The 71,889-nt window shown below is 47.0% G+C and overlaps 1 protein-coding gene across 1 annotated transcript; it reads right to left on the reverse strand.

Moving 5' to 3' along the window:
- Window positions 1-9,488: 9,488 nt before the first annotated feature.
- Window positions 9,489-55,359, reverse strand: OSBP (oxysterol binding protein; the record flags this gene model as incomplete). The annotated part of the gene is made up of 14 exons (XM_080719780.1): window positions 9,489-9,631; window positions 9,715-9,935; window positions 11,049-11,230; window positions 13,081-13,176; window positions 14,436-14,539; window positions 19,372-19,492; window positions 19,752-19,997; window positions 26,202-26,333; window positions 26,521-26,575; window positions 27,353-27,455; window positions 27,674-27,872; window positions 35,981-36,231; window positions 47,447-47,655; window positions 54,995-55,359. The coding sequence occupies 14 exons, from the start codon at window positions 55,357-55,359 to the stop codon at window positions 9,489-9,491; spliced, it is 2,427 nt and encodes an 808-aa protein (XP_080575906.1).
- Between the last annotated feature and the right edge of the window lie 16,530 nt (window positions 55,360-71,889).

Raw genomic sequence — 71,889 nt, forward strand, 5'->3', positions numbered from 1 at the left:
TGTCTGCAAAACTAAAAACCTCCTGTCTCAGCCTCCCAAGTACTGGGATTACATTACAAGCTTGCGCCACCACACTGGGCTGACTTTTTTTTTTTTTTTTAATCCATGCATGGCACTGGATTGCATGAATATAACACAATCTATGTGACCAGACTTTCTCCCTAGATTTCATCAGTTAAAACAAAACTGATGACATTTAAAAAATATATTTGCTCTTGTGTGAAGGCAGATTTTGCAAAGTCAAAAGATATGACCATTTTGAATTTTTTAGAAAAATTATCAATTTGGACTCCAGAAATATTTAGAAGAGTACAGGAAGAACCAGATGTGGTGGCGCTGCCTGTAATCACAGCACTTGGGAGGCTGAGACAGGAGGATTGAGGATTCGAGGCCAGGCTAAGCAACCTAGGAGACTGTTTCAAAACAAAATGGGCTGCCAACAACAAAGAGCTGGAAGCAGATTTGCCCCCAGTGCCTCCTGAGGGGACCGCGACCTGATGGACACTCTGACTTTAGCCTTACCTCAATTCTGAACTGAGAAGGCAGGCTGGGCACGGACAACATCTCACCTTCAGAACTGTGAGCTAGCCCTGCGCGGTGGTGCACGCCTGGAATCCTTTCTCCGGAAGCTGAGAAAGATAGATTACAGGTTTGAGGCCAGTTTCGGCAATTTAGAGAGACCTTATCTCAAGGTAAAAAAATAAAATAGAGCTGGGAGTATAGCTCAAAGGTAGAATGACCCTGTATTTAATCTGTAGTACAAAAAAACCCCCTATCTATACGTTTATATCTATTATAGTGTAAAACCCCCAAGATTCGTCTACACCTCCTATTAGGTCTATATGAAGCAGATTCTTGAAATATTCAGGTTTAACATCTTTTTTTTTTTTTTTTGTACATGGATTGAACTCATAAATTGCACCTTAGCCCCGCCTTTTTTTTTTTTTTTTTTTTTGGTACTAGAGATGGAACCCAGGGTCAGTCTACCTCTGAGCTACACCCCCAGCTCGATTTTTTATTCTTTATTTTAAAACAGGGTCCCACTAAGTTGCAAAGGGCCTCACTAAGTAACTGAGGCTAGTCGCAAACTGTGATCCTCCTGTCTCAACCTCCCAAATAGTGGTATTGCAAGCGTGCGCCACCACGCTTGGCTGTATTTTTTTTGTTTTGAAACAAGGTCTAAGTTATTTAGGGTTTCATTAAACTGAAATTTATTACATTCATTAAATTTCGAATTTGAAATTCTCCAGTCTCTCAAAGTCTGGGATTACAAGTGTGTACTTGGCCCAAGCTTAATATTTTGTGAGATTTCAGAGGTCCCTAACAAGTGTAATAATTTGTAGTTTTTTGTTTGTTTGTTTGTTTTTTGCGGGTCTGGGGATGGAACCCAGGGGCATTCAACCTCCGGGCTACAATCCCTGCCCCTATTTTTTATTCTTTATTTTGAAACTGGGTCTAAATTGCAGAGGGCCTCACTAAGTAGCTGAGGCTATCCACAAACCGCGATCCTCCAGTCTCAGCCTCCCAAATGCTGGGATTACAAGCGTGCGCCACCACGCCCGGCTCTAATTTGTAGTTTTGAATCATAATTTCGCATGGTAGACCCTCGAGGTGCACATTCCAACCCAGCATTTTACATTCAGAGATCAGAAAATGTTTGGTTCCACTTGATGTCCCCAGTGCAGAAAATTGTACCCAGATGTTGTTCAAGATTGCAGTATGTAAGCCCGGCATGGTGGTGCATGCCTGTACTCCCAAGGCTGAGACGGGAGGATGGAAGGTTCAAGACCAGCCTCATCAATTTAGCAAGACTCTCAGCAACTAGTGAGACCCGGTTTCAGAATAAAAAAGAAAGCCGGACACAGTGGTGCACGCCTGTAATCCCCGTCCTTGGGAGAGGGAGACAGGTTGGGTTGCAGGTTCAAGGCCAGCCTCAGCAATTTAGGGCCCTCAACAACCTAACAAAACTCTGTTTCCAAATTAAAAATTTAAAAAATAGGCTACACTTGTAATGCATTTGGGAGGCTGAGACTGGAGGATCGTGGTTCGTGGACAGCCTCAGCTATTTAGTGAGGCCCTCCACAACTTAGTGAGACCCTGTTTCAAAATAAAGAATAAAAAATAGGGTGGGGGGTGTGCCCCTGGGTTCCATCCCCAGACCTGCAAAAAAAAAAAAAAAAAAAAAAAAAGGCTGCAGAGGTGTAGCTCAAAGGTAGAATGCCTCTGGGTTCAGTCTCCAGTACCACAAAATAAAAATAAAAAGGGCTGAGATTGTAGCATGGAAGCAGAATGCTCCTGGGTTCAAGCCCTAGTACCAAGAAGAAGAAAAAAATAATAATCTGGGTATGGTGGCACACGCTTGCAATCCCAGCATTTGTGAGGCTGCGACAGAAGGATCACGGTTCGCAGACAGCCTTAGCTATTTAGTGAGGCCCTTTGTAATTCAGCGAGACCCTGTTTCAAAAATAAAGAATAAAAAAAAAGAGCTGGAGTGTAGCTGGGAAGTAAAATGCCCCTGGGTTCCACCCCAGCACAAAAAAGGAAGGAAGGAAGGAAGGAAGGAAGGAAGGAAGGAAGGAAGGAAAAAGATTGGAGGATATAGCTTTCACAATATCAAGCATCCACTACAAATCTTATGAAGAAAAGGAAAGAAAAAGAAAAAAAAAAAAAACTACTAAACCTTAACATCAAATCCCACAATGGAAAGCAGGTAAAATTGAACAGATAGGTAGCCTTCCGAAAAACCAGACTGGAAAAATTCCCTACAACATAGCTAATTTAGTGGACGGTAGAGTTGAGAAGTCCAGATCCTGGAGCTGGATCTTAAGAATGCCCCTTCCTTTAGGTAGAGCCTCAAAAGATATGGTGCTATGCACATTGCTAAGCCTCTGGAACTAGACTGGGCATTTCAGCATAATGTGATGGATATAATGACCACACATTTCCTCCTGATAAAGGCCTCAACTATCAGCTGCCTTCCAGTCCAGTTTCCCCAGAGTGCAGGGCTATAAAGGTTACTAGGGGATTAAACACACCCAGCTTGGGATTCCAGCACGGTGACTAACCAATCAGCTGTAACCTTGAGTTTACTTAGGGGTGTGGGGGGGGTGCTGCTGGGGATTGGCCAGAGGCATTCTACTTCCAAGTCTCATCCCAGCTCTATTTTATTTATTTGGAAATAGGGCCTCTGTTGAGGCTGGCTTCTAACCTGTGATCCTCCAGTCTCTGCCTCCCAAGTTCTCAAGTTATAGGTATGCACTACCACACTGGACTTAAATTGGGTTTTCTTTGCTTTTCTTCCTCTTAAATTTGCCTGCCCACATGCACAGAAGCAGATGTTCAGTACTCGAGAGGACACAGGCAGGGACTGTGCTCTGACCTGAGCGTCCTGGGCCCTAGGTTACCGCGCCTGTGTCCTCCCTGAACCTCAGCTTCCAGACAAAACCAAGCATGTTCACTGCCGTAGCTTTCTCAAAAGTCTTCAGATCAGACTCATTTATTTCAAAAAGCAAAATTTGAATCTGTACATGAAACAGCCAAGAATCCAAGAATCTAAATGGGAAAAGATTAAATTCATCAAGAAAATTTTAAGGGTGTGTGTGTGTATGTGTGTGTGTGTGTGTTATTAGGGATGGAACCCAGGGCATTCAACCTCTGAGCTAGACTCCCAGCCCTATTTTTTTATTCTTTATTTTGAAGTAGGGTCTCACTGAGTTGCAAAGGACCTCACTAAGTAGCTGAGGCTGGCTGCAAACCCAGATCCTCCTGTCTCAGCCTCCCAAATGCTGGGATTGCAAGCGTGCATCCATGCCCAGTCTAAGAATTTTTTTTTTTTTTAGTTTTTTGAGGTAAAATACTTCCCTTAATACCAAGATGGCATATTGAGAGCTGGGTGTGGTGACATGCCTGTAATTCAAGTACTTGGGAGGCTGAGGCAGAAGGATCACAGGTTCAAGGACAACCTCCTCAAGTAGTGAGACTCCCATCAACCTAGCAAGACAGCTCCAAAGGGGGAAAAAAAGGTTTGTATGGAGTGTGGCTAGGAGGTAGAATGCCCTAGAGTGCAATCCCCAGGACAATATACACACATAAAAAACAATAAGGTGAGATATTGATGAATACATCACATTAAAGTGGGTTGAAAGTACTTTTCTTGAACTTCCGGGAAGATGGCGACCAAGAAAAGCAGCATTTATGAGTCCTGCTAAAGCTCAATCTCTGTGGCCACAAAATCAGCACTTTTCATAGCCAGAAAACACCACCAACAGAGAAATAAAAAATGTAACACAAGAGACAGAGAAAAAAAAGACTAGTACAACCAGAGACCAGAAATCAAGCCTGCATTGCAGCGGCGGAGCCGCACCGGCGCCATCTTCCCTCACAGCACCAGGCTCCAGAGAGGAAAGGTAAACAAGGAGCTGAAGTGAGCAGCTGCGGATCATTCGGGTGTAATTCAGCAGTTCTTTCAGCGCAATGAACGTCTAAAACTCCCAGTGGCCAAGCTCATCACGCCTTCCAGGTCTCAGAACGGAGCTCAAAACCAGAAAAGAAATATGCCAGCCTCACAGCTGAGGGCGTTGCAGCGGCGCCATATTGCCAGCAGCGACAGCGAGTTCACTGTGCCCTGCCACAGCTCCAGATCTGCACGCACAATAACCGTGAGAGAGATTGCGGCCCCTAAATGAGAAATCCCTGTACTGTACTCCCAGGGACTTGCACAGCTTTGATAATCTCCTTGGGTCGGATATTTTGCAGTCCAACCCAGTGAAGTAGTAGCAGTGGCAGAGATACCACACCCTAGTCGCAGCTCCCCGTGGGAGAATGCCCAGCCCGGCACCTCCATGGTCTCGCACAGCCTCAATGAACTCCCTGGATCTGAGACTTTGCAGTACAACCCAGTAAAGGAGTAGTGGCGGCTGAGATTACAACAGACTCGAGATACAGAGCACCCTAAGTGAAGTCGTAGTGACCCAGGGAAGGCACAAAATTCTGAAATCATGGGAAAGAGAAACAACAGTAGAGCAATGAATGCCCACAACCCCACAACATCAGAACCTGATAACACAGAAATTCAGAGATCTCTAGAAGATCAAATCAGGAATATAACTGTGGAAATAATACAGGACTTTTGAAAAGAATTTAGAGAGAGTCTAAAAGAAATAAAGAAAGCAATCATTGAGGTAAAGGTCTCAATTAAAAGTATAAGCATGGCCAGGCGTGGTGGTGCACGCTTGTAATCCCCGCGCTTGGGAGGCAGAGACAGGAGGATCGCGCAGGTTCGAAGCCAGCTGCGCGCGCTGGCTTAGGAGACCCTGTTTCCAAATATAAAATGTAAAAAGAGGTCTGGGAGTGGAGCCCGGAGGTAGAAGGGCTTCCAGGAACCCCAGTACCACCAAAAAACCAAAAAAACAAAAAAAACAAACAAACAAAAAATAAAATAGAAGTATAAGCAATCGAGTAGACCATATGGAGAATAGAATCTCGCTCCTAGAAGATGAGCACTCCAAAAATGAACGCATAATTTCTAACTTAGAAAAAAAAATCCGACAGCAGGAATCTGACATTGAAGAAATATGGGCCCATTTTAAGAGAGCTAACCTAAGAATAATTGGAATAGAGGAGGGAAAAGAAAGTGAAACCAAAGGAATCAATAATCTCTTCAAAGCAAGAATAGCAGAAAATTTTCCAAACATAGAGCAAGAGGTCGATACACAGGTCCAGGAAACTTATAGAACTCCCTTTAGACAGGATCAGAGGAGAGGATCCCCACGCCACATAATTGTCAAAATGACCAATGTGGAAGCCAAGCAGAGAATCTTAAAGGCAACAAAAACAAAGGGCCAAGTGACATTCAGAGGCAAACCAATTGAGAATCACTCCAGACTTCCCAAACCAAGTCATGAAAGCCAGAAGGGCTTGGAGTAACATATTCCAAACTCTGAAAGAAAACAACTTCCAGCCAAAATTTTCCTACCTAGCAAAACTTTCTATCAAATTAGATGGGGAAATAAGAAGCTTCCATGACAAACAGAAACTGAAGGAATTTATGTCTTCAAAACCAGCGCTAGAAAAAATACTCAGAGATTAACTACAAAGAAGAAATGGGCAATACACACCAGAACCAGAGAAACAAGATCTTCCATCCAGCAGACAACTAAGCAAAGAATATATTCATGTGTTTATAGGTTAAAATCTTATGCCGGGCATGGTGGTGCATGCTTGTAATCCCCGCGCTTGGGAGGCTGAGACAGGAGGATCACGCAGGTTCGAAGCCAGCCTCTGCTACTTAGTGAGACTCTCAGAAACTTAGTGAGACCTTGTTTCCAAATAAAATATAAAATGGGTCTGGGAGTAGAGCCCAGAGGTAGAAAGCCCCTAGATTCATTATTTCAGTCTTTTACCTATTTCTAAATTGTATTTCTAAATTGTATTGTTTGCTTTTATTGTTGCTAATTTTTAGGATCTCTATTTGGAATATTAATATACCTTCAGATATGGCATTTGGAAGTATTTTATCCCATTCTATCAGCAACTTTTAACTCTGTTTACATTGTACAATATTTTATTTTTTAGGAAGTTTGTTTATTCTTTTGTTGCCTGTGCTTTTGAAATCATATCCAAGAAATCACTGCCAATTTCAGTGTTGTGAAGTTTTATGACCCAGGTTTTCTTCTAAAAGTTTATAGGCTTAAGATTTACATTTAGGTCTTTTATCTATTTTTAGTTAATATTTGCATATGGTGTTAGGTAAGGGTCCAATTTTATTTTTCATGTAATTATTATTTTTCAACAATATTTAGTGAAAAAATTATTTCCTTCACCAAATGTTCTTGGAAACTTTGTCAAAAATAAGTTGACCATATATAGAAGAAATTATTTCTAGGCTTTTTATTTTATTCCACTGGTTTATATATCTCCCTTTATAGGAGTATTACACTGTTTCAATTATTATAGCTCTATAAGGTTTGAAATCAGAAAATGTACATCTTCTAGCTTTGTTCTTTTTTGAGATTATTTTGGGTATTTAGAGTTCATATTACATGTTAGGATAAATTTTTTTCTGAAAAAAAAATGTACGATAGTTTTATCTTAAAAAAAATATCCTCTGGTAAGAAAGAAAGCAAAAAGAAATACTGAAATGTTATCTCTAAGTGATCAAAAGTTTGATATCAGAAGTGAATATGTTATGCGAGGAAAAAAAGTACTTTTCTCCTTACAGACCCTCCAGAATAATACTGAATAGTTGAAATATCAGATTGTTCTCTCTCAGTGTTTCACAAAGTCAGAGCTGCAGGGCTCTGGGACTCCGGAACAGAACAAACCACACTGGACCAGTTCTCCCCACCCACCACCAGTTCCTGATTAGCAGGAGTAGAGGCAATCAGACAATGAGACTTTTTAAAAATTTATTTAATTTAGTAGTTTTCCTTTTTTTTTTGGAAAAAAAGCAATAAGGCAAAAAACTGAAAATATATATCATTTTGTTTTGATGTGACTTTATTCCACCTGAAGGACTCTGAGCTTCTTTCATTAGCAGGAATCTGGGGTCACAGAAATGTAGTGCCAACGTAGAAGAGGAGAAGGTGGGGAGAGCAGAGCAGCTCGGTGTGGTGGGGGTCCACGCAGCCCCACTTCTAGGGGCCCCTTTCAAAGATGCCTTGGCGCGGCCTCTGGCTTGTGTTGGGAGAGGGTTGTGGAGGCCATCCCTCCCTAGCTGTGCTACCCGGAGTTTATCACAGCTAAGAAGGGAGGGCTGGTGGGAAGATTCAAAGTCTAATACACCTGGTACAACCCAGTTTCCCCGGAGGGGTGGCCTCCTCTGGAATGATAGTGCTCCCAGGACCCACACTGGCTGAGGCTCAGCAGTTAAAGAACAACAACAAAAAAAGCACTCGGGAAAAGCGTACAAGGAAGGCACCTCAGTGTGAAATCCTCAGCCTGGGGCGGGCTGCGCAGATCTGAAGGAGACAACTGAAAGGAATACAGGGTGGAGAGAAGGGAGCCAGGGCCCAGCAGGAGCAGCTCTCTCTGACCCGCCCCAGCCCCACATCCTAAAAGAAACTCTTGGGATTTAGCCTGTAGGCTGGACAGAGGCAGAAGGAAACCAGAAATCACCCTCCTGACTTTCTACCCATACTCTTCCTAACCAAAGAAAGAAAAAGAGGCAGGAAAGAGGTTAGGATTTCATTTCCAAGAGTCAGGTAATTAATGAAAAGCAGAGCTTAGACAGCAGTGGGCATCCCATGATGCAAACCGTGGACAGAGTCCTGTTCAGTAACTGCCAGGCGCGACCCCGTTTGGGTTTCGGATCTGCCTCTAAAAGGTGGTAAGTGGGAGAGCGCCGTCCACGTGGACTAACGTCCACGAGAGTCCCAGGGAGTCAAGTGATATCAAAAACCAAGATTCTTAAAGGGAAGGTGGAAAATCAAACCAAAAAATTAGATTTTTCTCTACATATATATAATATACAGATATTTAACACATTATTCTGGAGGTGGCTCCAGTCCGTGGGGTGAGAGATGGTGAAAACGTTTGTTCCAGGGTGACTTCTCTCAAATTCTGCAGTGTATCAGAAGGGGACACCATGTGTTTCATTCACTCCAGCCTGGAGCACAGGCTCAAACTGGTGCCACGCCGGAAGAGAAGCCAGAAAGGCAATGAAGGGCGGGGTGAGGAGGACTGGGAAGGTCAAAGTGGCTGGCAGTCCTTTCCCATCCTGCCTGTGTTCTCAGAAGTTCTCTGCCCGAGGAAGTCTGCAGGACCCCTTCATGAGGATAATTCCTAACCACCCAAGTGGCCTCCAGAGGCTGTCAAAGCTGGAGGACCGCAGAGGGGCATCTCACTCAAGTGAAGATAGACACTTCCAAGAATGCAACTGAATATTCCAGCTTTACAGAATCCTCTCTCTCTCGTGGCTGTCCCAATACCTCAGTTATTTACACATCGATGCCCTGTTCAACTGACCCTGTGTGCGAACACACTCCATAAGGTTAGACTCAAGCTCCACTGAGCCACTCACGATGCCTCTGCTGGTTAAGTCTTATGTGTTTCTCTTGAAAGAAATGTGATGATCAGTTCTTGCTCTGAACAGCACCAAAATGCTCATGAATCACAATTTTACGCAGATCTTGGCCGAGCGGGAGACTACAAGGGGAGGGCGGGTGACATCACCTTACGTGGGGCAGAGGGAGAAGGAAGAGCCAAGAAGACTTGACTGTGCCGACGTGGAGTAACACTAATGCTCAGCCGCTGACCCTCCCCTTGCAGACACGGCAGCAAGTACATCGGTTTCAGCATCAGTCAGCTAAGGCCACCAGCCAATCACCACCACTGGTGTCTGCTTCTGGTGATTGATTTGGAAAAAAAATGATTGGTTAAGACAGACAACTTGAGGAAAGCACTTGGTAAGAGTCTTGGCTGCCGGCTTTCCACACATCTTCTGTCCTCTCCCTCCTCCATTGGGTCTTCTTCCTCTGTGTCCTGCCGTTTCAGAAGATGTCTGGGCATGAGTTCCAGTCCTGCTTTTCTTTGCAATCCCAATATTCACCCCTATAAATATGGGTTAACTCCTTGGTAACAGGGTCCTTCTTCCGCTCAAACCACAGTGCCTTATAAGGATCATATGGTGTGCCTAAAAGGGGAAGAAGAACAAAGTTAGACGCGGCACTCAATACCCACGCAGCAAGAAGTAAGGGGAGAAGGCGCACTCCTTACCATCTTCTGAGGCTTTCATGGCCTCCGCTTCCCTCTTCTTTCTGGAAAGTCTCTGCTTTTCCTCCAGGCGCTGCTTCTCGGCATTGGCTTCATCCCAGCGCCCGTTTTCCATCAGTCTCTGGTCAGGCCGTAACCGGCTGTCCGTGGGTGCAGTGCCACCTTCCCAGGCATTGAGAGTGAGAGCCAGCTCCGAAAAGTAGTACATGTTTTCTGCATTCTTCCTGAAAGGAAGGGATCAGAAAAAGACAGGGTGATGGCAGAACCGGGACCTCAGGTAAGGAGCCAGGGCTCGGTGCACTGCCAGCTACAGCGGCGAGGCTGTTTCTCAAGTCGGGTACCCCGACTGGGAGACCAACTGGACCCCTCCCACCCCCTGGCATCACTTCAACAGTCGTCTGGGGCCGCACTGCTCTCAACTGAGGTGGTCTGGTTCATTAGGAAGAACGAAAGCTCCCACAGCAGAGGGAAACTCCTCATTCCTACTCCCTCACTCCTGTTAAGCTTTCTTGGACAGTTGCGCGTACCCTAGATGGCGTACCAGGTGATGACAAGGGACAAATGGCCTCTCTCTCGCTCCCAAAGCCTATACTTTGTCTCGGGCACTTTCCTGTCACTCCTGGGCCTTCAGGCTAAGGTGGGAAGAGGTGGGAAGCACCTTTCTCCTCTGTGCTTCTGCTCTGAGTTGCAGGAGGCTCTTTCCAAACAATCCAACAGACCTTCATTCGATTGTGTGTGTGGGAGGGTGCTGGGGATGGAACCCCGGGGACATTCTACCTCCGAACTACACCCCCAGCCCTATTTTTTGTTCTTTATTTTGAAACAGGTTCTCACTGAATTGCAGAGGGCCTCACAAGTTGCTGAGGCTGGCCAAGAACCCACAATCCTCCTGTCTCAGCCTCTCAAGTATTGGGATTGCAAGAGTATGCCACTACACCCAGCTTTTTATGGGGTGTGTGTGTGTATGTGGTACTGGGGATTGAGTCTGTGGGCATTCTACCTCCGACCTACACCCCCAGCTCTATTTAATTTTTATTTTGAAATAGAGTCTTGCTAAGTTGATGAGACTCTCACTACATGCTGAGGCTGTCCTGGAACCTGTGATCCTCCTCTCTCAGCCTCCCAAGTACTGAGATTACAGGCATGTGCTACCCAGCTGCAGTGGACCTTTAGAAAGGACAAAGGTGGTTTAAGGGTACAACTCAAGCCACACGGTGACAACCTTCAGGTAACCTGGCCCGGCGTCCCAATGTCTCTGGCTCGACCCCTCCCATCACTGAGTGGAAGGCAGGTCGCACGCCTTGGATGCCCGCTGCGGTTGGCATGCTGACACTCACGGTAAAGGGTTCCTCTTCCAAAGCGTGACCCTGCTTTCCTCTGCTTCGTGGCCTCTCTGCCGAGCGTCGCCCCCGTTGTCCCCAGTGGCTGGCTGTACTTTGAAACAATCCATTTTCTCATCCCAAGTCCCCAGAAGGGCAAAGTGGACTTTCCCCGATGGGTCTGTCACCTCCCCTGTCACCTGCAAGGGTGGAGAGAGGGCTCTGGAGCGGAGCATTCGCATGACAGCCCCAATCCAGAGACAAGGGGACTGGGGAAACACTGGCTCAAGGTGTGATGAGCACCACGGGGCCATGCAAGTCCTTCTGTTGTACTCGTGTGTGTGTGTGTGTGTGTGTGTGTGTGTGTGTGTGTGTGTGTGTTTTACTGGGGATCAGATCCATAAGCACTCTACCTCCAAGCTATACCCCTAGACTTCAAACTGGTGCTCTTCCTGTCTCGGACTCCCAAGTACTGGGTTACAGGCATGTACCACTGGAGTAGGCTTCTTATATTCTTCTTCTGTGGTTTTTTTTTTGTGTGTGTGTGGTATTAAAGAATAAACACAGGGACATTCTATCTCCAAGATACACCCCCAGACCTATTTTATTTTTTGTTCTGAAACAGGGTTTCCCTAAGTAGCCGAAGCTGGCCTCTAACCCTCAAGTCTCCCATCTCAGCCTTCCAAGCACTGGGATGGCAGCAAGCACTACCACACCCGGCTTGTATTCTTTTTGAAACACTACTTGAAATAACTGAGCTCTGACTTGGGGGTTTCATTATCACACTTTGTTGTATAGGATTTTCAATGCAATGATATAAATATTTTCTTCATAGAGGCCTGCAAACAGATTTAGTCCCCAGCTATTCTTCACCCCCGTAAACACTCAAGGCACGGTCCACCATAGTGGTAACATACAACCCCCCCCCCCCCGACTCCACAGGAGCCAACTGTCCACACCACCACCACCACCTCCTCCTCCTTTTTTTTTTTTTTTTTTTTTTTGCAGGTCTGGGGATGGAACCCAGAGGCATTTGACCTCCAAGCTACATCCCCTATTTTTTTATTCTTTATGTTTGAAACAGGGTCTTACTAAGTTGCAGAGGGCCTCACTAAGTAGCTGAGGCTGTCCGCGAACTGCGATCCTCCGGTCTCAGCCTCCCAAATGCTGGGATTACAAGCGTGCGCCACCACCACCAACGACCAGCCAATACACCTTCTTTTAATAGTCCCTCCTGGGCCGGGCGTGGTGGCGCACACTTGTAATCCCCATGCTTGGGAGGCTGAGACAGGAGGATCGCACAGGTCCAAAGCCAGCCTCAGCTACTTAGTGAGGCTCTCAGCAACTTAGTGAGACCCTGTTTCCAAATAAAATATAGAATAGGTCTAGGAGTAGAGTCCAGAGGTAGAAAGCCACTGGGTTCCACCCCCAGTACCACCAAAAAACAAGAAAGAAAGAAAAAAGTCCGTTCTTTGTGTTTCCACTTTTTAGTCTCTCATTCCTCTTGACTTTTACTTCCTCATTTGTCTAAGAGAAGAAATTGGTTCAGTAATGCAATATATAGTCCCCTTTCTTGCTGACTTTCTCCTTTACCTCTACTTTTTTTTTTAAATTTCTTTTTTAATTGTTTTAATTTTTTTTTTCCGGTGGTACTGGGGGTGGAACCCAGGGGCTTTTCTACCTCCGGGCTATACTCCCAGACCTATTTCATACTTTATTTGGAAACAGGGTCTCACTAAGTTGCTGAGAGCCTCACTAAGTAGCTGAGGCTGGCTTCGAACCTGTGTGATCCTCTTGTCTCAGCCTCCCAAGCGCAGGGATTACAAGTGTGCGCCACCACGCCTAGCTTATCTCTACTTTTTTTGAATGACTGTATTTAGGATATTTATCTCTCTATCATGAGTGTGTGTGCCTGTGTATGTGTATATGTGTGTGTGCGCGTGTGTGTGTGTATAGACATGTGCACATATATATGTATATAGCCCAGCCCCAAAGGGCTAGGCCTTCTGAGAGATATAATCAAAAAAATTTGAATTTCAACTTTCCTTACCTTTCTTGCTACATCCCGAGAAAAGTAGCTATAAGGAACAAATTTAAGATTACACTTGTCTCCTGTCTTGTGATTTATAATATCAATTTCACCAGACTGTAGAATAAAAAGAAACATGAATTAGTTTTATAGAGATTGGATAACTTGATTATCTGCCCAACCCCCCCCCCCTTTTTTTTGTGCAGTGTCAGGGATTAAACTCAAGGCCTCAGGTCTGCTAAGGAAGAACTACAGCACTAGGTAGCCCCCAAACCCTCTCTACTCCCCAGTCTCACATTCTAGCTCTCCCTTGCTCAAGATTCAGGTCTCAGCCAACCGTGGGAACACACGGAATCCTCCGTAACCTTGGTACTCCAGGTTGAGATCAAGACCAAATGACTTTATTTTTGTTGTATGTTCTAAGTTGGGTGGTATAATTTGACCTTCAGTACATACACTGTAATTCACATAAAAATATACTTTTCCAAACCAGTCCCTCACTGGTACCTTTCATGAGCTCTTCAGCTTACATCAAAGTACTCTCCTCACAGTTTCAAGATGACACACGGCAGGGTTTTCTATACTATATTCATCTATTTACTTATTTCTTTTTGTGTGGTTCAAGGTATGGAACCCAAGGACATTCTACCTCTGAGCCATAACCCCAGCCCTATTTTATTTCTTATTTTGAAACACGGTCCCTCTAAGTTGCTGAGGCTAACCAGGAACCAAACCACCACACTTGGCCACTGTATTCATTTAAATTTTCCCTCTTTTCTATCTTCTGAATCCCAAAGCACTCTTTGAGAGTCAGTTTTAGTTCCATATCTACCATGAAGCCCTTCCTGACTTCAGAAGATAGTATTTTTGTGACTTCCAGCAACCACTGTCTAAGGGTAACCTACAATTCCTTAGGTATTTATTATCTTGGCATGCCTCTGTAATCGGGTATTTTGTTACACACTTTTCAATCTACACATCTGTCATACGTGTTCAATGATGCACTGACTCCTGGAGGGACGTCTCATGTCACTCTGTAACCCCAATACCCGGCATTATGCTCTGCAATAAATGTTTTGTGAATAGCGAAAGGATTAAAAGTGAGGCCCTGTTTATTGTTTTCTGGCATCTTTCCCAGTGCCCCACAGTCTTAATAGTCATTGATGACTGTTATAATTTGATCTTTTATAAATAAGTCATGGTACAGAACTTTAGGGAGACTGGGATGGGGTTACTGCCTGAGAAATTCCTCAGGAGAAACCGATGAAAAATGAAAGGTGACCACGCCCCGACCAGCTCCTGTGTGCTCCTAGGGCACAGCGTCCCTCAGGAGCTGCTCTTCTGCCCTCAGGAGCACTCTGGGCACCTTTGCTCACCTGGTCTATCCACAACTTGCCCACGATAATGTTGTGCACAGTTGTAGTAACTTTTTTCCAGGTGTAGTGGTGCCCGGTTGCATGGAAAATACAGTGGATAGTACCTAGAAGAGTGGCATACAGAGTAGCAGAAATTAGCACCAGGCAGAGTACAAGAAATATTGGACTTACAGCCTTCTTAAGTGTTAGAAACACTGATTGAATTTTTTCACTTGATTGTGTGTGTGTGTGTGTGTGTGTGTGTGTGTGTGTGTGTGTGTGCGTGGTAACAAGAATCGAACTTAGCGGCATTCTGCCTCTGAGCTATATCTCAAACCCTATTTTATTTTTTATTTTGAAATGAGGTCTCACTTAAGTTGCTGAGGCTGACCTTGAACCTGCAATCCTCCTGTCTCAGCCTCCCAAATATTTAGATTACAGGCATGCAACGCCATGCCCAGCTTGATTTTTAATATATGAATATAATACAACTAAATGACAAATACTGACAACATCTGGCTAGGGATTTAGATTTTGTAATACCAGCTGTGAAATTTAAGAGAAACAAGTCAGCTGGGCGTGGTGGCGCACGCTTGTAATCCCCACGCTTGGGAGGCTGAGACAGGAGAATCACGTAGGTTCGAAGCCAGCCTCAGCTACTTAGTGAGGCTCTCAGCAACTTAGTGAGACCCTGTTTCCAAATAAAATAGAAAATAGGTCTAGGAGTATAGCCCGGAAGTAGAAAGCCTCTGGGTTCCACCCCCAGTACCACCAAAAAAAAAAAAAAAAAAAAAAAAAGGAAACAAGTCAAATATGTCCTAATATGTAAAAATAAAATCACACTGTTGAAGTGGCACGTGTCAGTAGTCAGTACTGGAGGCCAGTCCCTATTGTCAATAACTATTTCTGTGACCTTAAATAAGCCACTTTTCTCAGAGCCTTAATAGTCAAAATGGAGAAGATAGAGCAGAGCTTTGGAATTAGAACTGGATTCAGTGCTGGCCCTACCACTCACTGGATGTGTGATCCTGTGTTATGAAGAATTTGTCTGATCTTTGTCCACGGTCCCTGGGAGGGAACCTTTAAACCCCTGCTCTCTCTCAAGGGATGGGAGTGGACCTAATCGTTTACGATAATGTGATGACTCATGGTGGGCCCCTCGTAGCTAATGCATAACTCAGGATGAGGGCAAGCGAGGCCAGGAAGATCAACCATGTGATCAGAAAGTTAGGATTTTAAGTCACCTGTTATCAGCCCAACTTCCTGGAAGTTGAAGGGAAGGGGACTGGATACTGAATTCCATCGTGTAGAAAATGATTCAATCAACTGAATCTACATAATGAAGCCCCAATAAAATTTCTGGGCAGAGCTGGGTGGGGTGGCACATGCCTGTAATCCCAGTACTTAGGAGGCTGAGACAGGAGGATCACAGGTTTGCGTCTAGCCTCAGCAATTTAGTAAGACTCTCAGCAATCTAGCAAGACCCTATTTCAAATAGAAAAATAAAGAGGACAGGGGCTGAGCTGGGCATGGTGGCACATGCTTGTGATCTCATACTTGAGAGGCTGAGACAGGAGGACTGCAGGTTTGAGGACAGCCTGAGTAAATAGTGAGACTGTCATCAACCTAGCAAGACCCTGTTTCAAAATAAAAATAAAAAGAGTCAGCATTTGGGAAGCTGAGCTAGGAGGATCACAGTTTGCGGACAAGCCTCAGCTACTTAGGCCCTTTGCAACTCTGCGAGACCCTATTTCAAAATAAAGAATAAAAAATAGGGCTGGGGTTGTAGCTCGGAGGTAGAATGCCCGTGGGTTCCATCCCAAGTACCACAAAAAAAAAAAAAAAAAAAAAAAGAAGAAAAAAAAAAAAGAGGGCTAGGGTGTAGCTCAGAGGTAGAATGCCCTGGGCTCAATCCCTAGTGCCACACACACAAACATAAAAAAAAAGAGAGAGAGATAGAATACCCTGGGTTCAATTGCTAGTAACTAACACACACACACACACACACACACACACACACACACACACACTCTCTGAACACCAAAACTCAGTGGCGTTCCCAGTTGGTAAGCAAACACATCATGCAACTAAAGGGTGCTGTGGCCAGATAGCATGGGGAGATCATGGAGCCCTGTACTGTGGGCCCTCTGAGGCTAGCCCATGGGTCTCTTCATTCTCCCGAGTACTGGGATGACAGGCGTGCACCGTTGAGCCCAGCCTCTTACATGTTCTTAACTTGCCACGGCCTCAGATTTGTCTCTGTAGACTTGGGATAACCACATCTTGTTGTAGAGTAGATGCCTGTTTATGTGCAATTAGCAGATCTAGTTTCTAGTCCTTAGGAGTTAACTCAAATGAATATTAAACCAAAACCAGTATTTTGAGCAGAGTTAACTGAGAAGAAAAAGTGATTTTGAAATTTCGGTACATATTTATAACACAATTCCAGTAACGCCATAGCTCTCTAGGTTGCCTCTATAACTCCTTATTTGTTTTTGTTTTGTTTGTTTTGTTTTTACTGGGGCTGGAACTCAGGGGCCTTCTACCTCTGAGTTACACCCCAGCCCTGTTTTATTCTTTTATTTGGAAAGAGGGTCTCACAAAGTTGTTAGTTTCAAACGTACGACCACCCTGTCTCAGCCTCCCAAGTACTGAGATTATAGGCGTGCGCCACCATGCTGGGCTCCTCTGTAGCTACAATGAAAAGAGCATGCTATTTGTGGTGTACAAAGGTCTTTTTTTTTTGGTGGTGGTACTAGGGATTGAGCCCAGGGGTATTCTACCTCCAAGCTACACCCCCAGCCCTATTTTATTTTATTTTGAAGCAGGGTCTCGCCACGCTGCTCAGGTAAGCTTTGAATCTGTGACGGCTGGCTGTCTCCGTCCCCCAAGTACTGGAGTTACAGGCATGTGCCGCCATAACCAGCTGGGCATGTCTTTTCCATACAAAAGATCTGAGTAGCTTTGGAAGTTGACCAATGAGGATAAAAACAATGACGACAGTAACATCAATGATAGCAACCGCAACTCTGCTGAGAGCACCTGCCACTCTGCTATATTCTCCTAACACATTATCTCATTTAATATTCAGACAGCTTCAAATTATCTGCTCTCCATATGTATATGTACGTATGTACGCGCGCACACACACACGCAGCCTCATCAAAATGTCTTCAACAACAATAACAAAAAATATTTTCAACAATCTCCTCCTCTATCACCCCCTATTCTGTGAGGGTGGTAGAGAAAGTATTACCCTGATATCAAAGTCAAAGATATCAAGATAATCAATGTCCCTTATCAAAAAGTGATGCCAATTTTCCAACAAAATAATAAGGCACTCTACTTCCAAGCTATACCCCCCGCCCAGCCCAGTTTTATATCTTATTTGGAAACAGGATCCCACTAGGTTTCTAAGTGCCTCGCGAAGTTGCCGAGGCTGGCTTTGAACCCACAATCCTCCTTTCTCAGCATCAAAGTACTGGGATTACAAGCATGCACCACCACACCCGGCTCAATATTTTTCCTTCCAGCCTCCATGTCCTGAGCTCTAGATGTAATCCAGGCTAACATGGACTAGGTTAACCTCTTAAATCTCCAGAACTGTAAGCCCCCAAATAAATCTTTCTTTATGAAAAGAAGGGGAAAAAAAGGTTGGGGTGTAGCTTGAAAGAAGAATCTCCCAGACCAACACCCAGTAATACACACACACACACACACACACGAAAAAATGAGTTCAGTGAGAGTAACTACAGCTAAATTATACAAAAGACAGTGTAAGTAGTTTTGCTTGCAACTCTCATTTTTTCTTACTTGATTTAAACTGCATAAACATTATAAAACTATGTTGATGAGATTACAATGAATGACACCAGGCGTGGTGGTGCAAGCCTGTAATCCCTTGGGAGGCTGAGACAGGAGGATCGCAGGTTCAATGACAGCCTCAGCAAACAGTGAGATTTCTCATCAACCTAGTGAGACTCTGTTTCAAAAATAAAAATAAGCTGGGCGTAGTGGCGCATGCTTGTAATCCCAACATTTGGGAGACTGAGACAGGAGGATCGCAGGTCGTGGACAGCTTCAGCTACTACTTAGTGAGGCCGTTTGCAACTCAGACCCTGTTTTAAAATAAAGAATAAAAAATAGGACTGGGGGTGTAGCTCAATGCCCTTGAGTTCCATCCCCAGTACCACAAAAAATAAAAAATAAAAAATAAATAAAAATAAAATAGGATTGGGGGTGTAGCTCAGAGATAGAATGTCCCTGAGTTCAATCTTCAGTACCAAATAAAAGAGATTACAATGTATAAAAATATACTTTGTACAAAATATAAGTACAAATTAAGAGAAAGGTAGTGTATCTATATAAATGCAATGATTGTGCACACTACTCTAACACAGTATATTAAGATTCTCATTCCTAGGCCTAATCTTTTTGATCATGACACAAAATTAACCTGTAATCTAATGAGATCGTTAAAAATAGAATCATCTTACCTGAAATCTAGCCATTATATAAATGACACCTAACCCATCAGGTGGAGAAGAAAGGAGAGAGGCTGGCAGAAACCTAACCCTGCAATCCTAAGAGTTCAGATGTACAGAGAAAACTGGTTTGCTGGAGTAATGGGGGAAACAACACCATTAAGAGAGAACTCTTTTTTAAAAATGCATGCTAAAATTTATATTTTAAATGATTCTCAAAGATGCATCAAATATAGCTGCGACAACAAGCAATTTATGACTGGATGGGTCCTTGAAGAGCCTCTGGACTCCTCACTCGTCTGACAACCGAGAGGTCACCTGACCTGCCCATCTGAGAACCGAGAGGTCACCTGACCTGCCCGAAGCCAGCAAGCCAGGGGTGCTGCCTTCCCTTGGTGCCCAAGCCAGTGGCCTCCTCCATCATGCCAGAAAAACTTCCATTCCTAAAACACCAATTCTGACTGTAGCCTTACCGAGGGGCATAATGGAGAGGTATTTGCCTCGAAACTTGCTGGTGATTTTGATTTCTTGACGCAACGTCCAGCCATTTTTGGATTCAGCATGGTGTGCGGCCGCGGGGGGATGATGACTCACCTTGAAGAAATTAGGTTACAATTAAGAAGGCAGAAAGGAGAAGGAAAAGACACACCAATAATTGGTGGTAAATACCCAAAATTCATACTTGACATTTTTACGCACACAAGAGTAGGTGAAAACCAGGGTTGACTCCTGAAGAAAAAGAGGGAGGGATGGGATGACAGGAAGTGGCATTTCTGCAAACAACACCGAGGGGGATCAACCAAAGCATCCCTTTCTCCAGAAAGGGCATGCTATGGTCCCGAGGATCCTTTACCTGCTCACAAAGGGATCGGTACCCATTCTCCTCCAGTCGGTCCAGCTCGAAGGTCTCCCCAAGGAGTGGGTTGAATGGCTTGCTGGTACGGAAGACAGTAGTGGAGTAGGAGGACACTGTGAAAGCTGCAACGTAACAGAGCTGTTCTAGAGAGTTCTCGCACTTTGCAGCTCGGTCTAACAGCTCATGGTATTCCAGATCTTCAGTAAGGCGCTGAAGCATGGATAAGGGCTCATTAAAGTTCACCTGCAGGGAAAATAACAGGTATCAACACTCTGCCCAGACATTTACAACACTCTGATTTTTTTTTTTTTTTTTTCAGGTAGAGAAACAGATACTGAGAGTGATAAATCATTGGGAAGAGAAAAGAGGCCGTAGCTCACAGAGACGTTCTAGGAGTTGACGCGCAGGCAACCCCATCTCCCTGTTTAGCTGCCCCTGTCAGGGAGTGGCAGAAATCACCCTTTTTATTAATTTCACTAACTGTAAGCTCTTTGATATGAAAACCATAGTTCTTCCACTCAGCACTACCTTCCCATAGGATATGGGCCCACTGGAGCCCATCATCAAATAAATGTTGAATGACTGAATTTTAAAAGAAATCTAAGTTCAGTGTGGTGGCCACCCTTGCAATCCTAGTACTTGGGTGGCTGAGACAGGAGGAGCGCAGGTTCGAAGCCAGCCTCAGCAACTTAGCAAGGCCCTCCACAAACTTAGTGAAACCCTGTTTCCAAATAAGAAATGAAGCAGGCTGAGAGTTTAGCTCAGAGACAGAATGCCTCTGGGTTCAATCCCCAGGGCCAATACATACATACATACATACAAACAAAAAATATAATAAGTTGTGGCACAAGTATATCCAGAAAGAAAGTTAGACATTTGAAATTTTTTTCAAGGGAGAAAAGGTAAAAAATTATAAGTATAGGAGTGTCCTCACTATTTAAAAAGGCTCCAAAAGTTAGCTTCTAAGCTGGGCATGGTGGTGTGTACCTCTACTCCCAGTACTTGGGAGGCTGAGACAGGAGGATCGTGGTTCAAGGACAGCCCCAGCTACTTAGTGAGGCCCTTTGCAACTCAGTGAGACCCTGCTTCAAAATAAAGAATAAAAAATAAAAAATAGGGCTGCGGTATAATTTGGAGGTAGAATGCCCCTGGGTTCCAACTCCAGTACCACACCAAAAAAAAAAAAAAAAAAAAGGAAAGGAAGGAAGGAGAAAATTAATTATACAGCCGATGGAGTCGGGCTGCCACAAAAGACAGCCTAGAGACCAGAAACATCAGGCAGCCAGGGGGAAGAACAAAGAAAACCAGTGGTATCACTGCAGCCAGAGGCTGGGGGATTTGGCAGAAGCGAAGACCCTGAGGGGGCAGGGAGGGCTGTCCAGTGAAAACTAGAGCTACACAGAGGCTGCTGGAAAACTGCCCAAGAACCGCTGGGGGAAACAGCCTTCCTCCCAGTGCTAGTCCCCTACTGGAGCTCTGCACAGTGGACTCCAGCCAGACTCAGCAGACACAGGAGCCTGAAAAACACCATCGAGGAGACCAGCTTTCCTGGGAGACAGAGGAAGGTAAAGGTGAGGACTTGATTTGCAGGCAAACAAGTAGAGACGTGCACATTCTTAAAGGCAATGTCAATAAGGAACTAAAGGCAAAGAAGGTCGGAGAGGTCACCTGCACCTACAAGCTATTTTTCTTTTCTTTTCTTTCTTCTTCTTTTTTTGAGTGTGTGTGTGTGTTACTAGGCATTGAACCCGGGGGTTTTCTACCTCCGGGCGATACTCCCAGATATTTTATGTTTTATTTGGAAACAGGGTCTCACTAAGTTGCTGAGAACCTCGCTAAGTAGCTGAGGCTGCTGTGAATATGGGATCCTCCTCCCTGACTCCACCTCCCATGTAACACACATGGCCCCAGAAGCTATTTCTATTTCTGAGTGTGTGTGTGTGTGTGTGTGTGTGTGTGTGTGTGTGTGTGTGTGTGTTACAAGGGACTGAACTTAGGAACATTCTACCTCCGAGCTACACCTTCAGCACTGTTATTTTTATTTTGAAACCAAGCTTCACTAGACCGATTAGAGTCTAACTACTTGCTGAGGTTGTCCTTGGACTTGGAATCCTCCAGTCTGAGCCTCCCAAGTACTGGGATTACAGGCATGCACTACCATATCCTGCTTCCAGAAGAGATTTCTAAGCAGGACTGTACTTCTCAGACTATGATGAGCTGCCTTCCCAGCCCAGCTGCCACTACTTCCAATAAGATTATCTAATGCTCCAGGCAAGTGGCATGGTCTTTTCAGGTCCCCACTATACCAATTACTGTAGGTTTGTCCAGTGTGCTTACTCGTGACCTTTTCTTGCCTGCGGGTAATCCTTTTTTTGGCAGTGCTGAAGATTGAACTCAGGGCTTTGTATAGGCTGGGCAAGCACTTTACTACTGAAGTATATCCTGAACCCTAGTCAACTATTTTTGACAAAAATTGTTTATACATTATATACATTATACATATTAACCTACTTGCTTTTCAGACAGTTTAATTACTTCAGCATTTATCGAATGCTCTCTACATGTCAGACACTAGGCAAAGCATTAAGGCATTAAAAACCAGTAAGAGCTGGGCATGGTGGTGTCTGCCTGTAATCTCAGTACTTGGGAGGCTGAGACAGAGGATCGCAGGTTCAAGGGCAGCCTCAGCAAGTAGTAAGACTCATCAACCTAGTGAGACCGTATTTCAAAATAGAAACAAAACAAGGCTGGCAGTGTAGCTTGGAGGTAGAATGCCCCTGGGTTCAATCCCCAGTACTACACACACACACACACACACACACACACACGACCAATAGAACATAGTTCTTGTTCATAAGAAATACAGTTTTTGAAACCATATACTGGTCTCTATAAGCCAAGAAGGAAGAGAGAAGACTTTTTGTATTTCTGTCTTTCAAGCACCTGGCTGTGGACACAATCTGTAACCCCTTTCAAGTTTCCACTCCCAGATTTTTAACTAGCTACCTGTGGCAATACAACTAAATTCTGCCCACAGAGATTAATGGAGTGAGTCTGGTGACACAGGCCTGTAATCCCAGTACTTGGGAGGCTGAGACAGAGGATCACAGGTGAAGGACAGCCTCAGCAACTTTGTAAGACTCTTATCCCTAGTAACAAAAGAGATTAATCAACAAATTATGCATTTTCCAGGAAGCACACTTAAAATGCACAGCCTGTGGTTCTTTGTCTGTCTTTCAGCTGACTGCAATGTGACCCTAATGGCTCAGGGTGGAGCAGCCGCTATGGACTTAAGAGGGGAGGCCTCAGGCAGCAAAGAAACAGGACAGAGCAGCCGGGTCTGATCTGACCCGTGGAGTATAGAACAAGCCCTGATCTGACCTGTGGAGTACAGAACAAGCCCTAGAACACCTATTTTTGGACTTTTTTTTTTTTTGGCAGCCCCAGGGATTCAACCTGGAGCACTAAACCTCTGAGCTATACCCCCACCCCAATTTTATTTATTTATTTTTTATGTCATAACAGGGTTTCACTAAGTTGCTGAGGGCCTTGCTAAATTACTGAGGATGGCCTCAAACCTGTGATCCTGTCTCAGCCTCCCAAGTACAAGGGTTTCAGCTGTGCAACATCATACCCAGCCTATTTTTGGACTTTAACACAAGAATGTCTCCAGCCAGTATTTGCTGAAGGCAGGGTTGCCAGTTTCTTGTGTAAAGGGCAAGATAGTAAATACTTCCAGGGCCCTGTTCTCTCTCACAACTATTCAGCAGAGCTGGTTTACTTATTTATTTTTTGGTGGTACTGGGGTTCCTGGAAACTCTTCTACCTCAGGGCTACACTCCCAGACCTAATTTTATATTTTTTTATTTGGAAACAGGGTCTCTTAAGCCAGCGCACGCGGCTGGCTCTGAACCTGCGCGATCCTCCTGTCTCCGCCTCCCAAGCGCGGGGATTACAAGCGTGCGCCACCACGCCCGGCCAGCAGAGCTGTTTTAAAGCAGCCACAAATAAGACATGAATGTCTCTATGTTCCGATAAAACTATATGGACACTTTAATTTTTTCAACAATTTGAATGTATAAAACTTAATGTATATATATGTGTGAGAATCATGCTTGGAGTTGGGTGTGGTAGTGTACACCTGTAATCCCAGTATTCGGGAAATTCAGACAGGAGGACCTAGGTTTGAGATCAGCCTTAGCAACTTAAAGAGGCCCCCAGCAACCTAGTGAGAAAATTGCCAAACAAAAAATAAAAAGGAGCCAGGTATGGCGGTGTACACCTGTAATTCCAGTACTTGGGAGGCTGAGACAAGAGGATCAGGTTTGTGGCCAGCCTCAGCTACTTAGTGAGGCCCTCCACAATTTAGTGAGACCCTGTTTCAAAAATAAAGAATAAAAAATCAGGCTGGGGGTGTATCTCGGAGGTAAGATTGCCCCTAGGTTCAATCCCCAGCACCACTAATAGAGTTAGGGATGCAACTCAAAATAGAATGCCCTTGGGTTCAATTCCTCAGTATGGAAAAAACAACAAAAACCCAAATGTATTTGGCTTGTGGACTACATAGATGGCAGCCAGATTTGAGGGTTTGACCCTTCCCTGGTTTAACCTTATATTTTGGATTTGTTTCTTTTAACTGTAATGGCTGGTACACTGTCACAATACCAGGCAAACAGGAGGAACACAGCAAATGTTTGCAGAATGAATAAGCAAGTAAAACACACTGCCAGGCACACACAGTGGAACGTGGTGGAGCACAGAGGAGAGCTACCTCGTCTTGCCTGGATCACTGGAGGCTTACTGAAAGACAGAACACTCTAGCTGAATCCCAAAGAAAGGGGTATGAGGCACAGCCACCGAAAAGCACCACGCCTTAGTGGGGAAGAGTCCACGCAGAAGATGAGTGCGTGTGAATGCCCCGAGGGGAAAGACATGATGCCTCCGAGTACCGGCAGCGAATCCTGATACTAGACCAACGCCTGCTGCCTGCGGATGACGAGTCTCGCCCGTGGGGAGGACGTGCCACACCCACCCAGGAACCTGGACTACGCTCAAAACAACAATGATCCAGTAAAGGATTCTATGGAGAGGAATGACAAGACCTGCAGAGAGAGACAGAGACAGGAGGGAGGGGAGAGAGGGAGAAACAGAGACAGGAGGGAGGGGGGAGACAGACAGACAGACAGAGAGAGACAGACAGACAGACAGACAGACAGACAGAGACAGAGACAGAGAAAGGAGGGGGGGAGAGAGAGAGAGAGACAGAGACAGGAGGGAGGGGAGAGACAGACAGAGAGAGAGAGAGAGAGAGAGAGACAGACAGACAGACAGACAGACAGACACAGAGAGAGACAGAGACAGGAGGGAGGGGGGAGACAGACAGACAGAGAGAGAGAGAGACAGACAGACAGACAGACAGAGAGAGAGACAGAGACAGGAGGGAGGGGAGAGAGGGAGAGACAGGCAGACAGACAGACAGACACAGACACAGACACAGACACAGAATGTGTGTGTGTATGTGTTATGGGAGACTGAACCCAGAGGCATTCTACCTCTGAGCTACACCCCAGCCCTACTTTATTTTTTGTCTTGAAACAGGGTCTTACTTGGTTGCTGAGAGTCTTGCTAAATTGCTGAGGCTGGCTTTGAACCGGTGATCCTCCTGTCTCAATCTCCCAATTACAGGGATTACAGGCATGCACCACTATGTCCAGCTTCATTTGCAATTTTTTTTTCCTGTACTGGAGATAGAACCCAGGGGCTTTCTACCTCTGAGCCACACACCCAGCCCTATTTTTTATTCTTTATTTTGAAACAGGGTCTCACTGAATTGCAAAGAGCCTCACTAAGCAGTAGCTGAGGCTGTCTGTGAACCATGATCTCCTGTCTCAGCCTCCCAAATGCTGGGATTACAAGTGTGCACCACCAAACCTAGCTTCATTTGCGATTTCTAAAAAAAAAAAAAGCGTGGTGGCACACGCTTGTAATCCCAGTACTTGGGAGGCCGAGACAGGAGGACTGCAGGAGTCACCCCAACTCCCACCTTCACCATGAAGATGGGCTTCACCTTCCCACTGAAATGAATTGTTTTTGTTTCTACACTTCCTAAAACGTATTTTCCTTAACACTATAATAAACAGTGCTATTTTTCACCTGTTTCCATGCTTGTCCCTTACACTACATGCTTCTTAAGACCAGAAACAGTGCTGTATTTTTCTTTGTGTGCAACAGGAATTTGCTCCTAAATGTTCCTGAATGTTGCACCTGAGCCTCGGTGATGAGGAGCACACCAGACCCAGAGGCAAAAGTAAACCAGCTCTTTTAAAGGGACAGTCTAAGGCTATAAGGGCAGCAAAGCTCAAAACCAGGCACGGTGGGTAGGCTGTCACAGCACTCTCCCAGAGGCTGCCGGGACCCTGGCGGCGGCCAGGTGTGCATGGGCCTCACCGGCATGGGGATCTTGGAGAGCTCTTTTCCGATGCAGTTCTTCATGATGCTCCAGAGGTTGAGGCTGTAGTTTGGCTTGTATGGTATTCTGGTTCTCTTCTCCTTCTTGGTCTCTTCCAGCTGATGCTTGTACTGAGGGCAAAACAAAGTCCTCCAATGACCCACAAAAATCAGAAAGTCTCCCATTTATAACCTTCCCTTCTCCCATGCTAAGAAAAAAAAGGTCAGGCTTTTCTGTCTCTCTTCGCACTTCACAAAGCTTTGGGAATCAGACCCTAGACCCCTCGCCTTCAATACTTTCCGCCTCAGAATTAATTACCTGTTCGTCGAGGCTGATGTCGCTGCTGGCTCCGCTGATGTTGCTGCCGGTGCGTCTGCAGGGAAGGGGATGCAGATGAATCAGAACCAAGACCAAAACCAGAGCTGGGTCCTCAAAGTTCCTCACAAACCACAGGGCCAAGGACACTGCATAAGCTCAGCAGTGACTTATTAAATGACGACCCTTAGAACTGGTATAAATGCAAGTATCTCTGGAGAACTTGCCATGTAAAAAGCTAACAATTTAGCTGGGCGTGGAGGCACATGCTTGTAATCCCAGTGCTTGGGAGGCTAAGACAGGAGGATCACATAGGTTCGAAGCCAGCCTCAGCTACTTAGTGAGGCTCTTAACAATTCAGTGAGACCCTGTTTCCAAATAAAGTATAAAAGAGGTCTGGGAGTATAGCCCGGAGGTTGGAAAGCCCCTGGGTTCCACCCCAGCACCACAAAAAAAAAAAAAAAAAAAAAAAAAAAGCTGACAATTTTCCACTTACCTAAGGAAAGAACCCCAGATCTTAGTAAATGTTGACAACTACAATAGTCTAACTGAAGTATCTTTTTTTGTGTGTGTGTGGTACTGGGGACTGAACCCAGGGGCATTCTACCTTCAAGATACACCCCAAGCCCTATATTATTTTTTAAATTTTGAAACAGGGTCTCACTGAGTTGCAAAGGGCCTCACTAAGTTGCTGAGGCTGTCCTTGACCCCGTGATTCTCTTGTCTCAGCCTCCCAAGTACTGGGATTACAGATGTGTGCACCAACACGCCCAGCTGTTTCCAACCTTTTGACGACTGGATGCGTCCCTTTCTTCAAGGCCCCAGGGTAACTTACTTGTGGCCCAAGTTCTCAGGCATGGTGATGATCTCCGGTGCATCAAAAAACTCATTCTCATCGTCTTCATCACTCATGTCTCCTTTGCCAGGGCAGCACTGATCTGCACGGAGAAAGGCCTCATTTGTTTTCTTTGGTTATATTTACTCAACACCTGGTAAATACTAACCACGAACATCGCAACAAATGCTAAAAAGTGGTGGAAAAGCCAGAAGAAGGAAACAGCCCCGTTTCCATTTCAAACGATTAACTGACCGCGGAGGATCTGGAGTTCTATCAAGTGCAGGAGAGCACTCGGCTCGTGGCGGAGGACAGCCTTACCTTTGCCAGAGCCCGCACTGCCAGGGGTGTTTGCGGGCAGCACCGTGGCTCCCCGGAAGGCCCGCTCCAGGTGGTTATGCTGCTTCGCCAGCTGCTCCAGGGTCTCCTCCAGTCGGATACGCTGGTCTCTTTCATACTGCAGTGACTTCTGCCACTTTTTACTGTGGGTCTGGGCTAGCATGAGGAAATCTCTGCAGGCCTGTGCAGAGAAAACGCTGGTTTTACCACTTTGATCAGTGGGAGATTCCCTCCAGGGCCCATAGACCCACTGTAACTTTATTCTAGGAACTTCAGCGGGCAAATGGTAACAAAGACCTTCCCTGTTTTCCCCAGTATAAGGGACGGCTAGCTCCGTGCTGCAATCAAGGTCAAACCCAGAAGAGTGAACACGGTTGCCATGGTTCTCTTGAAACTCCCTGGTCATGAGGACCAAACAAATGCCAAGGGAGCAGTAAACCTGGACCAGGTATCTGGGACAACGTCACAAAAGACAGGTGTGTGCAATGTACCAAAAGAAAGCTGCAGACCACGAGAAAGAGAACATGAACAGGTAAATGCTCTCAATAAGTTCCTGACTCAACTCAAGTAACCTACAGCTGTGGAAGTTACACAGTGAGAACAGAGAATCTGCACTGGAGTAGACTTCAAGTGAGGAAACATCCTTTCTGTTTACGTTGCCTTTCTTTTAGTCACTAGGTAATAACTGACCTTAAAAATTAGAAGCCTACTTGAAGAACCAAAGAAGACATTTAGAGAAAAAACACAGATCTGATAATAACAGTCCCTTCAATAACACCCCACTAAGATTAGGACCAAATATTGGTAGTTAAGAATAAAAAGGGCCGGGCGTGGTGGCGCACACTTGTAATCCCTGCACTTGGGAGGCGGAGACAGGAGGATCGCGCTGGTTCGAAGCCAGCCCTGCTGGCTTAAGAGACCCTGTTTCCAAATAAAACAGTATAAAAAATAGGTCTGGGAGTGTAGCCCAGAGGTAGAAGGGCTTCCAGGTACCCCAGTACCATCAAAAATAAATAAATAAATAAATAAATAAATAAATAAAATAAGAAATAAAAAATTCAAGGACAGCCTTAGAAAATAGTGAGATTCGCCGGGCGTGGTGGCGCACGCTTGTAATCCCCGCGCTTGGGAGGTGGAGACAGGAGGATCGCGCAGGTTCGAAGCCAGCCACGCTGGCGTAAGAGACCCTGTTTCAAAAATATAAAATAGGTCTGGGAGTGTAGCCCGGAGGAAAAAGGGATTCCAGGAACCCCAGTACCACCAAAAAAAAAAAAAAAAGAAAAAAAAAAGAAAATAGTGAGATTCTCATTAACCTAGGGAGAATCTGGGTTTTTTTTTTGGGGGGGGGGTTTGGTGGTACTGGGGTTCCTGAAAACCCTTCTAACTCCGGGCTATACTCTGAGACCTATTTTATACTTTTTTATTTAGAAACAGGGTCTCTTAAGCCAGCACGGCTGGCTCCGAACCTGTCCAATCCTGTCTCCGCCTCCCAAGCGCAGGGATTACAAGCATGCGCCACCACGCCCGGCTGGAGGAATCTGTTTCAAAATAAAAATAAAAAAATAGGGATGAGGGTGTAGCTTGGAGGTAGAATGTTCCTAGGTCACATCCCCAGTATAAAAGAGAGAGAGGAGAGAAGAGGAGAGAAGAGGAAAGGAGAGGAGAGGAGAGGGAGAGAGAGAGAGGAGAGAGAGAACAGGAGCCAGGCATGGTGACACATGCTTGTAATCCTAGTACCTGGGAGGCCGAGACAGGAAGATTGCGGGTTTGAGGACAGCCTTAGCAAGCACTGAGACTCTCATCAACCTAGAGAGACCCTATTTCCAAATAAGAAATAAAATCGGTCTGGCACTGTAGCTCAGAGATAGAATGGATTAAAGCTCTAGTACCAAAAAAAAAGAAAGAAAAAGAAAAAGGGAGCCTAGTGTGATGGTACATGCTTATAATCCTAGTACTTGAGAGGCTGAGACAGAGGAGTGCAGGTTTGAAACCACTCTCAGCAACTTAGTGAGGTTTTTGGCAACTGAGCAAGACCCTGCTTCAAAATAAAAATTTTTTAACAATACTAGGGATTGAACTCAGAGGAATTCTACTTCTGAGCTATACCCCCAGCCCTATTTTTTATTCTTTATTTTGAAACAGGGTCTCACTGAGTTGCAGAGGGCTTCACTAAGTAGCTGAGGCCAGCCATGAACCTCTGATCAGCCTGTCTCAGCCTCCCAAACACCGGGATCACAAGACTGCACCACTACATCAGGCTGAAATTAAAAAAAAAAAAAAAATTAAAAGGGCTGGGAGGTGCATGATTTTAATCCCAGTACTTGGGAGGCTGAGACAGGAAGATCCCAAATCTAAGGCTAATGTATAGTAACTTAGCAAGATGCTATTTCAAAATAAAAATAATAAAAGGGTTGGAGGTGTAGCTTAGAGGTAGGATGCCCCTTGATTCAATCCTAAGTATCCAAAAAAAAGAAAGAAAAAGAAAGAAAAAGAAAGCACCTTCACATCTGGCTCCCCACCTGCCTGGTATTCTCCTCTCCGGGTAGGTGCGCTTAGCTCTTGCTCCCCCCGTAACACAAACACACTGAACTGCTCGTTTCTTAGACACGCAGATTTCCTTCAGGCCGCTACCTCAGCATATGCTCTTCAGCCTGCCCAGCGTGCCCTTTCCTAACCCCTTTTTCTAAGGAAGGAGAGATCTTTGTAAGCGTGGGGGCGGGGAGGCTGGGGATCACTAGGTTGCTGGGAGTCTTGCTAAGTTGTGAGCTGTCCTCGAGCCTGCCGTCCTCCTGTCTCAGACTCCCAAAGTACTAGGATGACAGGTGTGTGCCACCAGGCCCGGCCGAACTCTTCGTGTTTTAAGAGCCATGACAAATACTACTTCTTCTGTAAGACCTTCCCTCCTGGCCTCATGAGCAGCCTGTCTCCTTTCTACTTTCCTCAGCACTTTGCACATAATTTCAGTCTTTCACACGCGTGATTGATCTCTCTCCCTCCAGATGGATCATGAGCAACCTAAAGACACAGTTGGTAACCTTCAGATACAATTCTTCAGTTCCTAACTTAGATGTTTTGTATATGGGAGCCTGATAAAGTTCGCTTAATAAATAAATGAGGGAAGCAATGTAAGCTTGAGAGTTGCAGAGAAACTAAAAGGTAAATGGAATGTCTACGCCCATGGTTCCAGCCATTGCTTGCGGGTCTCTGGCTACACAATCCCTTAATTCCAACCCTACACTTGGTGAGTTTCAGAGCAGAATATCTGACTGACTACCTACTCAATGATCAAAGGAACTTCAGAAGCAGGTCTCCACTGAACGCACCACACTCCCTGGCCGACTCTGCTTCTCCCCTTGACATCGCCAGTCCAGGACAGTCCCAAGGCCCTCCCAGCTGCCCAAGCCAAGCACCCAAGGGGAATCTTTCTTTTAGTTTTTCTCCCTTCCTCACATCTCTACTGACTCCTTCATATTTTTCGAGCCTGTATACTTCTTTCCATTCTCCTGACCAAAAGCAGTCACGTGAACACTTCTGGAGCGGGTTCTCGAGGCTCCAATCACAGCCCCATCCCACCATCTAGCTGTGAAATTTGGGGGAAGTTACTTAACCTCTCTGACTTTAACTACCTCAAGGAGTCGCAGCTGTATGTGTCAAGCACTGAGAACCACATCAGGCTCACAGGAAGTATTCAATAAGGTGCTACCTATTGTAATTATGCTTGCATCCAAACTGGGCTTGCCGTCTTCTGATCTACTTGTGCCAAGCCCGTTCAGCAGGATCTGCACTCCCTCTTACCTCCTGACCTCTAGCCACTTCCTTGGTCTCCTACCAGGCAATTACCAGCAAGTCCCAGACTATGAACGAGAAGCAGGAGTCCGCATGTAACACAGCACTGCCCCTCAACTCTTCTCTCTCATTCCTTTTTTTTTTTTTTTTTAAAGTACTGGGAATGGAACCCAGGGGCATTTTACCTCCAAGTTACTCTCCCAGCCCTATTTTAAATTCTTTATGTTGAAACAGGGTCTCACTGAGTTGTAAAGGGGCTCACTAAGTAGTAGCCGAGGCTGTCCGTGAACCGTGATCCTCCTGTCTCGGCCTCCCAAATGCTGGGATTATAAGCATGAGCTGTCACGCCCAGCTTCTCTCATTCCTTTGTAATAATACTGATCATAAGTAAAACATAGTAGAGACAGGTGTATGTCGGGCACTTTTGCAAAGCATTTCACATCAATTACATAACAGAAACCTTTCAACAACCCTGTGAAGGGTCTACTAGTATCAAAGCCATTTATAGATAAGAAACTGAGATCACAGAGAACATAGGTTGTGCCAGGCTATAGAGAAGATAAAGGAGGCAGCTGGTACCCAGGTGCCAGGCTATAAATTGCGTTCCATCCTAGGAAGACTTCTGTTGCTCCTTCGCCATTTAGTTGAGGAGCTGCCTTCGCCAGTCCTCCTGGTCTGAGCTCCACACGCCCGCTGTGTGCACCAGGACAGCCTGTGCTCCCTCCATCATGGCCCGTAGAGCACTCCACCAGGATCCACCAGGATCCACTTACTTGTCTGTCCTCTCCTTAGATAGAATCTCTTTGAGGGCAGGGACCATTCATGTCCTTAGGGATGTCCCCTAGCACAGCATGGTATACAGCAGATACTGGTTTAGCAAGTGAATATACAAAGGGTCAAATTTACTTTGTTAGATTCACCTTGGTAGCAAGAAACCCTACATCCTGAGCAATCAGGAAACTCAGTGAAATGTGTAACTACTACTAACTTCATTTAGAGCTGTGATGCGCTTGCACGTTAATTTTTACTATGCACATTACACTTAAGGCCTCATCATTATCACCTGAAATGTACAAAGAAGATACAGGAATAAAAAGTGTATTTCAAGCACTCACCAGCTTTAAAGAGGCGCAGGCAGTGCGCCAAGGGAAAACAGGGTAGAGATACAGCTTACTTCCGACTTCTTTTTTTATTTTTTATTTTTGGTGGTACTGGGGTGGGACCCAGAGGCTTTCTACCTCCAGGCTATAGTCTCAGACCTATTTTATACTTATTTGGAAACAGGGTCTCACTAAGTTGCTGAGAGCCTCACTAAGTAGCTGAGGCTGGCTTTGAACCTGCGCGATCCTCCTGTCTTGGCCTCCCAAGTGCTGGGATTACAAGCGTGCGCCACCACGCCCGGCTACCTCTGACTTCGCTCTCCTTGACACAAACTCTGGACACTTAGAACTTTGAGAGGAAGAAGTTCCCCAAGTACATTTTCAAGATAAAAGTCCAAACTAAGGGGTATTTTATTTAGCAATTTTTTTTTTTTGGCCCAGCGTGGTGGTACACGCTTGTAATCCCAGCATTTGGGAGGCTGAGACCGGAGGATCGCAGTTCACAGACAGCCTCAGCTACTACTTAGTGAGGCCCCTTGCAATTCAGTGAGACCCTGTTTCCAAATAAAGGATAGAAAATACGGCTGGGAGTGTAGCTCGGAGGTGGAATGCCCCTGGGTTCCATTTATAGCAAAAGTCTTGTATTAAATTTGGGAAAGAAACCTGTCATAGAGTGAGGTGTCACCTGACATTGTCTCTCAGGAGACAATGGTCTTGAGTTACTCTACTGAAAGGCATACCTTTCTTACTACTGATTAATTGGCCTGTAGGATATATGAGGTCTTCCTGATCATGAAGGGACCAGAAAAACAAACACAAAGTCACTAAGAAATGCAATCATTTGGACAAAGAGCACACAACACCAGAGCAGGTACCAGTACTGGCTGGCAGAGTGGGCCCAGGCGGTGGCTCACCTTCCCATAAGTCCCAAGTGGCAAAAATAACTGTCTTCTTTCTAAGTTTTCTTTCTGAAGTGTTCAACATTTCAGAGCACAGTATTAAAAGAAAGGTTATCACAACTTTCCATCAGCTAACTAAGTTTCCCCTTAGTCACAGGAAAAGGCCTTTGATCTTCCTGAGTCATGTGAACTAAACTAGCTCTCGCACAAGTCTTCCCATCTCTCCCTGAACAAGAGAAAACTGGCACTAGTGAGGTAACTTCATCCCCTTTAACTAGGGGAAAAGAAGCCCACATAAGCCTTTTCTCAGAGAATATGCTTCTCCCTTATGAAATGCCTTCAGTGTTTTCCTGTGGAAGGGAACTAAAACAACCTGCCAGGTGAGAATCAGTTAGCAAGAGAGTTAGAAAACGGCACTGTTTAAGCCATGTATTAATTTCATACCTGCCCACATCAGTAATGCCAGTGGTGCTTTGTTTAGCTGGAGCCTTGCAGCCACGCAGCTAAAATATCCCGCACACCAATGACCACCCCACAGCAGAAGTCCCGCGGCAGCACAAGTACTGCCTCCTCTTCTATTTGTGGTACTGGGGATTGGACCCAGGAGCATTCTAATGCGAAGCTACACCCCATCCCTATTTTTTTTTTTTATTTTGTTTTAGAGTGTGTGAGTGTGTTGAGCCGGGCGTGGTGGCGCACACTTGTAATCCCAGCACTTGGGAGGCTGAGACAGGAGGATTGCACAGGCTCGAAGCCAGCTTCAGCTACTTAGTGAGGCTCTCAGCAACTTAGTGAGACCCTGTTTCCACATAAAGTATAAAATAGGTCTGGGAGTATGGCCTGGAGGTAGAAAGCCTCTGGGTTCCACCACCAGTACCACCAAAAAAAAAAAAAAAAAAAAAGAGTATGTGTGTGTGCTCGTGCACACCAGCGAGCGTGGTGCTGGGGATTGAACCCAATGGTGTTCTAACTCAGAGCTCCATTCCCAGTCCTATTTTATTTTTAATTTGGAAACAGAGTCTCACTAAATTAATGAAAGCTTTGCTAAGTTACTGAGGCTGGCTTCAAACCTGCAATCCTCCTGTCTTAGCCTCCCAGGGACTGATATTACAAGTGTGTACCATCATGATTGGCTTTACTCTTTATAAGATAAAATATCAAGCCGGGCATGGTGGCACACGCTTGTAATCCCAGCATTTCGGAGGCTGAGACCGGAGGATTGTGGTTCACAGACAGCCTCAGCTACTACTTACTGAGGCCCTCTGCAACTTAGTGAGACCCTGTTTCAAAATAAAGAATAAAAAATAGGGCAGGAGGTATAGCTTGGAGGTTGAATGCCCCTGGGTTCTATCCCCAGACCCGCAAAAAAAAAAAAAAAAGATAGAATATCAACAGAATTACCTCTAAAATCAAGGACTCGCAATGGAACTCCCTAGAATTAAAAGGTTCTTACTAGTATTTGATCCATCCATCACTGAACAGCCTGAGCCAGGTTGGGCTATAACTCCAACATAAAGCTAAAGAATAACAGTGAGCCCGGAATGGTGGTGCATGCCTGTAATTCCAGTGCTTGGGAGCCTGAGGCAGGAGGATCACAGTTTTGATCTAGGCTAGAGCAACTTAGTGAGACCATGTTTCAAAAAAATAAAAAATAAAAAATCCTGTGTGGTGGTGCACACTCATAATCCCAGTACTTGAGAGGCTGAGACAGGAGGATTGCAGGTTTGTGACCAGCCTCAACTACCTAGTGATACTCTCAGCAACTTAGTGAGACCCTGTTTGGGAGGCTGAGAAAGGAGGATCGCGCAGGTTTGAAGCCAGCCTCAGCTACTTAGGCTCTCAGAAACTTATTGAAACCCTATTTCCAAATAAAGTATAAAAAAGGTCAAGGTCTGGGAGTATAGCCTAGAGATAGAAAAGCCCCTGGGTTCCACCCCCAGTACCACACACATACACACAAAAATAGGTCTGTGAGTATATCTTGGAGGTAGAAAGTCCCTGGGTTCCATTCCCAGTACCGCAATAAACAAACAAACAAAATGGCTGGGGTGTAGGGTAAAATACCCCTAGGTTAACTACCTAGTACCAAAAAAAAAAAAAAAAAAAAGACAGTGGAAAGGATCCATGGAGATCTTTTAGTTCCAACAGATTAAATTAGATGAAAACAACAACCAAAGACCCCTACAACCCAGAGAGGTTACAGGACTCAACTACTATCCCACCGGATGGCCCGTTAGGAAGGTGGGGCTGGAACTCTGGCCTCCTGATAACTCCAAGGCTGGAGCCGTGTCCTCTTGACCACTCCGGCAGGGCGTGAAAGTCCCTCCACCTGGTGTGATGTGACTGGTTCTACTTCATGCAAGAAACAAGCGACCTTCAGCCCTGAGCAGCGAGGCAGCACCTCGTGTCCTGTGCCTTGGCCATGACAGTGTTCAGGCACTGAGGAGGCCTTTGTTCCAGGGAGGGAAAGAGTCAAAAGGCGACAGAGACGCCTCTGTACTCACATTGATCATGGCGTTGGAGGTTATCCTGAAGAGCGTGGCTCGTTCGTTGACCTGCTTGATCTTCTCATTGCTCTCCGCAGGCAGCTTCAGGGACTCCAGCTCGCTGAGCGAGCGCTGCAGGGCTGTGCCGTGCTTCGCTATCAAGTCATTGCATGTGCTCAGGTCCTCCACCTTGCTGGACAGAGTCCGCAGGGTGTTCTGCAACTCAGTCTTGTCAGTTTGTGAGACAGACTCTTCATCTCCCGATTCATCTGGAGGGATGCAGAGGCAGGCTGTGTGAGTCCAGGGCCTGGACTGAGAGTTGGAACCCCACCTACTCTGCTTACTACCACAAGGGCACTTCTCATGCTGAGCATTCTGACAGACTGAGGCCTATTACTTACCAGGTGACTTCTCCACAGTGTGGTCCACAGACAACCTGCACTGTGAACATGTGGAGAGCCTCGTTTTGGGTTTCTTTTTTTTTGGGGGGGGGCGGTACTGGATATTGAACCCAAAGTCATTCTACACGTTTTTTGGCTTTTTACAAGACTTTTTTTTTTTTTTTTTTTTTTTTTGGAAACAGGGTGTTGCTAAGTTGCCAAGGCTGGTCTCAGCCTCCTAGGTGTCAGGATACCTGCTAAACTTGATACTTCTTAAAGATGCAGAAGTTCTGGTCCCACCCCAGAGACTCGGATTAGTAACTGTGAGGCAAGGCCCAGGATTTACCTTTCTAATAAACTGCCCAGGTATTTCTTTTTTATTTATATTATTTGATACTGGGTATTGAACCCAGAGACATTCTACTTCCAAGCTATACCCTCAGCCTGGTTTTGTTTTTCATCTGGAAACAAGGTTTCACTAAGTTGCTGAGCAACTTGCTAAGGTGCCAAGGCTGGGAGGTTTTCGCCACCTACACCTCCGATAGAGGACTAATGTCCAGAATATACAGAGAACTCAAGAAACTTAACACTAAGAAACAAAGCATCCAATCAAAAAATGGGCAAGTGAACTAAATAGACACTTCACAAAAGAAGACATTCAAATGGCCAATAAATGCGTGAAATAATGCTCAACATCACTGGCAATCAGAGAGATGCAAATCAAAACTACCCTGAGATTTCACCTAACTCCAACTAGAATGGCAATCATTCAAAACACAAACAACAACAGATGCTGGCGAGGATGTGGAGAAGTGGGAACTCTAAGACATTGTTGGTGGGATTGCAAATTAGTGCAACCACTTTGGAAAACAGGGTGGAGAATCCTCAGAAGAATAGGAACAAATCTACCATTTGATCCAGCAATACCACTTCTGGGTCAAACTACCAAACTAATGCATGTGTATCTATGTTCATAGCTGACCAATTCACCATAGCCAAACTATGGAACCAGCCAAGATGTCCATCAACAGATGAATGGATTACAAAACTGGGATATGTACACAATGGAATTTTACTCAGCCATCAAAAAAAAAAAAACCTCAATTACATCATTTTCAGGGAAATGGATGGAACTGGAGGACATTATGCTAAGTGAGATTAGTCAGTCACAAAAAATAAGAAATCAGATGCTTTCCCTAATACGTGAAAGCTAAGGAGAAATGGGTCATAGGAGGAACTCCAGATGAAAAAGGAAATCCTATAGAGGAGCAAACAAGACAACCTAAATGAGGGGATGGGAGGAGGGAAGAAGGAATTCTCTAAAACACACAATGTACTTAAACATATCGAAGTAAACCACTAAGCCAAGCATGGGAAGGAGGAATGGGGAGGGAATGGGGTGGGAATTAAGTAGGGGCTAAATGGGTGATGTGGACATACATGTACACACAAGTTTTTTACCCCAATATGATGTATGAATATAATGCACCAATAAAAAAATTAAAAAAAAATAAGCTTTTCAAAAAGAAAGAAAGAAAGGAAGAAAGAAAGAAGGAAAGAAAGAAAGAAAGGAAGGAAGAAAGAAGGAAGGAAGGAAGGAAAGAAGGAAAGAAAGAAAGAAAGAAAGAAAGAAAGAAAGAAAGAAAGAAAGAAAGAAAAAAAAATAGGTCTGGGGGTATAGCTTGGAGGTAGAATGCCCCTGGATTCAATCCCCAGTACTGGGGGGAAAAAAAATGTAAGGTATGATACTAAATAGCTTTCAATAATAACTCAAGAAGCTATGTTGTAGCTGGGTACTGTGGCACATGTAATTTCAGTACTTGGGGCTGAGACAGGAAGATCACAGATTCCTGGCTAGCTCAGCAACTTAGCCATACCCTTAGCAATGTAGCAAGACCTTGTTCAAAATAAAAAATAAAGGGCTGGGGTGTAGCTTGGAAATAGAATGCACCTGGATTAAATGCCTAGTAGGAAAAAAAAAAAAAAAACTATGTTGTTCCTGTCACAATCATTTTGTACTTAACACTTTGTAACTGCAAAGTGTGTTTCTAGCAGTGTCCCTTCCTGTGGAGAAGCTAACATCATTACTAAAATTAAAACAAAAGAAATAAGACCTGCCCTATCTGCTACATAGAGAAACAACGTCAAGGTCAAAACATAATGTTACCAAAATATTTACAATATGGTGAATTTCAGTGGTTAAAATGCATTATATAGCCGGGCGTGGTGATGCACGTTTGTAATCCCTGCTCTTGGGAGGCTGAGACAGGAGGATCGCACAGGTTCAAAGCCAGCCTCAGCTACTTAGTGAGGCTCTCAGCAACTTAGTGAGACCCTGTTTCCAAATAAAATATAAAATAGGTCTGGAAGTATAGCCCGGAGGTAGAAAGCCTCTGGGTTCCACCCCCAGTACCAGCAAAAAAATAAATAAAAAATAAAAAATAAAAAAAAGGCATTATATACTGTATGAGAAAGGACAGAGGGTAAGATAAACGAGACACATCAAACCAACAGGTGACCACCTAAGTGTGTCCTAAGCAAACAAGCGCAGTATAATTAACTGTCACATTCGGAGGGGCAAATCCTACCATTTTTCTTGAAGAAAAATCCAAACATAGCTAGATTGTTCTTTGTGTGTAACTTATGTAGCAGAATGAAGCCTTTGTCATAGAAATAGCAAGTACACAGATTATAGTAATCTGTTACAATTGTTTCAACTTCTGGAACAAATCAGATGTCAAGAGAAAAGAAAGTATGAACAGATTCAAATTATGAGCTGTAACAATCCTAAAACTGACCAAATAATAAAATAATGATAGCTGGTGTAGTGGCACAGGCTTGTAATCCCAGCATTTGGGAGGCTGAGATAGAAAGATCACAGTTCAAGGACAACCTCAGCTACTTACTGAGGCCCTTTGCAACTCAGTGAGACTCTTTCAAAATAAAGAATAAAAATAGGGCTGGAGGTGTAGCTCAGAGGTAGAATGCCCCTGGGTTCCATGCCTGGAACCACTAAATAAATAAATAAATAAAGTAATTTCTCAAAACTTTTTTTGGTAGTAGAGATTGGTAGGGGTATTCTACCTCTGACTACACCTGTATCCCTTTTATTTGAGGTACGGGGGGGTGGGGGGGTGGAACCCAGAGGCTTTCTACCTCCGGGCTATACTCCCACACCTATTTTATACTTTATTTGGAAACAGGTTCTCACTATGTTGCTGAGAACCTCACTAAGTAGCTGAGGCTGGCTTCGAACCTGTGTGATCCTCCTGTCTCAGCCTCCCAAGCGCTGGGATCACAAGCGTGCGCCACCACGCCCGGCTGACCTGTGGCCCTTTTTATTTTTTGTTTTGAATTAGGGTCTCAGTACATTGCTGAGAGTCTTACTAAGTGGCTGAGGCTGTCCTCAAACTTGTGATCCTCCTGTCTCAGCCTCCCAAGTACTGGGATTACAGGTATGTACCACCACACTCAGCTTCCAAATTTTAAAGTCGTGGTGCATGCTTGTAATCCCAGCAATGGGAGGCTGAGACCGAAGGATCGATCGCGGTTCGCGGCCAGCCTCAGCTACTTTGTGAGGCCCTCTGCAACTCAGTGAGACCCGGTTTCAAAATAAAAAATTTAAAAAATTGGGCAGGGGGTGTAGCTCGGAGGTCAAATACCCCTGGGTTCCATCCCTAGACCTGCAAAAAATAAAAATAGATAGATAGATAGATAGATAGATAGATAGATAGCATAGCCAAGGGCACGTGGTGCATGCCTCTAATCCCAGATGCTTGGCAGCTAAGTCAGGAGGATCCCAAGGCCATCCTGGGTAACTCAGATCTTGTTTCAAAATAAAAAATAAAAAGGACTGGGGGTACAGCTCAGTATTAGAGCACCCCTCGGTTCAATCCCTAGCACCACACACAAAAATAAATAACCACAATAGTAGAATACTTTCCCAGCATGCACAAGGCCCTGGGTTCAATCCCCTATACTACAAAAAAAATTTTTTTTTAAAAAAGAGGAAAAAATACATGGGCAGATAATTCTTTATTGTGGGAAACTATTTAGTTTTAACAACTAAAAATATCTCCAAGCCGGGTGTGGTGGCACATGTTTGCAATCCCAGTACTAGGGAGGCCGAGACAAGAGGATCGCAGGTTCATGGCCAGCCTCAGCAATTTGTGAAGCACTCCGCAACATAGTGAGACCCTTTTTCAAAATAAAGAATAACTGGGCGGGGGTCGCGGGCTGGGCACGCCAGATGGGGCCCGGGTCGCGGGACTCTGGGCCCCAGGCAGAACTGCGAGTAGCACGCCAGACCCCTGGAGAAACCAGGCCCAGTAAGACGCTGGGTTCTGGGCGGGGGTCGCGGGCGGGGCACGCCAGATGGGGCCCGGGTCGCGGGACTCTGGGCCCCGGCCGAACTGCGCGTAGCATGCCAGACCCCTGGAGAAACCGGACCCAGTAAGACGCTGGGTTCTGGGCGGGGGTCGCGGGCTGGGCACGCCAGATGGGGCCCGGGTCGCGGGACTCTGGGCTCCGGCCGAACTGCGCATAGCACGCCAGACCCCTGGAGAAACCAGACCCAGTAAGACGCTGGGTTCTGGGCGGGGGTCACGGGCTGGGCACGCCAGATGGGGCCCGGGTCCCGGGACTCTGGGCCCCAGGCAGAACTGCGAGTAGCACGCCAGACCCCTGGAGAAACCAGACCCAGTAAGACGCTGGGTTCTGGGCGGGGGTCACGGGCGGGGCACGCCAGATGGGGCCCGGGTCCCGGGACTCTGGGCCCCGGCCGAACTGCGCGTAGCATGCCAGACCCCTGGAGAAACCGGACCCAGTAAGACGCTGGGTTCTGGGCGGGGGTCGCGGGCTGGGCACGCCAGATGGGGCCCGGGTCGCGGGACTCTGGGCTCCGGCCGAACTGCGCATAGCACGCCAGACCCCTGGAGAAACCAGACCCAGTAAGACGCTGGGTTCTGGGCGGGGGTCACGGGCTGGGCACGCCAGATGGGGCCCGGGTCCCGGGACTCTGGGCCCCAGGCAGAACTGCGAGTAGCACGCCAGACCCCTGGAGAAACCAGACCCAGTAAGACGCTGGGTTCTGGGCGGGGGTCACGGGCTGGGCACGCCAGATGGGGCCCGGGTCCCGGGACTCTGGGTCCCGGCCGAACTGCGAGTAGCACGTCAGACCCCTGGAGAAACCGGGCCCAGAACAGAAAAAGATAAAGAAAAACATCGGAGAGGTGGTAAGAAAGCCGTCATGGATGCCAGGACACTGGAGATGCAGAAAAAACTTATCTAAATGCACTGGAACTTATGGAAAAATTCGCCATGAAAGAGGACTGCTATTTCTCTATATTGTTAAGAATCTCAGACATCACATATAAGGAGAGAGTTTAGCGGAGACCAAGGAGAAATGCGGTGTTGAAAGAGTTCTTCGCTATGGTGGTGGAGACTTGTATTCAGGAGAAGCAGAAACCGGATCTTACCAACTTTATTTTTTTGGAGAAATTACACCAAATGTCGAATGCTACCATCACGCATGCTTCGGAACACTGGACAACATTCAGAGTGGAAAAAGAGCCTGAGAAGGATTTGAAACGGTGGAGGCAGTGGCAATGCCAGTGGCCAATATTCGGGGGAGGCAGAGATCTGATACATTACAACTGGAACCTTTGAAATAATAACCACAGAGACAGTGATCGGAACCTGCTGAGGGGTTAGGCGGGCGCCGGGGCCAGTGGCCGACATCAGAGCTTGCTGTGAGGCAAGGCCACTACTGAGGCCTCCGTGGCCGGGATTGGAACCTGCAGAGGGGTTAGACCGATGCTGGGGCCAGCGAGGCCGGCATTGGAGCCTGCCATGATGCAAGGCTTGTGCTAGGGCCTCCGAGGTCGGGTCCGGAACTTGCTGAGGGGTTAGGCCGGTGCTGGGGTCAGCGAGGCCGGCATCGGAGCCTGCCGTGAGGCAAGGCCAGTGTTGGGGCCCCCGAGGACGGGACCGGAGCCTGCTGAGGGGTTAGGCCGGTGCTGGGGCCAGTGAGGCTGGCATCAGAGCCTGCCATGAGGCAAGGCCGGTACTTGGGCCTCCGAGGCCAGGATAAGAGCCTGCCGAGGGTTAGGCCGGTGCTGGGGCCACCAAGGCCGGCATCGGAGCCTGCCTTGAGGCAAGGCCGGTACTGGGGCCTCCGAGGCCAGGATAAGAGCCTGCCGAGGGGTTAGGCTGGTGCTGGGGCTAGCGAGGCCGGCATCGGAGCCTGCCATGAGGCAAGGCCGGTACTGGGACCTCCGAGGCCGGGATAAGAGCCTGCCGAGGGGTTAGGCCGGTGCTGGGGCCAGCGAGGCCGGCATCGGAGCCTGCCGAGGGGTTAGGCCGGTGCTGGGGCCAGCGAGGCCGGCATCGGAGTCTGCCGTGAGGCAAGGCCGGTACTGGGGCCTCCGAGGCCAGGATAAGAGCCTGCTGAGGGGTTAGGCCGGTGCTGGGGCCAGCGAGGCCGGCATCGGAGCCTGCCTTGATGCAAAGCCAGTGCTGGGGCCTCCAAATCCGGGATCGGAGCCTGCTGAGGGGTTAGGCCGGTGCTGGGACCAGCGAGGCCGGCATCGGAGCCTGCCTTGAGGCAAGGCCGTACTGGGGTCTCCGAGGCCAGGATAAGAGCCTGCCGAGGGGTTAGGCCGCTGCTGGGGCCAGCGAGGCCGGCATCGGAGCCTGCCGTGAGGCAAGGCCGGTACTGGGGCCTCCGAGGCCAGGATAAGAGCCTGCTGAGGGGTTAGGCCGGTGCTGGGGCCAGCGAGGCCGGCATCGGAGCCTGCCTTGAGGCATGACCAGTGCTGGGGCCTCCGAGGCCGGGATCGGAGCCTGCCGAGGGGTTAGGCCGGTGCTGGGGCCAGCGAGGCCGGCATCGGAGCCTGCCTTGAGGCAAGGCCGGTACTGGGGCCTCAGAGGCCGGGATCGGAGCCTGCCGAGGGGTTAGGCCGCTGCTGGGGCCAGTGAGGCCGGCGTCGGAGCCTGCCTTGAGGCAAGGCCGGTACTGGGGCCTCGAGGCCAGGATAAGAGCCTGCCGAGGGGTTAGGCCGGTGCTGGGGCCTCCAAGGCCAGGATAAGAGCTTGCCAAGGGGTTAGGCCGGTGCTGGGGCCAACGAGGCCGGCAGCGGAGCCTGCCGTGAGGCATGACCAGTGCTGGGGCCTCCGAGGCCGGGATAAGAGCCTGCTGAGGGGTTAGGCCGGTGCTGGGGCCAGCGAGGCCGGCATCGGAGCCTGCCTTGATGCAAAGCCAGTGCTGGGGCCTCCAAATCCGGGATCGGAGCCTGCTGAGGGGTTAGGCCGGTGCTGGGACCAGCGAGGCCGGCATCGGAGCCTGCCTTGAGGCAAGGCCGTACTGGGGCCTCTGAGGCCGGGATAAGAGCCTGCCGAGGGGTTAGGCCGCTGCTGGGGCCAGTGAGGCCGGCATCGGAGCCTGCCGTGAGGCAAGGCCGGTACTGGGGCCTCCGAGGCCAGGATAAGAGCCTGCCGAGGGGTTAGGCCGGTGCTGGGGCCAGCGAGGCCGGCATCGGAGCCTGCCTTGAGGCAAGGCCGGTACTGGGGCCTCGAGGCCAGGATAAGAGCCTGCCGAGGGGTTAGGCTGGTGCTGGGGCCAGCGAGGCCGGCATCGGAGCCTGCCGTGAGGCAAGGCCGGTACTGGGGCCTCCAAGGCCAGGATAAGAGCTTGCCGAGGGGTTAGGCCGGTGCTGGGGCCAACGAGGCCGGCAGCGGAGCCTGCCGAGAGGCATGACCAGTGCTGGGGCCTCCGAGGCCAGGATCGGAGCCTGCCGTGAGGCAAGGCCGGTACTGGGGCCTCCGAGGCCAGGATAAGAGCCTGCTGAGGGGTTAGGCCGGTGCTGGGGCCAGCGAGGCCGGCATTGGAGCCTGCCTTGAGGCATGACCAGTGCTGGGGCCTCCAAGGCCGGGATCGGAGCCTGCCGAGGGGTTAGGCCGGTGCTGGGGCCAGCGAGGCCGGCATCGGAGCCTGCCTTGAGGCAAGGCCGGTACTGGGGCCTCAGAGACCGGGATCGGAGCCTGCCGAGGGGTTAGGCCGCTGCTGGGGCCAGTGAGGCCGGCGTCGGAGCCTGCCTTGAGGCAAGGCTGGTACTGGGGCCTCGAGGCCAGGATAAGAGCCTGCCGAGGGGTTAGGCCGGTGCTGGGGCCAGCGAGGCCAGCATCGGAGCCTGCCGTGAGGCAAGGCCGGTACTGGGGCCTCCAAGGCCAGGATAAGAGCTTGCCGAGGGGTTAGGCCGGTGCTGGGGCCAATGAGGCCGGCAGCGGAGCCTGCCGTGAGGCATGACCAGTGCTGGGGCCTCCGAGGCCGGGATCGGAGCATGCCGAGGGGTTAGGCCGGTGCTGGGGCCAGCGAGGCTGGCATCGGAGCCTGCTGTGAGGCAAGGCCGGTACTGGGGCCTCCGAGGCCAGGATAAGAGCCTGCTGAGGGGTTAGGCCGCTGCTGGGGCCAGTGAGGCCGGCATCGGAGCCTGCCGTGAGGCAAGGCCGGTACTGGGGCCTCCGAGGCCAGGATAAGAGCCTGCCGAGGGGTTAGGCCGGTGCTGGGGCCAGAGAGGCCGGCATCGGAGCCTGCCTGAGGCATGACCAGTGCTGGGGCCTCTGAGGCCGGGATCGGAGCCTGCCGAGGGGTTAGGCCGGTGCTGGGGCCAGCGAGGCCGGCATCGGAGCCTGCCTTGAGGCAAGGCCGGTACTGGGGCCTCGAGGCCAGGATAAGAGCCTGCCGAGGGGTTAGGCCGCTGCTGGGGCCAGCGAGGCCGGCATTGTAGCCTGCCGTGAGGCAAGGCCGGTACTGGGGCCGCCAAGGCCAGGATAAGAGCTTGCCGAGGGGTTAGGCCGCTGCTGGGGCCAGCGAGGCCGGCATCGGAGCCTGCCGTGAGGCAAGGCCGGTACTGGGGCCTCCGAGGCCAGGATAAGAGCCTGCTGAGGGGTTAGGCCGGTGCTGGTGCCAGCGAGGCCGGCATCGGAGCCTGCCTTGAGGCATGACCAGTGCTGGGGCCTCCGAGGCCGGGATCGGAGCCTGCCAAGGGGTTAGGCCGGTGCTGGGGCCAGCGAGGCCGGCATCGGAGCCTGCCGTGAGGCAAGGCCGGTACTGGGGCCTCCGAGGCCAGGATAAGAGCCTGCCGAGGGGTTAGGCCAGTGCTGGGGCCAGTGAGGCCGGCATCGGAGCCTGCCTTGAGGCAAGGCCGGTACTGGGGCCTCTAGGCCAGGATAAGAGCCTGCCGAGGGGTTAGGCCGGTACTGGGGCCAGCGAGGCCGGCATCGGAGCCTGCCTTGAGGCATGACCAGTGCTGGGGCCTCCGAGGCCGGAATCGGAGCCTGCCAAGGGGTTAGGCCGGTGCTGGGGCCAGCGAGGCCGGCATCGGAGCCTGCCTTGAGGCAAGGCCGGTACTGGGGCCTCCGAGGCCAGGATAAGAGCCTGCCGAGGGGTTAGGCCAGTGCTGGGGCCAGTGAGGCCGGCATCGGAGCCTGACTTGAGGCAAGGCCGGTACTGGGGCCTCTAGGCCAGGATAAGAGCCTGCCGAGGGGTTAGGCCGGTGCTGGGGCCAGCGAGGCCGGCAGCGGAGCCTGCCGTGAGGCATGACCAGTGCTGGGGCCTCCGAGGTCGGGATCGGAGCATGCCGAGGGGTTCGGCCGGTGCTGGGGCCAGCGAGGCCGGCATCGGAGCCTGCCGTGAGGCAAGGCCGGTACTGGGGCCTCCGAGGCCAGGATATGAGCCTGCCTAGGGGTTAGGCCGGTGCTGGGGCCAGCGAGGCCGGCATCGGAGCCTGCCTTGAGGCATGACCAGTGCTGGGGTCTCCGAGGCCGGGATCGGAGCCTGCCGAGGGATTAGGCCGGTGCTGGGGCCAGCTAGGTCGGCATCGGAGCCTGCCTTGAGGCAAGGCCGGTACTGGGGCCTCTGAGGCCAGGATAAGAGCCTGCCAAGGGGTTAAGCCGGTGCTGGGGCCAGTGAGGCCGTCATCGGAGCCTGCTGTGAGACATTACCAGTGTTGGGGCCTCCAAGGTCGGGACCAAAGCCAGCTTAGGGGTTTGACCGGTTCAGGGGCCAGCGAGACCAGAACTGGGTCCTCCCATGAGGCAAGGCCGCTGCTTGAGCCAGCGAGGTCTGGATCAGTCCACTGAGTAGCCAGGCCACTACTGGGACCATCAAGAGTGGGATTGGTACTTGCAACGCAGCATGCACAGAGAAATATCGCAGAAAATATAAATCAGACGCTTCTCTTAATCAGCAATAACTAGGAGGAAAAGGGCAACAGGAAGAGGTTGAGCTATAGAAAGGGCCCTATAGTGAAGCAACTAATGTGACCAATCAGAGGGTATGTAATACTGGAGGACGGAGCCTCTTTAAAACGCAGGAGGTACATAAACAAATGTATCAAAGTAAATCACCAAAGAAGTGTGGGATGGAGGGAGGGGGAGGGAATGGGACGGGGGCTGGAGGAGGGCTAATTGGATGATGTGTGCTTGTATATCCTCTCAAGTCTTGTACTCCAATGTGATTGATATATGACTACAATGCACCAATTTAAAAAATAAATTAATTAAAAAAAAAAAAATAAAGAATAAAACAGGGCTGGGGTGCAGCTCAGAGGCAGAATGCTCAATCCCTAGTACCAGGAAAAAAAAAAAAACAAAAAACAATGTCTCCAAGCCAGCATGGTGGTAAGTGCCTGAAATCCCAGTACTTTGGGAGGCTGAGACAGGAGGATCACAGGTTCAAGGACAGCCTCAGCAATCTAGCAAGGCTCTCTACAACTTAGTGATACTTCATTTCAAATAAAAATAGGGTGCAGGATGTAGCTCAGAGGCAGGATGCCCCTGGGCTAAGTCCCCAGTATCCTCCCCCCACCAGCCCCAACTCCCCGTCCCACACACATACACACAAGTATCTTCAGATGTTGCCTGAAACGGGGCAGAGTTAACCCCCGTGAAGAATCACTACTCCAGGATAAATGTCTGATGAGAAACTGCTTGGGACATCTCAGAGAGGTGATAACCCAGTGACGCCGCACAGCGAGGGACAAAGGATTCGTGCAGAAGAGGGACAAACAGAAAGTTCTCCAGCCAGGTGTTCCTAGCTCCCTACCCGACTCGGCCAGCATCTTCACAGCCTTGGCCTTGGCCAGTTCCAGGGCTGTCACCCAGCGCTGCCGCTCCACCTCCGAGCTGGCCTTCAGATGGTAGGTCTGCGCGCCCCCGTTGGAAATTATGAAGTTGCAGGAGTCCTCCACAGTGATGTTGGCTGTGGCCAGGTTAATGGTACCACGGCAGGTGTGTCGCATTTCTGCCTTTGATCTGCAATAACAAGAAAAAGCCAAGTCAAAGAAGAAAGGTGATGGTGGTTTATCCTTTACCACTTTCTGCTTCATTTTATAACTCTCAGCCCTTGAAAATAGAGTAGGCTTAGGAAATCTGGTTATACTTGGCCCAAATGACCCCTTAAAATTCAAGAAACAGTAGGGAAGCCTTTTCAGGACCTATGCGTATTGTTTCTGAGTCAGATTTTATTGCTCTAATGTTCATCTCACATCCAGCTTTTTAAAAATAGGCTTTACTGAGATATAACTACATGCAAATTTTTTTTTGCAGTACTGGGGATGGAACCTAGGGGGCATTCTACCTCTGAGCTACACCCCCAGCCCTATTTTTCTTTATTTTGAAACAGAGTCTCACTGGGTTGCAAAGGGCCTCACTAAGTAGCCAAGGCTGTCCACAAACCGCAAAACTCCTGTTTCAGCCTCCCAAATGCTGGGATTATAAGCATGTGCCACAACGCCTGGCAACACTACAAGCAATTTTTTTTTTTTTTTTTTTTTTTTTTTTTGCAGGTCTGGGGATGGAACCCAGGGGCATTCGACCTCCGAGCTACACCCCCTGCCCTATTTTTTATTCTTTATTTTGAAACCGGGTCTCACTGAGTAGCAGAGGGCCTCACTAAGTAGCTAAGGCTGTCCGCGAACTGCAATCCTCCGGTCTCACCCTCCCGAATGCTGGGATTACAAGCGTGCGATACCACGCCCGGCTTACAAGCAATGTTAACTCAGTAATTTCTTCTTCTTCTTCTTTTTTTTTTTTTTTTTTTGGTGGCACTGGGGTTCCTGGAAACGCTTCTACCTCTGGGCTACACTCCCAGACCTATTTTGTATACTTTTTTTATTTGGAAACAGGGTCTCTTAAGCCAGCGCGGCTGACTTCGAACCTGCGCGATCCTCCTGTCTCCGCCTCCCAAGCGCGGGGATTACAAGCGTGCGCCACAAGTGTACAGTTAAATAAGTGTTTATTTTATCTTATTTTATTTTTGTGGTACTAGGAGTGGAACCCAGAGGCTTTCTACCTCCAGGCTATACTCCCACACCTATTTTCTATTTTATTTGGAAACAGGGTCTCACAAAGTTGCTGAGAGCCTCACTAAGTGGCTGAGGCTGGCTTTGAACCTGTGCGATTCTCCTGTCTCAGCCTCCCAAGAGTGGGGATTACGAGCATGCGCCACCACGCCCAACTCAAATGAGTGTTTTTTTATGTGTGTGTGCTGCTGGTGAAATGAACCCAGTGGCATTCTACCCCTGAGCTACACCCCCAACCCTATTTTATTTTTATTTTGAAACAGGGTCTCACTAAATTGCTGAGGCTGGCCTCAAATCTGTGCTCCTCCTGTCTCAATCTCCAACCATGTACTGAGATTAAAGGCATGCACCACCGTGACTGGCTGTTAAATGGGTTTTGACAAATGCTTACAAACTGTGTAGCTACCACCACAATCAAATAGAACATTTTCCTCACCTCAAAAAGTTATCTCCTGCCCTTTTGCTGTCAGTAATTACCTTCTATTTAGCAAGTTATAAAGTGCTTTATAACCTCATGCAACAAAAATTTCTTATGACAATCTCAGTCCCTAAGAATAGCTCCATTTTATATATACGGAACCATCCCCCTCACTGTAAATCAGCCCAAATGGGAACTGTCACACCCTGCTTGGAATTATGCTGCAAAAGTATAAAAAGGCACCCTTAAGTGTTTAGACTATTAAATATTGGCTATGGCTCAAATGATATGAAATAAAACTAGCTATCTGAGAGAGTAAAGAAAGAATTATCATACAAGGATCCCCGGAGTTTAATCTTTTTGGAATATGTTCTTTCCTAAGGGAGGTCCATAGACTTCTATGGGTGGGAACTCCTAAGCCATCCTATTAATAGCTAGGAAAGATTCAGCAGATCTGCACTCAGAGGACTGGGTGTGAAAATTTTCCCAATCTCTACTGACTGACAGTTCTATTAATAGACTACCTTTTGAACTTTACAGCACTACTTGGTGACAAGCTACGTGGCATCGCACATAAAATATCAAGCTTCTAGCACAAGCAAATTACAGTGCAAGCCATGCCGATTTCACCACTCGCTGACTGTGCCCAAGGACCTACATGTTGAGACTGCAGTTTTCCCTGTCCAACTTGAGACAAAAAGAGGTCAAAGTCCTTTGCCAACTGCCACAGTACAAAACGGAACCATTTCCTTTTCGTGAAGCCAAGTGGCCAAACACACCTGGCACATCCAGAATTCCTGCATGCCAGAAATGGAACACACCCCTCTCCAGAAACTAAGATTCGGTATGTTGGAGAAAGTCAGTTTACTGGTGCTTAGAAAAGCTGTTGTTCAGTTTGTCACAGGAAACTAATTTTTTCTTCCTCAAATGCACAAATGAGAACTATGGGGGCCACCTGGGGGGTCTCAGTGGAGGGGGCCATTTTCTGTCCCTTGCACCTGCCACACTGTAATGTGAGTCCATTTCTTCTACTCTTCCCTCCCTGCCCCCGAGCTTCAGTTACACTATAAATAATGCAGCCTGAATTACAGAAGTGCAGCTGACAGGCCCGCTCACCCCTGCTTTCTATTCCAAGGTGCTACTTGGCGCTTCCGCCGCATTCCTCCTCACTGGCGCTTTTCACTAACCTCTTCCTAGGAATCCCTTCTGCCTGGGTCATCTTCATGCACTCAGTAAGTCTCCCAAATAGCAGAGTCTACAACACCTGAACAGATACCAAGGAACTCTGGGAGGAAGGCAGGCGTGGCCTCAGAACCATTGGGTCTGGGTAGACATGCCCAGAGTTAGAAAAGATTCATGGAAAAGGTGGAAAGCCATGATTCTCGGTGCAAGCAAAGTTCTTAAGGCACCACAGTATTGGGTGGCACTTTCTAAGTAGAAAGTTCTTGTCTTAAAAGGCAGCTAAAATAGTAATTTGATCTCTAGAAGCTAGCCAGGAAAACTAACAGTATCCCCTGTCATGATGTTTCTAAGAGAGCTTGGACTCTATATTAGGTCTTAATGTAACTGGGTGGGTAAGGAAGCACAGGAGAGGTAAAAAGAAGTGGCTGGCCACAAGTCTGTTAGGACAGTTCACCAGAAAATGGGTCTAGGAAGTACATGATCTCAGTTAAAAAAAAAAAGTATTTTGGAAATATCATACATATGAGATTATGAATTTTGGAGGCATGAAAGAGAGAGATGGCTAAACACTTCTACAAGGGAGAAGGGGACCAGTAGAACCCTGCTGGGAAGAATAAAGTGCCCAGAGTACTGCACTGCAATTTTGAGGGCAGTGCAAAGATTTGATCACTGGATCCTGTTGCATGATTGGTTTATGGGTGGGACCATCCTAGCTGACAAGACAGCCCAACGGTATATTTCCCAATAAGTGGGTTGGTATGCTTTGGAAGTTTTATCTGCAGTCAGACAGGTACCACTAGCTTTTGTAAAGATAAAGGTTGTTACAAATACTTAAAAGGACAGTAGCATGTAAGTTATTAATATCCAAGATCAATATTGATCAAGACTGGTACAAAGGATCAACTGGCCTAGAAAGCGGATAGCATAAAAACTCGGATGAAGAGAGGCCTGGAGTGGTGGCGCACACTTGTAATCCCAGCATTTGGGAGGCTGAGACAGGAGGATCATGGTTAGTGATCAGCCTCAGCTACTTAGCGAGGCCCTTTGCAACTCAGTGAGACCCTGTTTCAAAGTAAAGAATTAAAAAATAGAGCTGGGGGTGTAGCTCAGAGGTAGAATGCCCCTGGGTTCCATCCCCAGTACCGCACACACACACAAAAAAAACCTTGGATGAGAAAAGATCACATGTGGAGGCCCTAAGCTGATGCACAGTTTTTAAAAAGGACGAATCAGTGTTAATAGTGATTTACAGGTCAAGCCAGGAGCAATGAGTATTAATTAGAAAAATAGTGGATGGTAGCCGGGCGTGGTGGCGCACGCTTGTAATCCCCGCGCTTGGGAGGCAGAGACAGGAGGATCGCGCAGATTCGAAGCCAGCCGCGTGCGCTGGCTTAGGAGACCCTGTTTCCAAATAAAAATGTAAAAATAGGTCTGGGAGTGTAGCCCGGAGGTAGAAGGGCTTCCAGGAACCCCAGTACCACCAAAAAAAAAAAAAGAAAGAAAGAAAGATAGTGGATGGTAAAATAGGAAAATATGAACTTGAGTAAGAGAAAAAACTCTGGGGCAAACTAAAGTTTTAATATATATATAATGAAACAGGAGCTCACTAAGTTGAGGAGAGCCAAACAAGTTGCTGAAGCTGGCCACCAATCTGCCATTCTCCTATCTCAGCCTCCCAAGTACTGGGATTACAGGCAGGTGTGCCACAACATCTGGATAAAAATTTTATATTTACAATTCAACCCTAACCTGATAATCCCAGATGAGAAGTTAGGAAGGGTTATATTAATGCCAATTTTGAACCAGGCATGGTGGTACATGCTTGTAAGACCAGTACTTGGAAGGCTGAGACATAAGGATCACAGGTTCACCGCCAGCCTCAGCAACTTATCAAGGCTCTCCACATTCTAGTGAGACCCTGTTTAAAAATAAAAATAAGCCGGGCGTGGTGGCGCACGCTTGTAATCCCAGCATTCGGGAGGCTGAGACCAGAGGATCGCGGACAGCCTCAGCTACTTAGTGAGGCCCTCCGCAACTCAGTGAGACCCGGTTTCAAAATAAAGAATAAAAAATAGGGCAGGGAATGTAGCTTGGATGTTGAATGCCCCTGAGTTCCATCCCCAGACCCGCAAATAAAATACAATAAAATAAAATAAAATAAAATAAAATAAAATAAAATAAAATAGGGCTGGTGGTATAGTTCAGAGGTAGAATGCCTCCGGGTTGAAGCCGCAGTATCATACACACACATAGAATCAAATCTGACTACAATAATGTAAATGATACACACAGCTGTTCACAATTAATGTTGCTTAGGAAGTGAAGATGAGCTATCTAAGGCGTTTTCTATTCTAAAAAGAATATGTTCCTTCAAACAACCTCCAATTTCCACCTTTCATTTCTCCTCAAAATCAAAGGAGTTGATGAAAAAGAAATTAGTTCACCTAACTCTCCCGGTATTAGCATGACTACTGGTGAAGTAAAAGAAATAAAAAATAACCATAGTCTTCAATATCAGTGATTTGGGTCCCAAACAGGATGGTCTTTAGAAAAAGATCTCAATTAGAAATGCCATCATACAGCCGGGCGTGGTGCCACGCGCTCGTAATCCCAGCATGCGGGAGGCTGAGACCCGGAGGATGGCGGTTCGCAGACAGCCTCAGCTACTTAGTGAGGCCCTCCGCAACTCAGTGAGACCCGGTTTTAAAATAAAGAATAAAAAAAAAAAAAATAGGGCAGGGGGCGTAGTTTGGAGGTTGAATGCCTCTGGGTTCCATCCCCAGACCCGCGAAAGAAAGAAAGAAAGAAAGAAAGAAAGAAAGAAAGAAAGAAAGAAAGAGGAAGGAAGGCCATTATATTAAGCAAAGTCCCTTAAAGTATATTTCTCTACTTTTGGTATAAAACATATGCAGTACCCAGAATGGTAGCACATGTCTGTAATCCTAGTACTTGGGAGGCTGAGGCCGGAGGATTGCAGACTGAAAGCCAGTCTCATCAACCTGGCAAAACCCCATGTTAAAATAAAAAGAACTGGGCGTATATCTCAGAGGTAGAATGCCCCTGGGTTCAACCCAAGTACCTCTCCAAATAACTATGTAACCATGATCCACAAACTTACTTTAGATAAGTAATTATCTCTGTTTTCAATTGATTCATGTAACCCAAACCTGGTTTTAGGCTATTTGGTGTGCACAGTAGTAGTTTTAAACTAGGTGTGGTGGTGCACACCTGTGGATTGCAGGTGAACACAGGTCTGAGGCCAACCTCAGCAATTCAGGGAGACCTTCAGCAACCTAGAGAGACTCTTGTTTCGAAATAAAAAGGGGTAGAGGTGTAGCTAGAGGTAGAATGCTCCTGGGTTCAATCCCTACAAAAATATAAAAAAAAAAAGGTAGTTTCAAATATCTTCTAACTTCCAGTTGTTGGGAACCAAGGAAATACTGTATGTAGAGTCGAGGGTGGTGGTGCATGGTTGTAATCCCAGCATTTGGCAGTCTGAGACAGGAGGATCACGGTTGGCAGACAGCCTCAGCTACTTAGTGAGGCCTTTGCAACTCAGTGAGACCCTGTTTCAAAAATAATAAAAAATGGAGTTGCGGGTGAAGCTGGGAGGTAGAATGCCCCTAGCTCCCATCCCCAGTACCGCCAAAAAAAAAAAAAAAAAAAGAAAGAAAGAAAGAAAGAAAGAAAGAAAGAAAGAAAGAAAGAAAGACAGACAGACTGTATGTATAACATCCAGCCACAATATCCAGCCCTTGGGAAATGTTTACGTCCTGTCCCTAAATCACCTACCTTAACACCTCTGTCTATAGTAATAGGAGAAACCCCAAAGCACGTTATGCTATGACCAGGTTGTGAGTCACCCTAAGTATATATTAACCATTTGAAAATAAACATTGCCGAACAGAAATAATCATGCCAAAGACATGGATTCTTCTTTTAATAAAGCTTAATCCTAACTAGCCAAAAAGATCACAGAAATATTGGCTAAGAACTTCATCGTTTCCATGGGAGGGGGTGGGGCAAACAAAAAGAAAAGCCGCACAAGACTGCCCGTCACCATTCTGGACTGTCCATCGGGTGAAAGTACGCTTAAGTCTTGAAGAGTTAAGAGAGCCAGAGGAGAGTCCCGAAGCCACCCGGTGTGTGGTGTCCCGCGGCTGGAATGTGGAGGGAGCAAAGACGAGTGTATCAAGGGTTACAAATAACCTTGAATGCTGGAGCCGGCACAGCTAGCTAAGACTTGGAACTTTTCACTGTTCAGTTCTTTGGGAGCAGCGCTTGGTTATGCTTGGCTCACCTATAGGTGCCCCTTAGCGCCTACAACAGTGCCTGGCTTGCAGAATTCATAATTGCACCCATGTGGTGGTGAAATACAATGGAAGAACAGATGCTCTCCAAACAATTGCTGACTGGAGAGGCCAGGGAAGGAGGAGAAGCGGTGGCACCCCAGGGTGGCACCCCAGGATGGGCAAAGGGGGCAGGGGGCGGGCTTCAGCTCGGGCCGGGGCTTTCACTTTCGTGCTGGTGGGCTCCGGTCGCGGGCTGTCAATACGCACAGGTGACAAAAAAAATAAAAGGGAGCCGGGACGCCCTTGGCTGCGGTGGCAGCTGGCGAGGGTGGCGGCGCCGGGACTGTGGGCTGCGATGGGGGAGGCGAGGTGAGCGGCGGCACCCCGGAAGCAGTTACCTGTAGTAGCTCAGGAGCCCGTTGCTCAGCACGAACCACCGCCGCTGGTAGCCTTTGATGTAATTGGTCCATTTGAAGAGCCAGCCCTCTCGAGCCGAGCCCGAGCCCCCGGCGCCCGAGCCGCCCGAGCCCCCCGCCGGCGGCGCAGGGGCCGGGCCCGCCGCCGCCACTCCCCCGGCCCCGGGGCCCGGGCCGCCCGCAGCCGCCGCGGCCACGGTCCCCGACGCGACCCCGGGGCCGGGCCCCGCGTCGCCGCGGCCGCCGCCTCCTCCCACCACCGGGGGACCGGCGCCGCCGCCGCCGCCAGGAGCTGCAATGGCTGCCGGGCCCGGCCCCACCACCCCTCTCAGCTCGGTCGCCGCCATGAGCCGCCGCCGCCCGGAGATACAGGGCCGGAACCGCCTACGAGAGCCGCCGCCGCCGCCGCCCCGAGCGCCCCACACGGCTAGCGCATCAGCCGCCGCCGCGCAGCGTCCCCGCCCCGCCAGGCCCGCCGCGGGAAGGAGGGCTCGGCGGCCGGGACGCGGGAAGTCGATTGGTGCCGCCGAGTGTCACTTGCGGAAGACCCCGAGGACATTGGCATTTCTCTCGGGCCTGTCATTCTACTCCGCCCAGTGAGAGCCCGAGGTGGGACGCGTCCACCAGCGCCGCCGTTGATTGGTGGATATGAAGGCCAATCAGAAGCACGGACGAGCTCATTGGCGCTTCCCTGAAGTCCCTGGTGCTCCGAGGGGACCAGAGAGAGCCGAGCGCCCGGGCGATGTGGTCGTGGATTGGCTAGGTTATCCGCCACTCATTTCAGTTTATGCTTCTGTCACCGCCACGTCACCCCCTCCCATCACTCCTCGCATCAGCCTCTTCCGCCCTTAAGGATTGGTAGTTTGTATCAGCTACTCAACCTTTTCTTCCATTTACTGACCGCGTTGAGGCAAAGGGGGAGGAGTCTCGCCATCACATCCTCACTTTAATTTCTTATTGGTTGGTACCTATGTCACTCTGATGTCGGCCGCGACAACCAATAAAATTCAGGAAGACAATTTGGGGGCGTGTCCGCCTGCTCCCAGCTTCAGGGAAGTTGTTGGGAGAAAGAAGCTGGGGGACGTCTCTTAACCAGTTATTTAGGTTTGGGCTTGGTGTCGAATTTCCTCTCTCTGAACGATCACCCCCAGGATATCTTGTTAGGAGAAGCCGAGCCGACAGAGTTCCCTTCGGCGTCGGTCTCCTCCTGAGACCTCCTTCTAGGTCCCCCTTCTCAGATTTGGAAGCCCTACTTCTTGGGAACAGAAATAGCTTCCCCAGCCCACTCCTGCATCCAAAATCCCTGCATCCCTTCCTGTGTTTATCGCACTACACTCCTTATTTCTAGATTCTAAACTGTCATATGCCTCTACTAATTCTGTCAGACGAGTTGCTGACCTAGCTTCAGGGGCAAATAAAAGTGCAATAATGTCTGTGTCTTCCAGACCTAAAAACTCTTAGTGGTTTTAGTATCATAAGCACACAGGTATGTCCTTAATTTTGGACAGATTAATTAATGTTACCTTTGATCAGTTGAATTTGTGGAAAGTCACAAATTCAGTAACTAGTAACACTTAAATGTTGTAAACTGTTGTGACAAATGTACCCAAAAGCTCAGTACTTGGAGGGAAAATCCAACACCAGTTAACATTTTACCGGTTTGAATAGGCAATAGAAATAGATTTTAGAGACTGTAAAATAAATGGATTGGCAATGTCAATAATATTAAATGATCCTTTTTAAAGAAAAAAATATATATATATCTATAAATGGATTTAGCTTGGCAATGCCAATATATAAAATGATCCTTTTAAAAAGATTTAGTTTTGAATCCATTAAAAATAAATAAATTTAGAGCCGGGCGTGGTGGCGCACACTTGTAATCCCCGCGCTTGGGAGGCTGAGACAGGAGGACCACACGGGTTCGAAGCCAGCCTCAGCTACTTAGCGAAGCTCTCAGCAACTTAGTGAGACCCTGTTTCCAAATAAAATATTAAAAAAAAGGTCTGGGAGTATAGACCTTTTCTATAGTAGAAAGCCTCTGGGTTCCACCCAAAAATAAATAAATAGATAAATAATAAATAAATAAATAAATAAATAAATAAATGTAGCTTGGCTATGTCAACAACATAAAATGGTCCTTTTAAAAAAATTATATAATAAAAATTTTGAAAAAAAAAAAGCTGGACGTAGCGGTACACCTCTGTAATTCTAGTACTTGGGAGCCTGAGACAGAAGAACCCCATGTTCAGGTTCAGCCTCTGCAACACAGTGAGACTCCGCAACCTACAGAGACCCGGTTTCCAAACAAAAAAATAAAAAGGGTTGAGGGGTGTAGCCCCGAGGTAAAAACGCCCCTGAGTTCAATAAGGAATACCAAACACACATGCACAACAACAACAACACAACACAAAAAATAAAAAGGCAAGCCAGGGTGGTGGTGCTCCCCTGTAAACTTAGAACTTGGGAGGTTGAAACAGGAGGATCACATGTCCCAAGCCAGCCTCGGCAGCTTGGAAAGGTTCTCAAAACCTAGAGAAACCCTGTTTCCAAATAAGACATAAGATTGGGCTGGGGTTATATCACACAGGTAGAATGCCTTTGGGTACACAAACACACACACACACACACACACACACACACACACACACACACGAGAAATTAGAAAATGCCCAACCATGAAACCACAATTCAACCGTGCAGAGATACTTGGCATTTGTGTGGATACAGTTCTCGACTTCTCCCTTTCATATAATTACATATCTCTTTCCTTTATCAGGATCAGTAAACAATATATCAGAACCTACTTTTTTTCTCTTTTCTGTTTGCAGTACTGGGAATTGAACCAAAGGCCTCGAAGTATGTTACACAAGTGTCCACGGCAGACTACTTCTGATTAATATGTTTTAAGAGTGAACTCAGAGCTGGATATGGTGGCATACACCTGTAATTTCAATATTTAGGAGGCTCAGATGGGAAGATTGCAGGTTCAAAACCAGCTTCAGTAACTTAAGACTTTCAGCAATCTAGCAAGACCCTGTTTCAAAACAAAACAAAATAGGCTGGGGTGGAGGGTGTGCTGGTATTGAGAAGTTGCCCCGATATTGGTTTCCAGAGCATGGGTGATATCAAGCACTCAGGGTGGCAGGCAAGAAAGAGAAAAAAAGAAAAAACAATAGCGTTGCCTTCTATACTTCAAAACTCCCTCCCCCCTTTTATTCTGGCCCTGATTTTAAAAGAATGTAGAGGCAATTAGAGTTTCTGGCACATCTTAAAAGCTGCAGAGATAGCAAGAACCTTGTGCTTGGCTCTGAGAGATTACATGCCATTGCATCTGGCTGTGATTAGAGCCTCTGTTTCCCCTATTTTCCTCTGTGACCTGGCCTTGATATGCAGGATGTAAGCCCAATATGTTACTTCAAAGCACCACCAATTAACAGGCAAACATACAGGTAGAAAAAGATATACTTACTTACTCTTAACAAGTACGGTGACCCGCAACAAGATAATACCACCTCCCTAAAATGAGTTGCTAGCCCATTGTCCTGGGAACACTGATAAGAACACACCAAGGAGAAAACTTTACTTAAAGACTGGGCTCTTAGGAGATGGACAGTTCCACCTTTGGGCTTCAGCATGCCTGCGGGGCACACTGCTTTCCTTCTCTTCCCTTTCTCTTTCCTGCTGACTGTAATATTATTATAAATTGTAATAAAAAAATTTTTTGCCGCAACCAAGCTGCCAATTTGTTTCATTTCCCTGTTCAACAAATTGTACTTGAATAGAGGAAAAGAGCCCACAGCACCATTACAAGCCATAACTCAAACTCCAGTACTGAAAACAAAACGAATGAGAGTGAACTGATTTCTGCTTGAGCACGCCTTTGCTACTGCTAGCGCTATGACTTTGAGAAAGTAAATAGGCACTCCACACCTCAGTTTCTACTTACGTTAAAAAGAAATAAAACAAGCCAGGCATGGTGGCACACACTTGTAATCCCAGCATTTGGGAGGCTGAGACAGGAGGATTGCACAGGCTCGAAGCCAGCCTCAGCTACTTAGGCCCTTTGCAACTCAGTGAGACCCTGTTTCAAAAAAATAAAGAATAAAAAAATAGGGCTGGGGGTGTACCTCGGAGGTAGAATGCCCCTGGGTTCCATCCACAGTACCAAAACAAACAAACAAACAAACAAAAACAAAAACAAAAAACCTAAAACAACTAAGCTTGGGGGTGCACACCTGTAATCCCAGTACTTGGGGATGCTAAGTCAGAAGAATGACAGGTTCATACCCTCAGCAAATAAGTAAGACTTAACCTAAAAAGAGCCTGTTTCAAAATAAAAGTAAAATAGGCCCGGGGCTGTAACTCAGAGGTGGAATGCCCCTTGGTTCAATCTCCAGTTCCACAATAAATAAATGAATGAATGAATGAATAAATAAATAAATAAATAAATAAATAAATAGAAAGCCTTATGGGGATACCGTTGTGATTGAGGGCATTCCAAGTGTTTGATAAACTGCTAACAAGAACAAAAACAGAGTTATGTTTGTTGCCAAATATCCCTGTGATCACTTAGAGATTATAAATGAGAAACACTTTTACTTCTAATAGGGTAGATCTGACTGTCCCCACCTTAACCTGTGACAACCAACCTGCTTATGAGGTCCCTGGTGTACTATCATGTGAAACATGCATCATCAATTGGTGACGTTTCCTTGCTAAAAATGGTGAAACTGAATCTAATCAGGCTTTAGATCCGACCTCCAGTTTACAGGGCTGGAGAAACCAGTTAAACATACCCGCAAGGAGACGGTTAAGTCCAGAATGCAAAGCATTCTATATGACAACTGTCTTACACAAGATAAGACATAAAGATTAGAATGATCAATATTATAAAAAGGAATCAGGGATGATTGTTCTAAACTTTTCAAAAAGGTGCTTAATTGAATTTTTGTTCTACAAAAATGGCCTTTTATAGCCAAGCATGGTGGTGCATGCCTGTAATTCCAGTACAGGCTGAGACAGGAAGATGGCAGATTCGCCTCCAGCCTTAGCTACTTAGGGAGACCCTCTGCAACTTAGTAAGGTCCTATTTCAAACTAAAGAATTAAAAATAGTCCTGGGAGTATAGCTAGGAGGTAGACTGACCTTGGGTTCAATCTTCAGTACCACAATAAAGAAAGAAGGAAATAAGGAAGGAAGGAAGGAAGGAAGGAAGGAAGGAAGGAAGGATAAAAAATTAAAAATCTGGGTGTGGTGGCATGTGCCTTTAATCTCAGTACCTGAGAGGCTGAGATAAGAGGATCACAGGTGTAAGGACAGCCTCAGCAGGTAGTGAGACTCTCATCAGTCTAGTGTGTCGCTATTTAAAATAAAAGTTAAGCCGGGCATGGTGGCGCAGGCTTGTAATCCCTGCTCTTGGGAGGCTGAGACAGGAGGATTGCACAAGTTTGAAGCCAGCCTCAGCTACTTAGTGAAGCTCTCAGCAAATTAGTGAGACCCTGTTTCCAAAAATATAAAACAGGTATGGGAGCATAGCCCAGAGGAAGAAAGCCTCTGGGTTCCACCCCCAGTACCACCAAAAAAATTTAAATTAAATTAATAAATAAAATAAAATTTAAACCAGGCATGGTGGCGCACGGTTGTAATCCCAGCGCTTGGGAGGCTGAGTCGGGAGGATCACACAGGTTCGAAGCCAGCCTCAGCTACTTAGTGAGGCTCTTAGCAAAGTGAGACCCTGTTTACAAATAAAGTGTAAAATAGGCCTGAGAGGATAGCCTGGAGGTAGAAGAGCCCCTGGGTTCCATCCTCAGTACCAGACAAAAAAAGAAATAAAATAAAAGTTAAAAAATAGGGCTGGGAGTGTAGCTTGGAGGTAAAATGTCCCTAGGTTCAATCCCCAGTACTACACATAAGAATAAATAAATAAAATGATTAATTAAAAATAAATTAATTAATTAAGAATAAATAAATTGATTAATTAAAAATAAAAAATAAAAAGGGCTGGGGTGCAGCTCAAAGATAGAATGTTCCTCGGCTTAATCTCCAATATGAAAGAAAGGATGAAAGAATGAAGGAAGGGAGGGAGTGAGGAACGTACAGTATTTGTAAAGAGAAAGTATGTACAGTAATTACATACATATATGGAGGGCAACCAGGATTTTATGAAAGAGAGTAACAGGTACAACCTGTCTCAAAGATAAACTCTCTTTAAACTATGGTCTGGGGCCTGAGGAGGAGCTAGGCATGGACAGGCTGGAGACAGACGCTCATGTGTGAGGGCCCGAGGAAGAAGAGCAGCCCTGACAGAGGTGGGCGCCAGGGCACCATGCTTCCTAAGGAGTTTAGGTTTTATTCTTAGTGTGATGGGAAGCTGTCGAAGAGATTCTGTCAAGTGACCTTGTTTTGTTTAAAATGACCACTGAAGCCGGGCGTGGTGGCGCACCCTTTTAATCCCAGCATTTGGGAGGCTGAGACAGGAGGATCACGGTTCGCAGACAGCCTCAGCTACTTAGTGAGGCCCTTTGCAACTCAGTGAGACCCAGTTTCAAAATAAAGAATAAAAGCCGGGCGTGGTGGCGCACGCTTGTAATCCCTGAGCTTGGGAGGCTGAGACAGGAGGATCGCGCAGGTTCGAAGCCAGCCTCAGCTACTTAGTGAGGCTCTCAGCAACTTAGTGAGACCCTGTTTCCGAATAAAATAGGTCTGGGAGTATAGCCCAGAGGTAGAAAGCCCCTGGGTTCCACCCCCAGTACCACTAAATAAATAAATAAATAAATAAATAAATAAAAAATAGGGCTGGGGGGGATGGGAGGTAGAATGTCCCTGGGTTCCATGCCTGGAACCACTAAAAAAAATAATAATAATAAATAATAAAAATAGTAATTTCCATCCCCAATACCACAAAAATAAATAAATAAATAAATAAATAAATAAATAAATAAATAAATAAAATGATCATCCTAGTACTTGGGAGGCTGATCCAGGAGGATGGCAGGTTCAAGGAAAGCCTCAGCAAGTTGTAAGATGCTATTTCAAAATAAAACAGTAAAATAGAGCCGGGCGTGGTGGCGCACGCCTGTAATCCCAGCACTTGGGAGGCTGAGACCACAGGATCACGGTTTGCAGACAGCCTCAGCTACTTAATGAGGCCCTCTACAATTTAGTGAGACCCTGTTTCAAAATAAAGAATAAAATAGGGCAGGGGGTGTAGCTCGGAGGTCAAATGCCCCTGAGTTCCACCCCCAGACCCGCAAATAAATAAAATAAAACAGTAAAATAGGACTAGGGATGGGTAGCACATCAAGGGTAGAATGCCCCTGGTTCCAATCCCCAGTATCACAAAGTGAATATATAATAATGGGAAAATTGCCAGCTAATCAGGCATTGTGGCACACGCTCATAAACCCAGCATTTGGGAGGCTGAGATAGGAGGGTCAGGGTTCAATTCAGTGAGACCCTGTTTCAAAATAAAGAATAAAAAAATAGGATTGGGGTGTCGCTTGGAAGAGAATGCCCCTGGGTTCCATCTCCAGTACTGCAAAATAAATAAATAAATAAATAAAATCACCAGCCTGCTGTGAGGCAAGGCCGGTGCTGGGGCCTCAGAGGCCGGGATCAGAGCCTGCCAAGGGGTTAGGCCGGTGCTGGGGCCTCCGAGGCCTGGATAGGAGCCTGCCGAGGGGTTAGGCCGGGATAGGAGCCTTCGAGGGGTTAGGCCGGTGCCGGGGCCAGCAAGGTCGGCATCGGACCCTGCCATGAGGCAAGGCCAGTGCTGGGGCCTCCGAGGCCGGGATTGGAGCCTGCCGAGGGGTTAGGCCAGTGCCGGGGCCTCCGAGGCCTGGATTGGAGCCCACCGAGGGGTAAGGCCGGTGCCAGGGCCAGTGAGGCTGGGATTGGAGCCTGCCGTGAGGCAAGGCTGGTGCTGGGGCCTCTGAGGCCGGGATCAGAGCACAGCCGAGGGGTTAGACATGTGCGGGGGCCAGCAAGGCCAGGATCAGGGCCTCCCATGAGATAAGGCCGGTGCTAGAGCCAGCAAGGTCGGGATCAGAGTCCTCTGGGTGGCCAGGCCACTACTGGGGCTGTCAGGAGTGGGATCGGAACTTGCAATGCGGCATGCACAGAGAAATAGCACAGAAAATAAAATCCAGATGCTTCCCCTAATTAGAAAAAACTAGGAGGAAAGGGGTAACAGGAGGAGGTTGAGTTATAGAAAGGGCCCTATAGTGAAGCAATTAAGGTGACCAATCAGAGGGGAGGGGATGGGGGAGGATGGAACCTCTTTAAAACTCCGGAGGTACATAAACAAATGCATGAAAGATAATCACCAATCAAGCATGGGATCTAGGGAGGGGGAGGGATGGGATAGGGATCGGATGAGGGCTAATTGAATGATGTGTGCTTGTATATCCTCTCAAGTCTTGTATTCCAATGTGATGTATAATTACAATGCACCAATAAAAATATAAAAAAGTAAAAAATGAAATAAAATCACCAACTGGTATTGGCACCTCCAACGTAGAGGGGACACTGTACTTTAGAATCTTCTGCTATATTTTCTAAGATTAAATACTGGTAATTTAGCTGGGCATGGTGGCACATGCTTGTAATCCCAGCATTAGGGAGGCTGAGACCTAGGGAGGATCGCAGTTCGTGGACAGCCTCAGCTGCTTAGTGAGGCCCTCTGCAACTCAGTGAGACCTGGTTTCAAAATAAAGAATAAAAAATAGGGCAGGGGGTGTAGCTTGGAGGTCAAATGCCCCTGGGTTCCATCCCCAGACCCGCAAAATAAATAAATAAATAAATAAATAAATAAATAAATAAATAAATACTGGTAACTTGATTAAATGTAGTGGCAACAGAAGTGGAGAGAAATAGATACATCTCACATTTATTCTGGAGAAAGAATTGATAGAAATGAGCCCATGATAACAAGTCAGCCAATTCTTTTTTTTTTTTTTTTTATGGTAGTAGGGATGGAACCCAGGGGCATTCTACCTCTGAGCTACACTCCCAAAGCTAGTTTTTATTCTTTATTTTGAAACAGGGTCTCAGTTGCAAAAGACCTAAGTAGCGGAGGCTGTCTGCGAACCACCATCCTCCTGTCCCAGCCTCCCAAATGCTGGGATTACAAACGTGTGCCACCACGCCCGGCTTTATTCTTTATTTTGAAACAGAGTCTCACTAAGTTGTGGAGGGCCTCACTAAGGTGCTGAGGCTGGCTGAGAAACTGCAATCCTCCTCTTTCAGCCTCCCGAATACTCGGTTTACAAGCGTGTGCTGCTGTGCCCGGCTTATTTTGAAACAGGGTCTCGCTGGGTCTCTCTCTTCTTTACTTCCTTTCTCTGCTCGTTAACCCTCAGTGGCTCCCTGGTCTGTAGGACTAAGTCCCAATGACTTGCTTTGCCATGAAAGGCTCTTCACAACTAGGAACTAACTTTATTCTCATATCCATGGTTCACTACTCTGTTCAGTTCAGACTGATTCACCTGCCAAACTCCAGTGCTTTGGGGATGTTTTTGCTTTCATAATATGTTTTGGACAGAGATTCTTCTTCTTTTTTTTTTTTTTTAGACCAGTTTTGGATTCACAGAAAAACTGAACTGAGCCAGGTTTGGTGGTGCACGCTTGTGATCCCCGCGCTTGGAAGGCTGAGACAGGAGGATCGCGCGGGTTCGAAGCCAGCCTCAGCTACTTAGTGAGGCTCTCAGCAACTTAGTGAGACCCTGTTTCCAAATAAAGTATAAAATAAGTCTGGGAGTGTAGCCTGGAGGCAGAAAACCCAGTACAACACACACACACACACACACACACACACACACACACACACACAAAAGAATAAATGAACTGAAATTATGATAGTTTCCGTACTCCCCCATCCCCACACATGCACGGCCTCCCCACTACAGACAACCAGAGCAATACTTGTGCCAGCTTTGATGAGCCTACACCAAACGTCACTGTCATCCAAAGCCTATGGTTTACATCAGGGATTGCACTTGGTTTGTACATTCTGATTTTTTTTTTTTTTTTTTTTTTTTTTTAGGTACTGGGGATGGAACCCAGGGGCATTCTACTTCTGAGCTCCACCCCCAGCCCTATTGTTTATTTTTTTATTTTGAAACAGGGTCTCACTGAGTTGCATAGGGACTCACTAAGTAGCTGAGATATCTGCAAACCACGATCCTCTTGTTTCAGCCTCCCATAGTCTACGGGTTTCTGATGATGTGTAATGTGTACGCACCACTGGAATAGCACATGGAATAGTTTTGCTGCCCTGTATACCTTTCTGCTAGCTGGGTGTTGTAGCACATGCCTGTAATCCCAGTACACAGGAGACTGAAACAGGAGGATCGAAGGTTCGTGGACAGCCTCAGCAAGTAGTGAGATTCTTCATCAATCTAGCAGGACCCTGCTTCAAAAAGTTTTAAAATAAGCTAAACTAGGGCTGGAAGTATAACTTGGAGGGAAATGCCTTCTGGGTTCAATCCCCAGTACCTCACAACAAAACAAAAAATGAAATCATAACAACACAAAGAATGAAACTTTTTCAGATTGGCTTCTGCCACTGAGTAATATGCATTAAAGTTTCTACCACACCTTCTCGTGGCTTGATAGCACATTTCTTTTTAGTGCAGAATAATATTCCATAATTTGGATTGCCACAGTGTATTCATTAGCCAACTGAAGTCCATTTTGGTTGTTTCCAGTTTGGGGAATTATGAATAAAGCTTCTGAACATCTGTGTGCAGGGTTTTAATGGACATATTTCCAACCCATCTGGGTAAACTTACTGGTTTTTTTTTTTTTTTTTTTTTTTTTTCGGGTCTAGGGATGGAACCCAGGGGCATTCGACCTCCGAGCTACACCCCCAGCCCTATTTTTTATTCTTTATTTTGAAACAGGGTCTCACTGAGTTGCAAAGGGCCTCACTAAGTAGCTGAGGCTATCTGAGAACCGGGATCCTCCTATCTCAGCCTCCCAAATGCTGGGATTAGAAGCATGCGCCACCACGCCCGGCTCTGGGTAAAGTTTCAAACTCATTTTTCACATTCTCCACCTTAGCCCTGGAGTCTGGGGCGCAAATTTTGCCAAGTGAGTGATAGTTTATGAAGAGTGCGGATTCTACCAATGAAGTGCAAGGCAGCCTTTTAGCTCCTCAGTTTCACGAACCTTGCTTCATTTGTATAATCGATTAAAAAAAAACATTTTTATTGGAAAAATTGCGTCGAGGGATGGCAGGAGTCTCTCTCGACGGAATAGGAAGAAATCCAGGTTGGTCTTAGGTCGTATTCCCCTTTAGCTCTCCTGGGGAGCGCTCTTCCCCTGTGTGGGGGTGGAGAGAACAAGTTGAGACAAAGGAGTCATTGGACTGAGATGCCCTGTGACAGGGCCCTCGGGCGTGGGGCGATCTGGGTTGGCTTATCCAGGTGTCCGGTCTTGAGAGAAGCTGGACCTTTGTCCTGCAGGTGATCCAGGGAGAGGGCAGCTCCCAGAGGGAATAGCTCAGCGGCGAGTTATCAGCCACCAACACTTCCAGCAGCTGGGAGCCTTGAGTACCCGGCCCTAAAGTTGGGATCTTAGTGATTGAGCGTCCACTACAGGTCAAACTTTTTTTTCCCCCCTTTCCTAGCAGATTGCAAACCAGGTAGAGACTGAAGTTGGTGATAACCCTGTGTTTGCTAGAAAGACATTAAGGCTAGCATCATCCACTTCTGCCTTCCCTAAACAATTCGTGTGTGTGTGTGTGTGTGTGTGTGTGTTACTGGGGATTGAGTCTGGGGGCATTCTACCTCCTAGATACACCCCGGACGAACTTTATTCTTTCTTTCTTTCTTTCTTTCTTTCTTTCTTTCTTTCTTTCTTTCTTTCTTCCTTCCTTCCTTCCTTTATTTATTTATTTGGTGGTACTGGGGCTGGAACCCAGGGGCTTTTTCTACCTCTGGGCTATACTCCAAGATCTATTTTATACTTTATTTGGAAACAGGGTCTCGCTAAGTTGCTGAGAGCCCAACTAAGTAGCTGAGGCTGACTTCAAACATGTATGATCCTCCTGTCTCAGCCTTCCAAGTGCTGGGATTACAAGCAAGCGCCACCATGCCTGGCTTATTTTTTATTTTGAAACAGGATCTGAGTTGCTGAGGCTGGCCATGAACCTTCCTGTCTTGGCCTCCTGAGTACTAGGCCAAGTACTGGTTTGTGCCATCAAGCCTGGCCTAAACTTTTCTGTGTGTGTGTGTGTGTGTGTGTGTGTGTGTGTGTGTGTGTGGTACTAAGGCTTGAATTTAGGGGCTTTCTACCTCTGAGCTTTACCCCCAGCCCTATTTTATTTTTATTATCTTTTTTTTTTTTAATTTGAAACAGGATCCCATTAAGTTGCAGAAGGCCTCACAAATTGCTGAGGCTGGCCACAAACTTGGGATCCTTCTGTCTCAGCCTCTCAAGAACTGGGATTACTAGCATGTGCCACCATGCCCAATTGCCTAAACAATTTTTTTTTTTTTTGTACTGGGGATAGAACCCAGGGGCATTTTACCTCCAAGCCACACACCCCCAGCCCTATTTTATTATTATTATCTTTATTTTGAAACAGGGTCTCACTGAGCTGCAAAGGGCCACACTAAGTAGCTGAGGCTGTCTGTGAACCTTCACTTCTCCTGTCTCAGCCTCCCACATGCTGGGATTACACACATGTGTCACCAAGCCCGGCTTCTGCATAAACAATTTTAAAGCCCACTAGTTCCTGATACTGTATGAAGGAATGGAAAAGAGCTTGGCTAGTGAGATCTATCTCTGCAATCCTCAGAGAGTGGTCTGCCTTGTTGGTTTGCTGTCTAACTTTCCCTGGAACAAGGGCTAACCACTAGCTCTTGGATCACACTTTTTTGTTCAAGTTTGTGCAATAGAATGATGAAATTCACTGCCACCAGAAAGACACGGGGAGTGAATACATCTGAAGAGATTCTTTGAGCCAGTCTTAGTGGAAGGAATTCAGGCCTCTCTTTTAGGGTTGTTAGGGGAACAGTCACTCTCAGAGAGTGAGTAGCATATTTCGTGTATATTTTGTATACAGTCACAAAAGGAATCTTGAATTTTAAGAGAGAAAGAGCTCCAGCCGGGCGTGGTGGTGCACGCTTGTAATCCCAGTACTTGGGAAGCTGAGACTGGAGGATCACAGGCTCGAGGACAGCCTCAGCTGTTGTAGGAGAGTGCGCCCCACGCCTGATCTCAGAGACAAAAGGAAAACTCAGAGGCCCGAAGTAGAATAGGCAGGTCCTTCTTTTAATCAGCGGCTGATGGCCCAGGCCGACAATTTTCTGTATACTGGGCCCCCCAGAACAAAGACATTCCAACCTTCTTACACAGTTGGCCCCCTAGTTTCGAAAGGAAGGGAAGACATGAAATTTATTACACCTAGCAGAAGCAGGATACAGAAGCAGAAAGTGCTTGTCACCCCAGGTCTTATCTCTCTCTTATCTGGCAGGTGAACCCAGGCCAGAGAAGTAAGCATCAAAAAGGAGGGACTGGTCCCGCTGATTTGCAAGCACTTTCCCGTTTCTGTTTTCTTTCTCCACTGATTGTCAGCTCTCTGGCAGACAGAGGAGGGACCAAGGGTCTCCTAATTTTCCCTAGCCCAAGTCTAAGTTCTTTACTAATATTTCCAGGGCTTTGACTGTTCTTTTCCCAGATCACAGCAAGTAGTGAGGTTTTCATTCAACTCTGTCTCAAAATAAAAATAAAATAGGCCTGGGGGTGAAGCCTGAAGGTAGAATGTACCTGGGCTCAATCCCCAGTGAGACACACACATACACACACACACACACACACACACACACACACACACACACAGAGAGTAAAATAAAATAAGTAAAATAAATAAGTAAAAGGGGCAACCACTTCTCCAAAGCAGGAGATGCCATTAGCCTGTTTCTGCAGTATAGGTCAGTAACCAATTGCCTGGGTTTAAATCCCGCTTTTCTGATTTATTTGTTGTTTAGTTGTGTGTGTGTGTGTGTGTGTGTGTGTGTGTGTGTTTGTGGTACTGGGGGTGGAATCCAGGGGCTTTCTACATTCGGGCTATACTTCCAGACCTATTTTATTTTATTTTTTGGTGGTACTGGGGTTCCTGGAAACCCTTCTACTTGCGGTCTACACTCCCAGACCTATTTTTATATTTTTTATTTGGAAACAGGGTCTCTTAAGCCAGCAAGGCTGGCTTGGAACCTGCACGATTCTCCTGTCTCCACCTCCCAAGCACGGGGATTACAAGCGTGCGCCACCACCCCCAGCCCCACACCAATTTTATATTTTATTGGAAACAGGGTCTCACTAAGTTGCTGAGAGCCTCACTAAGTAGCTGAGGCTGGCTTCGAACCTGCGCGATCCTCCTGTCTCAGCCTCCCAAGCGCGGGGGTTACAAGCGTGCACCACCATGCCCGGCTTATTGTTTAGTTTTTTGGTTTTTAATTTTTTTTTTTTTTTTGGTACTGAGAATTGAATCCAGAGCCATTTTACCTCTAAACTACACCCCTACACCCTTCTTACTTTTTTTTTTTTTTAATTTTGGAACAGGGTCTCATACTAAGTTGCTGAGGGGTCTTGCTGAGTTGCTAGGCTGTCCTTAAATCTGGATCCTCCTGCCTCAGCCCCCCAAGCGCTGAGATTACAGGAGTGCGCCATCACATGAGGCTCCAAATCCCAGTTTGCTAGGTGATTGTAATCTTTTGCTGTTTACTTAATCCCTCACCGATTTCCTTATGGCCACATTATTAGCACCTATTTTGCAAGGTTTAGGGGAAGGATTAAACAAAAATACATGGAATGTACTGATAAATTGGGTTCCTCTCCTACCCCACATGATCTCGCAAGGAAGGCAGGAGGCAGAACCCTGGAGGCCAAGAGTCCGCTCCGCAAACTACAGATATCGCGAGAAAATATCCGCCTTAAAAAAGAACAACTTCTGCCCTGGAACCCAGATGACTCCAACTGCCGATTGGGACCGGTCCCTTTCCCCACAACTGATGGACCAGCCCCGAAGGGTGCTGAATTAAGAATATTGCTGGCTGATTGCCTCCTTCATAATTTTTTGCCTCTATCGGAAACCTTTCATGAACGTGGCATATAGTACTATAGACTAACTATAATTATTAGTAATGCAAGACTCTCCTTGAGATCCAACATGATTAACACAAGTGAGACCCATGTCTTCCTCAAGGGTAACAGACGTGCCATGGGAAAGCCTGGAAATACTTGGACTTGATACAAGGTAGAAATAGATGAATGGAGTAAAGGGATACCAGTTTGTTTGTTTGGTTGGTTTTGCCAGTCTAGGAATGAAACCCGGGGGCATTTGACCTCCGAGCTATACCCCCTGCCCTGCATTTTATTCTTTATTTTGAAACAGGGTCTCACTAAGTTGCAGAGGGCCTCACTAAGTAGCTGAGGCTGTCCGCGATCCCAGTTTTTATTGAGTTTTAAGCGCTTTCACGTATCATATCGTTTCACTTATTTTTGTCACAGTTCCTGTTGTTCCTTTCAAAGGGGACAATTGAGACTCAAACAAGTAACTTGTACAGGTAAAGCCAGCACTAAGACACAGATACAAATAGGACTGCTGGGTGTGGTGGTGCACGCTTGTAATCTCAGTACTTGGGAGGCTGAGGCTGGAGGATGGCAGACTCGCAGCCAGCCTCAGCTACTTATTGAGGCTCTCAACAACTTAGTGAGGCCCTGTCTCAAAATAATGAATTAAAAAATAGGGCTTGGGATGTAGCTTGAAGGTAGAATGCCCATTAGTTCAATCTCCAGTTCTGCGAAAACAAACAAAACTATACCCCCAGACCTAGTTTGTTTATTTTTGTGGTACTGGAGATTGAACCCAGGAGCATTCTACCTCCAAATTATACTCCCAGCCCTATTTTTTTGTTCTTTATTTTGAAACAGGGTCTCATTAATTTGCAGAGGGCCTCACTAGTTGTTGAGGATGGCCTAAAATCTGTGATTCTTCTGTTTCAGCCTCCCAAGTACTGGGATTACAAGTGTGCACAACCATGCCCAACTTGGGGTTTGGAATCTTTATTTTTTAATTTTGGTGATGTTGGGGATGGTACCCAGGTGCATTCTATCTCTAAGCTATACCCCTCAGCCCCATTTTATTTGTTTATTTGAAAACAGGGCCAAGCCGGGCACGTTATGGCCCACGCTTGTAATCCCAGCATTTGGGAGACGGAGACAGGAGGATCGCGGTTCACGGACAGCCTTAGCTACTTACTGAGGCCCTTTGCAACTCAGTGAGACCCTGTTTCAAAATAAATAAAAAGCCGGCGGGCGTGGTGGCTCACGCTCGTATCCCAGCATTCGTGGAGGCTGAGACTGGGGGATCGTGGTTTGTGGACAGCCTTTATTTGGTGAGGCCCTCTGCAACTCAGTGAGACCCTGTTTCAAAATAAAGATAGGGGGTGTATCTTGGAGGTCGATGCCCCTGGGTTCCATCCCCAGTACCACAAAAATAAATAAATAAATAAATAAATAAACAAAGTTAAAAACAAATAAAATAGGGCTGAAGGTAAAGATCAGAGAGAATACTTCGTCAATTTTTTTTTTTTTTTAGCACTGGGGATGAAACTCAGGGGCATTCTACACCCCCAGCCCTATTTTTTACTCTTTATTTTGAAACGGTATTTCACTGAGTTGTAAAGGGCCTAAGTAGCTGAGGCTGGCCACGAACCTGGATCGTCCTCTCTCAGCCTCCCAAAGAATACCCCATTAAAAACCCCATCTTCGAGCCAGGCACACACGTGTAATCCCAGCATTCGGGAGTCTGAGACTGGAGGATCGCGGTTCGTGAACAACCTCAGCTACTTAGTGAGGCCCTCTGC

The sequence above is a fragment of the Muscardinus avellanarius genome, assembly GCF_963383645.1.
Source record: "Muscardinus avellanarius genome assembly, chromosome: 1".
In the NCBI taxonomy this organism is placed as follows: Eukaryota; Metazoa; Chordata; class Mammalia; order Rodentia; family Gliridae; genus Muscardinus; species Muscardinus avellanarius.